Source organism: Hemitrygon akajei, chromosome 31 (genome assembly GCF_048418815.1).
Source record: "Hemitrygon akajei chromosome 31, sHemAka1.3, whole genome shotgun sequence".
Classification (NCBI taxonomy): Eukaryota; Metazoa; Chordata; class Chondrichthyes; order Myliobatiformes; family Dasyatidae; genus Hemitrygon; species Hemitrygon akajei.
The window spans coordinates 29,713,965-29,786,053 of NC_133154.1; the positions used below are offsets into that span (position 1 = coordinate 29,713,965).

At 41.9% G+C, this 72,089-nt stretch overlaps 1 protein-coding gene across 1 annotated transcript; it reads right to left on the reverse strand.

Annotated features, from left to right (window-relative positions):
• Positions 1 to 38,110: 38,110 nt before the first annotated feature.
• LOC140719204 (guanylate-binding protein 1-like) lies at positions 38,111 to 50,620 on the reverse strand. Its single transcript, XM_073033642.1, has 9 exons — positions 50,449 to 50,620; positions 49,637 to 49,764; positions 48,955 to 49,064; positions 46,883 to 47,070; positions 45,790 to 46,035; positions 44,159 to 44,439; positions 43,373 to 43,585; positions 41,976 to 42,078; positions 38,111 to 38,505 (listed from the first exon to the last, which is right to left on the reverse strand). Exons 1-9 carry the CDS (start codon positions 50,618 to 50,620, stop codon positions 38,111 to 38,113), a joined length of 1,836 nt encoding a protein of 611 aa, XP_072889743.1.
• Positions 50,621 to 72,089: the final 21,469 nt, after the last annotated feature.

The window sequence follows — 72,089 nt, forward strand, 5'->3', positions numbered from 1 at the left end:
GGAATAGGCATCTCCAGCAAGTCTCCATATCAGTGTGCAGTTGTTTCAAATGCTCAAAATGGAAATCAGATCATCACCTTGCAACCAGTTGCTGACAGTGGATGACACAGTGTATGCAAAAACTGTGTGCCTTTTAACTTGGGTCATCATCATCATTATGTGTCGTGTCTTATGATGGTGATCATGGACTTTCCATCGAAAGTTTTTGACAAATTTCCTGCAGAAGTGATTTGCAATTTCTGCCTTCTGGGCAGTGTCTTTACAAGACAGGTGACCCAAGCCTTTATCAATACTCTCCAAAGATTGTCTGCCTAGCATCAGTGATCACATAACCAGCACTTATGTGCACCAGCTTTTCATATTGCCATGGACCATCTGCTCTCATGGCTTCAAGTGACACTGATTGGTGAGGAGGGGTTGCTGAGCAGATGCTACACCTTGCCCATGGGTGAACTGTCGGCTTGCGAAGAGAAAATACGCCTTACACCTGCCATTCACTTAATTTGGGTACACAACCAAAATATCTTTACATTGACATCTCTCTTCAGATATAATTTATTCTCCCACATTTATGCCCTTCCCAAGGTTATGCTGGGCACAAATATACAGCAGTGACAGAACTTCTCAACATTCCCACCCATCCCTGGCCAACATCAGTCCTGCTGGAGGCCCATGATCCTGCTCTGCCTTCCCTGATGCATCACCCCATGATAAGACTTTAGTTGTATCTGCCACAGTGACTCCTGCTTCCCAGTGGGTCCAGCTCCCACCTGGACCCTCCTTTGCTCCCTTTCTCCTCCATTTCTCTTCTCCTCTGCCTCCACCTCTCAGTAGCTTCTTCCTGCATACTTGCAATTTCAGCTGCCTCGTGTAAATCTGCTGCCTCCATCACACTGATGTCTGCCCACTTAGCTTCCCTTTGTTCACAAGCTCTACATGTGTCATGTGAGTTGTCCTATCAACACAACAGGTTCACTTACTCATACTGCCCTCTTTGCACAATCTAAAGCTGCTATTCAGTGGGGATGTTCTGCTACAATGGCTGTCTATTTCATTGAACAATATGCCACTGGTCTTCTTGTGTCCCCATGGCCCTGCACCATCACTGCGTGGTAATTACCACAGTATAGGTGAAAGTAACGAGCCGCATCTGTTAACACAAGTGTAGGCACAAACACCAGGGCTGTCACGATATTTGTAAAAACATTTTCCTCACCTGGCACCGATGTTACTTCCTCCAGAGGGAGATGCCCTCCTTTAATTAAAGCCTATATCAGCACCACTAGTGCTAAGGACTCTGGTATGAAATTACGGCAGTAATTGTATAGTCCCCATGCCCCCTACTCCCCTTATGTTTAGTGGGCAGGGCATGAAGCTGATTGCAGAACGTCTGTCATTCCTCCGGTGGGAGATCATGTAGCCTCAGTACTGTATAGCTTGGTTTCCTATCTGAGCCTTGTGTCGACTGATTTTAAACCCCCTCCTCCAGCAATATCTCTAAAACACTGGGTTTCACCAATAAATGACCTGTTTCATCTTCCAAAGCAATCAGCAGATCATTGATATATCGTAAGATGATCAACCGGTAGGGTGTTAGATTGAGCTTTTCCAAAGTCTATGCCATGATCTTATGAAAGATGGCTGGGCGATAGTGGAATCCCTTGGGGAGTCTGGTCTGCATGTACTGTTGCCCACACAGGGTGAAAGCAAATCAGTCCTGCGATTCAAGAGCTAAAAGGAGCCCCAAAAATCCTTTAGCAATATCCAGGACCGAGAAAATTTAATGTCCTGGAGATAGTCCATTCAGGATTGTTACAGGGCTCACCACAATGGGATGCAATCTCAGTGTGGTCTTATTAAAGGCGATATAGTCTATCGTTAACCGATATGATTCTTCTAGCTTCTTTAATAGTCATGTAGGTGAGTTAGTGGTTGACAGAGTCTCTCTTAGTATCTCTTAGTGTTTTAGTACCTTCCCTATACTCTGAACAGTTATCAGGGCATCAGCTTTTATAGGATACTGTTTATGGGGTTTGTGCAGATCCTCCTCAATTTTAACTGGTTTACATTCACTCAAACACAATCTTCTTGTGTCTATCCCACACTGCTGGGAACTGCTAATTTTGAGTATCTGTAATTCACTTCTTTCTTCCTTCATTGTTTTTCCTCCTACACCTGTAATATGAATAGCCTGTCCAGTCATTGGTAAGGGTGGGTCAGTTATCAATACTGATGCCCCTGTGTTGACTGACATATTGCACTGCTGGCCCCCTAACAATGCTGTTGTGTACACATGTGGGTCAGCAGTGCTGGCAATGGAGGCTGCTATCAGCTGTTTGTGTGACCTTACCTGCATAATAACCTGGCCAGCAGTCAAATCAGACAGAAGGGGCCCTGCTATGGATTCTGTCTGCTTTGGTGAGTGATTCTCACAACTTCCTTTCCTTTCAGGATAATTGCCTCCAGCCATGGCCTGAGAAGCAACAGCTGCAACAAATCCTCTCCTTTACCTATTCCACATGTCTATTCCACAGCTCCTTGTCCAGTTCCCTGGTTGCTGGCACATAAAGAAATTTCTCTGTGACATCGCATCAGCTACATCTACTGCAGCTACTTTACATCTTCTCTTCCCCCTCCTCCGGTTTATCTCACTGGCCCATGATACTATCGCGGTGTAAGTTGATACCACTGCTTTCCCCAAGTCTAAAACTTCCCAGTGAGCTGAGCTCAGGCCTTCCTTCGCACTTTCAGGGAGACTGGGTCATCTCTCCTTGGATTATCCAGCCCTGAAAACTCTTCATACACTCATACGTCCTGCATAATCCATGGCTGGCTTGTCAGCTCTCCGAATCACTGACATTATTGTTCCCCAGTTACTCTCACCTTCCCCAATCGCTGCCTCACTTCCCTTTTAATGAAGCGATATCTCTTCATTGCTGGTGTTCCCTGTAGCTGTCTATGTACCATCCTGCACTCCTTGGGCCATACTGTCCCACATATTCCTGGGGACTGTGCTTCTACTAACACGTATGTACCTTTGAGGTGCATCTAGCAAATTTCAACAACTTCTGCAAGCTTGCACCAGAATTCTGATTTCCCACAGACGACTTTAAGTAAGGGCAGCTCTGACAAAATTCTCTGCTTCTCCCCAGGGATGAAGCAGTAATGGATAGTTGTAATCAAGGTCAAGGGCTGGCGGGTCATCAGGATTCTCAACCTGATGCTGCCTGACATCAAAAAGTGCCATTCCGACAGGTATATCTGGGTATAAATTCTCCCTCAAATATCTCCACACTAATTCGCATGTCATGCAAAATATAAATGACGGGTAAAAATTAAATAGTATATACTTCAAATCACATAGTGATTTCAAATCATATAGTATGGTCTCTGTGATCTGCCACTTATGTGTGCCTGAACTTATAATGCCTGATATATTCCTTTGCATCTGTTACTCCAAGGGTCCAACTTATTCTTCAAACACAAAGTTTCACAAATGAGTCCGCTGCTGTACAGTTCCCCAAACTGGTTTAATGGTGCCCCAAGTGGCCAGTAAACACCCTCTGCAACTGGTAGCATTGTTTCATCAAATTACACTAAAATGTCTAGTCACTTACATAAACACACACACACACACACACACACACACACACACACACACACACACACACACACACACACACACACACACACACACACACACACACACACACACACACTTGTAAATAACGGGACCCTTGTCTTATTTTGTTTATACTGTTTAAAATATTTTGTCAATACAATTTTAATCTCAATGAGTCAAATGGCCTAATTCTGCTCCTGTGCCTTATGGTCTGACAAGTGAACTTATTTAGCCTCATATAGTCTATGCAGTTTCTTCATCCACCATCCTTCATGGTGACAAAGGAACAAACAAGCCTCAGAGTGAGATGCCGATGGTTGAATAAACACAGAAATCAGAGCTTCTTGGATGTGGTTTTTCTCCTTGGAACCGATAGAGAGTAGCACTGCCCCAAGGAGGACAAGTGCCTGATAGCAGCCAGATGGTGCTGTTGTAGTCTCGGTGAAGTGGTACAGTGGTGGCCTTTTTCTTGCTGAAAGCCTCCAGCATGTCTGGATATTCTGGATGTATCTAGACAAATCAGATGCACTGGGTTTTGAGGTAGAAGGTTCAACTGATATTCTGGGAGGTGCCTTAAGCCCCTTTTGGAGGATTTCTTTTTGCATTGATTTGACCAGCCTACACTGATGCCAGTAATCCAATTGACTGTGATTGTGCAATGACAGATAGAGATGACCAGAATGAGTGGTATTTGTGGGGAGTGAATGAGATGGAGCTGGATTGATTCCACTTGCTGATCAATCTTGAGCCTGAGCAGGGAAGTTTGGTGGTTGATCTGTCCCAGTACCACTGGTTGAGATGTGAAAGGGGATTATCAATATTCTGGCCAGTCCATGCTCCAAAGATTTTCCCCTTGTACCAGAGTCATTCAGGTGTCTGGAGAATGGTTTTGATCACCTCGTGACAGTGACATGGGAAGCACCACTCCAGCAGCAGCTGAACTGAGAGTGAGGCTTGCAACCATCACACTACTCCCGACTATGGACAGAACAGTGAGTTTCCCAGCAGTTTGAGAAAAGAGGTTCGACAATGTCCAGCCTTTCCTCGATAAATGTAGCAACTCTCGCTCCTTATTTGCCTTTCAGCTCAAGAGAGCCTGGTCCAACCTATTTGCATCGGTTTCTCAGAGGCTGGGATCTACGGTGGTCGAGGAGGAGTCCTAGCCCAGGGAACAGGAATCGGAGACAGCAGAGGACAGTCAAAAGGAGGGTCTATTCAGTGTACTGTCTTTTGTCTTTACCAACTTTTCATTAATCGATTATTGAGTGGAATCACCAGGTCTATAAGATTGACTAAAGACTGACAAAGTCCTAATTCTGGGGGTTTGAGGTGCTTGGTATTGTATTTGTAATTTCCTGGTTTAATACAATGATTTATTTTATTAATGTAGTTATGCTATTGAGTAAGTGTTCCTGTAAATAAGTTATACAATCGAATATTTCATTCTTGTTGTTTAAAATAAAAATTATATCCCTCACCAACATTCCATTTGCTTTCTTGATAGCCTGCTGCACCTGCTAACCAACATTTTGTGATTCATGCACAAGCACTCCCAAGTCCCTCTGCACAGCAGCATGCAGCAATTTTTTAACATTTAAATAATCTATTCTTTCATTTTCCATCCCAAAGTGGATGACATTGAATTTACCAACATTATACTCCCATCTGCCCACTCACTTAACCTATCGATATCTCTGCGGACTCTCCGTATCTTCTGCACAATTTGCCTTTCCACTAATTTTGAACTCATTTTGTTCAAAATTGGGGATTTCTATTGTGGAGGCATATGGTTGTTGGATTTTAAATCAGAAAGGGCAGAAACTCTGGGGTAGATCAGAGAGGGGCAAATAATATATTTAGTTACAGGATTTAACACGAGACATTATAACTTTTAATTATAATTATTATATTAGTAATTATATCCCTCACCAAAAATTTTGACAAAGTTCTATAGATGTACATAAGACTGTGTTAATGACTGGGACCTCATCCAGCGTTTCAGGGGGTCATTAATAGAATGACACATCACTGGCAGTGGGTTACAGGCTGGGATTTAACACAGGGCTTCGAGGGGTTATAAATGAAATAACAGATCTCCAGAAGGAAGTTCATTCTGGGATTCAATTTAAAGGTTCAGGGGTTTATATACATTTATATGTATCCCTGTGAGTGTGTTACAGACTGAAATGTAATCCAGGTTTTTGGGGTAGAATAGTTCTCTGGGAATGGATTACATGATGGGTTCTAATCAGGAGTATGATGGCTGGTAGGTGGGATGTACTGTATGTTCGATAATGGATTCCCACCGTTATTTACAGACTGGTGTTTAAGTGTCTGATCACAGCAGAAAGCAAAGGCGTGTTTTTGTAGTCATCTAAGTATGTTGTTAAGGATTCACTTCCCATATTTACCATTTCTACCTGTCTGAAATTTGAATTCTACAAGCAATGTGGTTTTAAGGTGGCACGCTATAAAGTGTAAACTCCCTCTCAGGGAGTTGTTTCCTGGAGAGAGAGGTGGCATTGCAGTCAGACGACATGTACATGCTAACAACATTGAAAATAAATCTGGAGCGTGAGATTCTGTATTGACTACGGGAAATTTAATGCAGTAACTAAGACAGATGCTTATCCCATCCCAAGAGTGAATGACTATATTGATAGAGTGAGGAAGGCTCAATACCTTACAAAGATTGACCTATTGAAAGGTTACTGGTGTGTTCCTTTGACCGAAAGGGCTAAAGAAGTATCTGCATTTGTGACACCATCTGGACTGTATGAGTACAATGTTTTACCATTTAGGATGAAAAATGCTCCAGGGACATTCCAAAGGATGATAAATTTGGTGATACAAAGTTTAGAAAACACAGAGGCTTATATTGGATTTGGTTGTATGGAATGGCAACTGGGAAGAGCATATCTCAGCAGTAGAGAAACTGTTTGAAAGGCTGTCCAACGCAAATCTCAGTGTACACCTTGCTAAAAGTGAATTTGGCTACGACACTGTCATGTATCTTGGCTATGTATTAGGCCAGGGCCAAATGGCTCCTGTGCAGGCCAAGGTTCAGGCTATTGTTGAGGTTCCCGTTCCGACAGGCAAGAAAGCATTAAGAAGGTTTTTAGGAATGTTTGGGTATTACCGTAAGTTTTGTAAGAACTTCGCAGACATCGCTCTCCCCCTAATGAAACTCCTAAGGAAGAGTGAAAGATTTGTGTGGACTGACCTTTGCCAGAAGGCATTTGACCGCCTGAAAACCATCCTGTGTTATCACCCTGTGCTCAAAGCACCTGATTTTAATAAACCATTTTCGACTAGTGATGAAGATGCTGGGGCAGTATTGTTGCAAAAGGATGATGATGAAATTGAATATTGAGTAGCTCATTTCTCAAAGAAATTTAATGTGCAACAGAAGAATTACTCCACTGTTGAAAAAGAGTTGCTAGCACTCATTTTAGGATTGCAACATTTTGATGTCTACTTACGTCCTGCGCAGAAACCACTTGAGATTTACATGGACCATAATCCATTAGTGTTTCTGAGGAAAATGAAGGATAAGAATAGAAGGTTACTTAACTGGAGTCTGATCTCACAAGAGTATGACATGGTAATAAAACATGTGAAAGGTACTGACAATATCATAGCAGACTGTTTGTCTAGATGTTAAGCTTGAGTTTGTAATGCTTTGCTATGTTACCTGATAATTGCACATGTATTGCCTTAAGCTGCATAATCGATAGTTAAGACAAAAGTTTTGCCGCTTCATCAAAATTTTTCTTAAAAGGAGAGAGGTGTGACAACATCTGAAGGATTATTCTAAGTGGACTATTCCTTTAAAAAGAGAGAGAGAGGGAGCAAACAGCATGTGTGCTATTTCAGCAACAGAGAGAGAAAGTCTGTGAGTTGCCTTGGAATCTGAAAGGTGGAACTATATGATGGACAGCTCGTGTTCAGCGCTTGTGGAATATATACAAGGTCAGTTGGCTCTGTATTCAGACACGCCAGACTCTAAGGAAGATACTGGTTGAGCTTTGTGTGTCCATGACAAAGGTCGGGTTTTTGCTGACAGTGTGCACAAAGGGGTGACCGGTGGAACACTATCGGTGTGTTTAACCCTTGCCTGGTCTGATAGCGGTACCACGTGAAAACGACATCCTCTTTTTGTGGTCACAGTCAGTGACTGTAAGTTTCAGGAGCAGGAGGACAACGTGGAAGATTGACGGCATTGGCACTGGAAAACAAAACAACTCACTCTGTCTCTCTCCAACTCTACTCAAATCAAATTCCAGAACTGAACTGAATAATTACCATACCACTGTAAGATGTATCATCTAATCACCTGAGCTGGGAGAAGCTTGGGAATTTTATTTACTCACTTATATATGCATATACTTTGCTAACCTGTTTACCTTATCTTCTTTCATATTACTTTATCATGTATTTATTAATAAAATAGAGTTTATAACGGAAGACTCAGACTCCAGGTGTGACCATTTCTGTTGGTCTTTTTTAACCCGTTACAGGGTACATAACTTAGTCCACAAACCAGCTCGACCATTTCCAATGCACATAATTTACTGAAGTCTCTCCAGCAGTGTGGGGCTTATTTTGTTTGGCAATCTGGTAAGTTCAAAGTAAAGTTTAATATCAAAGAACATATATGTCACTATATATGACCCTGAGATTCATTTTCTCAAGGGCATACTCAACAACAAACATATGCAATAATAACTATAACACATTCAATCAAATACCACCCAACAGAATAGAGGAAGCTCAATTTATATTGGAGATGAGGAATTTCTTTAGTCAGAGTGCTGAATCTGTGGAATGTGTTGCCACAGTCAGCAGTGGAGTCGAAGTCATTTAAAGCAGAGGTTAATATATTGTTGACAACTAGTCTCTCAAACCTTTTCATCGATATACAGGAGGGGTTAGAGTGGTCTCTATTTGAATGACTGTAAGGGTCTGAACCCAATGGCTCCTACTTCAGGACTGTCCACTCAAACATGGCCTCAACCAGTGAAAGAGCCCAGCTTACTTTAATTCACTCCACATTCAGCTTAGGGTGACTACCTTCAGACACTGTGTATTTTCATTTCTTTCTTGGTCTGCCATGCCATTGAAGTTGTGGAACCTGATGTCTCTGCTGTAACTCAGATCCCTTCCCGTCTGTTGTCCCCAATATTTTTTCAATTCTTAGCTATATAACTAATCATCTACGTTTGCAACCAGCCTTTCGTTACAGAGTACAGTTCCTGTTATACTTTAACATGCTGTTCACGGCTTGCTGTCACACTCTTTTGGTGTTTTCTACTTTTGCATTTCTTGCGGCTCTACATTCATTAGATGGTAAGTGGTATGCATTAACCTGAGTCCAGTGTTTCCACTGGCTGCCTCACTGGGTCTGCACACAAACACAGGTGTGATTGGTCAAAAGTATCATCTTGTGATCCTATCCATCTGGGGCAATCTCTGCCTTTTGAAGCAACACCCTCACCTTGATTTGATCACCTGGCTGAGGGAGAACTATTATCTCTCCCTCTGGTTCTCTCTGATCAGCAGTGTACTGCAGTGATGAAATGTTTTGAGAGGTTGGTGTTGAAGCATATCAGCTCCTGTCTGAATGATGACTTGGATCCATCCAATTTACCTACCAAAGCAACAGCAGATGCTATTTTGTTGGCTCTTCACACAACCCTAAAACATGTGGACAGCAAAATTGCATATATCAGGATGCTGTTATTGATTACAGCTTGGCATTTAACCCCATCATCCCCTCAACATTAATCAGTAAACTCTAAGACCTGGGCCTCAATATCCCCTTGTGCAATTGGATCCTGGATTTCCTCACTTGTAGACCCCAGTTATTTCCAATTGAGAAAAAAACATCACCTCCACAATCTCCATCAACACAGGAACAGGGATGTGTGCTTAGACACCTGCTCTATTTGCTTTACACCTATGACAGCTCCAACACTGTAACAAGTTTGCTGATGACACCACTGTTGTAGGCTGTATCAAAGAGGGTGATGAATCAGCATACAGGAGGGAGACTGAAAACTTGGCTGAGTGTTGTAATAACAACAAACTCTCACTCAAGTCAATAAGGCAAAGGAACTGATTTAGGTTTCAGATGAGGGAAAGCGGAGGTCCATGAGCCAGTAATCATCAGAGGATCAGAGGTAGACAGGGTCAGCAACTTAAAATTCCTGGGTGTCACTATCTCAGCGGACCTGTCTTGGACCCAACATATAATTATTATTGTGAAGAAAATCTGAAAGCGCCCCTACTTCCTCGGGAGTCTGCGGAGGTTTGGCATGTCAATGAAACCTTGGCAAGCTTCTATAGATGTGTGGCAGAAGTTGTGCTGACTGGCTGAATTACAGCCTGGTATGGGAACACCAATGCCTTTGAGTAGAAAATTCTTTAAAAGATAGTGGACTAGGCCCATAACATCATGGGTAAAACCCTCCCAACCATTGAGTACATCTACATGAAACGCTGCCGTAGAAAAGCAGCATCCATCATCAAAGATCCTCACCACCCAGATCTCTTCTCACTGCTGCCATCAGGTAGAAGGTACAAGAGCCTCAGGACTTGCACCACCAGGTTCAAGAACAGATGCTACCCCTCAACCATCAGGCTCTTGAACAAAAGAGGATAGTTAAACTCATTTAAGGACTATGTTGTATTGTTATTTCATGTTCGTTATTTATTGTTATTTATTTGTATCTGCGTTTGTACAGTTTGTTTACTGTTACGGTTCTATAGATTTGCTGAGTATACTCACAGTATAAGAATCTCAGAGTTGTATGTGGTTACATGTATGTATTCTGATAATAAATTTTACCTTGACATTTTGAACATTAAACTTCTGTGTTGCTCGGTTCATTTCAAACATTAACTTTGTTATGGAGGTCCTTCACATACAGGGATAGCATGACCCAGTAAGTGCCAGGCTCACCACAACCCATAATCACCCTGTAAGGAAGATGCATTGCTCACCCCATCAACAATTTGTTGGGGCTGAGACCCAGCATGTGGTTTGAGGTTGTTTGCAATCTCATCAGGATTCCTGGTTGATACATCAACCCTTGTTTTTTTTCCATCTCTAGCTTTACTTAAGGAAGGTTTGATTGTTTGCTTCATCCTTTCTACCATTCCTGACATCTGAGGGTGATGGGGTACATGGAACCATTGTCAAAACCCTAACAGCTGGCACAATTCATTCATCACTCTCCCTGTGAAATGTGCTCCTTGATCCGAGTCCAGCTGGACGGGGGTTCCCCAATAAAATCTTGAACTAGAATCCATGCAGCCTTGCTGGTGGTGCAGACCCTTGTTGGGAAAGCCTCTGTCACCAGGTGAAATAATCCACGATCATCAGACAGTAGTGTAGGTTTTCACAAATGAAACATATTGAGGTGCTTTATGTTTAATGATAACCGGAACACATTTTATTGAACTCCAAAACCTAAACACAAAAGCACACTAAAAACCCTTACATAATCACATCAGACCAGCCTCTTAAAGTGAAACCTCAACTCAAAGTCAGTGATTGTGAATTATGTACATTTTTCCCAATTAAATTACCCTGCACAGCCTCCTTCCCCCGCCCCCCAACCAGAATTCATTAAAACTTGAATGGTGAGCCTATCTGCATCTCAGACTCGGACCCTGTGGAGAAACAACAAATGCCCTCATCATGAGATATGTTGACACACTCATTATCATATTGTGATGCCAGGAGCATGGTAGCGGAATCCTCCAAATGTTGGGGGCGCCGGTTTAAGGCAATACGCCAAAATACACTCAGTTTTACCCCTCATATCTTTGATACGTAAAAGTCTTTTCTCACGTTCTAAAACACAGAAGGAGCCATCATAAAGGGGCCTAAGGGGATGTTGGTGTCCATCCTCCAAAGCTTGGGGAATGGAATAAAACCATGGTCAAGAGATTCAATGCAATATTGCTGGCTTTGTTTTCTTTTCAAATCTTTTTATTATTATTATTATTATTATTCAAAAATAACACAGGTACATTGAAGTAACAACACTTACAATGCCTCAAAAAAAGAAATTATCTTAAAGATTGAAAACTTTGTTTTCTTTGCTGCAATAGCCATTGGTAATTTGATGTAAAAACTGATAATTACTAAGTAACAGTATATACATGTGTGAGAAAGTGGAGGAGACTTTATTAAGAATAAAACAATGGCGTGAGTAGGCTCTATAGAGCATTTTAGAATTATAACATGTGTAATCCCAAATGAAAAGCTATCAGTTTTGTTGGATCTCTTTCATTTTCAATCCCGGGTTCTCTTTAGGGTTCAGGAACAAACAAGAAATTTTGAATCATTGAATTTTCACTCTACTCAATACCTAGATTTATGACTGCCAGGATGCCAAAAGCCTTCTTTACAACCCTGCCTACCTGTGTTCAGGGAATTATGCAACTGAACTCCCAGATCTCTTTGTTCCTCCTCACTCCTCAGTGCCCTACCATTAACTGTGTATGTCCTACTTTGATTTGTCCTTCCAAAATGCAACACTTCGGACTTGTCTGCATTAAATTTCATCTGTCTGTTGCAAGGACGTGGCAGTGGAACAAACCCAAGTGCTGAACATGGGCGCGGAGGCCGAGTAGGGAGATGCTGCCATCGTAGTGAGCGTGGGAAGGGTTCCAAGAGGGGTTTTACCCAGAGTCTTGGTCTTGGTAGATAATTCAGGAACAAGACTAGACTTAGAACTGATAGTTCTAAACACCATGGAGTGAGGTTGCACCAGTCGACTAACGAACTGGTACCTTCTAGTAGTGGTCACAGGATTCTTATACTACTCTGGTTGATGGAAAGCAGGTGTTTGTAATTATTGGAACCTGGGAATAGATTGGGAACTAAACTGCTGTGTATATATATTTACTTGTCTCCCCTTACAGTAGTGTAGTGATTCAATCAGGGCCTGCAGTTCCACCACATGAACCTCCTGGCAATACTCATACAGCTAATTCCTCACCGAATGTTGAAAGGACTAGATAGTGTGGATGTGGAGAGAAAGTTTCCGATGGTGGTGGTATCGAGAATGAGAGGGCACAACCTCGAAACTGAGAGGCAACCCTTTAGGACAGAGGTAAGTAAGAATGCTTTTAGCCAGAAAGTAGTAAATCTGTGGAATACTCTGCCATAGACTGCAGTGGAGACCAAGTCTGTGTGTATATTTAAGGCGGAAGTTGATTGTTTCCTGATTGGTCAGGGCATCAAAGGATATGCCAAGAAGGCAGGTGTGAGGGGTTGAGTGGGATCCGGGATCACCCATGATGGAATGGCACAGCAGACTTGATGGGCTGAATGGCCTAATTCTGCTCCAATGTCTTAAAGTGTTATGCTTCCTTCACCACAGCCAATCCAGTCCGTGACTTCCCATCTACGTACTTCTGAGACACATCTAGAAAAAATTCCTCCATTTCCCTTTCCAGAGATGTTTTTCTTACACCAATACCTTCCTCCTGTTGTTTCCATTTGGCACTCATGTGCTTCACCATTGGTTTGGATGGTGCTTGTGAGGTTATTTACTCTTACTATTCTCACTGACTTGTCTGTAGGATGAGAACTGTCTCCCAACTGCCCTTTTGCTGTCAGTAACTACTCTCAGCCTCCCTGTATTCAAGAGCTCTACAGTGGGATGGGGAGTATGTAGCATGAGTTGTCCCATCATCAGAACTGGTTCACTTACTTGGACTGCCCATACTGTACTCTCTAAAGCTGCTATGCAGCAGGAAAATACTGCTTCATTGTTCTAGTTTCTGTTTCATTGAATAATATGCCCCTGGTCTACTTGTGTCCCCATGGTCCTGCACCACCACTGTGTTGTAACTCCCTCCCTCAGTTTTGTAGTGGGGGTGAAAGGGGTAAACTGCATCGAGTAAGATCCATGCCCCCTACACCCCTTATGTTTACTGGGAAGGGCATGAAGCTGATTGCAGAACATCTGCCATCTGACATTTCCTTCCTCCCATGGGAGATCGTGTGGGAAATCCTGCCCACTGACACTCTCGAAGTTCCAGTATACTGCTAGTGTCTTCCATAGTGAAGACTGATGTAAAATATTTATTCATCTGCCAAGTCCTTGTCCCCTATTACGACCTCTCCAGCATCATTTTCCAGTGGACAGATTTCCACTCTTGCCTCTCTTTCACACTTTATGTATCTGAAGAAACTCTTCGTATCCTCTATATTACTGGCACCTTACTTCCACATTCCATCTTTTCCTTCCTTATGACTTTTTTAGTTGCGTTCTTTTGGTTTTTAAAAGCTTCCCAATCTGCTAGTTTCCCACTAATTTTTGCTCTATTACATGTCCTCTCTTTAGCTTTCATGTAGTCTTTGAATTCGCTTCATAGCCATGGTTGTATCAAATTACCTTTAGAATACTTGTCCCACTTTGGAATGCTTCCGAATTGCTTCCAGAAATTTCAGCCATTGCTACTCTGCCATCATCCCTGCCAGTGTTCTTTTCCAATCAATTTTGGTCAGCTCCTCTCTCATGCCTCTGTAAGTCCCTTTACTCCACTGCAATACTGATACATCTGAGTCATATTCATGCAATGGAGTGTTGATTGCATTCAAACCTATGCAGGCATCTCAGTCATATGGATGTCTCCTGGTCTGCAACTTACTGTAAATGCTGTGGGCTTTGAGTTGTATTCATGCAATAGGGTATTGATTGCATTCATACATAAGCAGCCAAATATCAGTCAATTCGGTCTTTCGTGGTCTGCAGTTTACTCTGAAATGCAGCTTCAGGAAGACCATTGCTCCAAATTGCATTTTAAATTCAATCTACATTCCATACACAAATCTGAAGGTTGTTTGCCATTGAATTTAATATTTGATATATACCCTAAGTCCAGAATATGCCCTAGCAATAGATTCTTGATTAGTCAGGGCATGAAGGGATACATGGAGAAGGCAGGAGATTGGGGCTAAGTGGGAAATGGATAAGCCACAGTGAAATGCCAGAGAAGACTTGATGGATCAAAAGGCCCAATTCTGTTTTATTACTCTAATTGGAGTCATTAAATGGCTATAATAGGAGGGTGGCAGGAACATTGATTTCTCAAACTTCTAGTAATTGCTCCCGCTGTTCACCTTTCCCGTTTTCCTCTGCCACCTTATCTCCTGACCTTCCCATCACCTCCCACTAGTACTCCTCCCCCTTCCCTTTCTTCCATGGTCATCTACCCTTTCCAATCAGGTTCCCCCTTCTCCAACCATTTTGCGCTTTCTGGTATCAGCTTCCCTGTTTTTTTTTTACTTCATCCTTCTGCTCTCCATGTTTCACCTATCACCTACCACCTTGCATTTCTGCATTTCTTCTTCCCCACCCCCACCTTCTTGCTCTAACTTCTCAGCTTTTCTCTAGTCCTGATGAGGTGTCTCAGCACAAAACTTCAACTGTTTACTGTTTTCCATAGGTCTTGCCTGGCTTGCTGAGTTCCTCCAACATTTTGCATGTGTAACACCCAAACACTAACCCCTCCTACCTACACAATGTCCATATCCCTTCATCTTCCTTACATCCATGTGCTTATCCAAACATCTCTTAACAGCCTCTAATTTATTTGCCTCTACCACTATACCAGGTGGCACATACCAGGCATCCACCACAATGAGTAAAAATATTACCCCTCACATCTTCTTTGAACCTACCCCCTCTCACCTTCAATGTATGACTTATTTATTTCAACCCTGGGAAACAGATACTCCCTGTCTACTCTATATTTGCCTTTCCTTATCTTATAAACCTGTATCTGATCTCCCTTCAGCCTCTGTCACTCAAGAGAAAACATCCCAAGTTTATCCAGCCTCTTCAGATAGCACATACCCTCTAAACCATGCAACATCCTGGTAAACCTCTTCTGTGCCCTCTCCAAAGCCTCAACATCCTTCCTATATTGGGGCAACCAGGAGGGCATGGAAAACTCCAGATGTAGCCTCACCCTGTGGAACACCAGTAATTACAGACACCCAGTTCGAGTAAGTCCCTTCAACCACTACCCTCCGTCTTTTATGCGCAAGCCAGTTTGAATCCAAACAGCCAATTCATCATGGATCCTATGCATCTTAATCTTCTGAATTAGCCTCCCATGAGGAACTTTGTCAAATGCCTTACTGAAATCCATGAAGGCAACATCCACTGCCCTACCCTCATCAATTTCTCTCATCACTTGCCAAAAAATCCATCAAGTTGGTAAGACACAACCTGCCCCATACAAAGCCATGCAGGCTCTCTTTAATTAGGCCATTAGTATCCAAATGCTCATATATCCTATCCCTAAGAATTTCCTCCAGCAATTTCTCTACAACTGACATGAGACTCACATAACCATATAACAATTACAGCACGGAAACAGGCCATCTTGGCCCTTCTAGTCCATGCCGAACGCTTACTCTCACCTAGTCACACCGACCTGCACTCAGCCCATAACCCTCCATTCCTTTCCTGTCCATATACCTATCCATTGTTTTTAAATGACAATATCGAACCTGCCTCTACCACTTCTACTGGAAGCTCATTCCACACAGCTACCACACTCTGAGTAAAGAAGTTCTCCCTCGTGTTACCCCTAAACTTTTGCCCCCTAACTCTCAACTCATATCCTCTTGCTTGAATCTCCCCTACTCTCAATGGAAAAAGCCTATCCATGTCAACTCTATCTATCCCCCTCATAATTTTAAATACCTCTATCAAGTCCCTCCTCAACCTTCTACGCTCCAAAGAATAAAGACCTAACTTGTTCAACCTTTCTCTGTAACTTAGGTGCTGAATCCCAGGTAACATTCTAGTAAATCTATCTATAGATAGATAGACTCACCTATCTATAGTTCCCAAGATTTTCATTTGTTCACTTCTTTTTTTAAAAAACTTTTTATTGAGTTTTCAAATAATTACAGAAAGAAAAAGAAAATATGTAAAAAAAATATATATACCCTTCCCCCCTCCCCTTAACCCCTCCCCCTAACATCCCTATAGAAAAAAAAGAAAGAAAGAAAAAAAGAAAGAGTGCCTGGATATCGGAAGATCCCCACATGCTCCATGGAGTTCGTAATAACTTTAGTATATATATTTATTTCTTTCCCCAAATAACCAATTATTTTATCTTCTGAGCACTTATATATTTAATCCTGTCTTTTGTAAATAAGGGCGCCAAATTTTCAAAAATGTTTCATATTTATCTCTTAAATTATAAGTAATTTTTTCAAGTGGAATACAGCTGTAAATTTCATTCTTCCAACGATCTATACTTAAGTATGCATCCGATTTCCAAGTAACTGCAATAGCCTTTTTGGCTACTGCCAGTGCAATTTTTATAAATTCTTTCTGATATTTATTCAATTTGGGTTTTGATTTTATCCCCTCAATATCACCTAATAAAAATAATATTGGATTATGTGGAAGTTGTGTTCCAATAATTTGTTCCAATAAAACTCTTAAATTTGTCCAAAAAGGTTGAATTTTAGAACAAGACCAAGTAGAATGTAAAAAAGTACTGATTTCTTGGTTACATCAGAAACACTGATCAGATAAATTTGGGTTTAATTTATTTTTTGTGGTGTAATATATAATTGATGTAAAAAATTATATTGCACTAATCTTAACCGGACATTTACTGTATTTGTCATACTATCAAGACATAGTCTTGACCAATTTGTTTCTTCAATTTTAATATTCAAGTCACTTTCCCATTTTTGTCTTGACTTATGGACTCCTTGTTTAATTGCCTGTTTTTGAATCAAGCTAAAACAAGAAATAAATTTTTTAGTCTTTCCTTTTTGAATTAAAGTTTCTATTTCATTAGATTTTGGCAATAACATTGTTTCACCTAATTTTTCTCTTAAATAAGCCCTTAATTGGAAGTAACAAAAAAGAGTGTTATTTGATACTTTATATTTATTCTTTAATTGATCAAATGACATTAATATACCTCCTTCAAAACAATCTCCTATATATCTAATCCCTTTTTGAAACCAATTATATAAAAGTTGATTATCCATTGTAAAAGGAATAAGTCTATTTTGAATTAAAGATCTCTTTGCTAATAAAGATTTCTTTGTCTCATCATCAACATTTATCTTATTCCATAAGTCAATCAGATGTTTTAATATAGGAGATTCTTCCTTTTCCCGTATCCATTTAGATTCCCATTTATATATAAAATCTTCTCCTATCTTATCTAGTTCTATTCTAATCCATGCCGGTCTATCTTTCTCAAAAAAAGATGCAATAAATCTAAGTTACTTTACTTTATAATAATTCTTAAATTTGGAAGTTGTAACCCTCCTAGATCAAATTTCCATGTCAATTTTTCCAACAATATTCTTGACATCTTACCTTTCCAAAGAAACTTCCTCACATATTTATTTAACACTTGAAAAAACTTCTGGGGTAGTTGTATTGGTAGTGATTGAAATAAGTATTGTAGTCTAGGGAATATATTCATTTTTATGGTATTTACTCTACCTACTAATGTTATTGGTAATACCATCCATTTATCAAGATCTTCTTGAATTTTTTTCAATAATGGTAAGTAATTTAATTTGTATAAGTTCTTTATATCATTATCAACTCTTTTACCTAAATATTTTATACCATTTGCCGGCCATCTAAATTGAGTTATTAATCGACATTGACTATAATCTCCTTTAGTAAGAGGTAAAATTTCACTTTTATCCCAATGTATTTTATAACCTGATATTTTCCCATATTCTTCTAATCTATAGGATAATTTACGCAATGAGTGCAATGGGTTTGTTAAATAAAGCAGAACATCATCAGCAAATAAGTTAATCTTGTATTCTTCCTGATTAACTCTGAAACCCTTAATATCTGGGTCCATTCTAATTAATTCAGCTGATGGTTCTATGGCCAACACAAATAAAGCAGGTGATAATGGACAACCTTGCCTAGTTGACCTTTTTAACTGAAATGGTGTTGAAATTTGACCATTTGTCACTACTTTAGCTTTGGGATTAGTATTTAAGTTTTTAATCCATTTTATAAAAGATACTCCTAATCCATATTTTTCCAATACCTTAAATAAAAAATCCCATACTAATCTATCAAATGCTTTTTCTGCATCTAAAGCAACTGCCACACTCATTTCCTCCCTCTTTTGTGCCAAATGAATTATACTAAATAACCGAGTTACATTATCTGCTGATTGTCTATTTTTAATAAATCCTATTTGATCCATATGTACTAATTTTGTTAAGTATTTAGATAATCTGTTAGATAAGATTTTTGCTATTATTTTATAATCAGTGTTTAATAAAGAAATAGGTCTATATGATGCTGGCTTTAAAAGATCTCTATCTTTTTTTGGCAATACTATTAAAATAGCTGTCGAAAAAGATTCTGGAAGTTTATGCATTCTTTCCACTTGATGTATTAACTCCATAAATGGAGGAATTAATAAATCTTTAAACTTTTTATAAAATTCAGGTGGAAAACCATCTTCTCCTGGAGATTTGTTACTTTATCCACCTACTGTGGAGCAGGTTAAGACCTACAAGTATCTGGGAGTACAGTTAGACGAGAAGCTTGACTGGACTGCCAACACAGATGCCTTGTGCAGGAAGGCACAGAGTCGAATGTACTTCCTAAGAAGGTTGGCGTCATTCAATGTCTGCAGTGAGATGCTGAAGATGTTCTATAGGTCAGTTGTGGAGAGTGCCCTCTTCTTTGTGGTGGCGTGTTGGGGAGGAAGCATTAAGAAGAGGGACGCCTCACGTCTTAATAAGCTGGTAAGGAAGGCGGGCTCTGTCGTGGGCAAAGTACTGGAGAGTTTAACATCGGTAGCTGAGCGAAGGGCGCTGAGTAGGCTACGGTCAATTATGGATAACTCTGAACATCCTCTACATAGCACCATCCAGAGACAGAGAAGCAGTTTCAGTGACAGGTTACTATCGATGCAATGCTCCTCAGACAGGATGAAAAGGTCAATACTCCCCAATGCCATTAGGCTTTACAATTCTACCTCCAGGACTTAAGAACTTTTTAAAAGCTATTAATGCTTTTTGAGACGGTGATTTAGATGCATATCATATTTTTTTTACTGAGTTAAGTATTGTATGTAATTAGTTTTGCTACAGCAAGTGTATGGGACATTGGAAAAAAGTTGAATTTCCCCATGGGGATAAATAAAGTATCTATCTATCTATCTATCTATCTATCTATCTATCTTTGAAGTGATCCTAGGGCTTCTTCAAACTCTTTCAATGTAAAAGGCATATCTAATCCCTTCTGTTCGTCCGTATTTAATTTTGGAAAAGTTACTTGTGATAAAAACCTTTCTATCTTGACATTATCATTTTGTGATTCTGATTTATACAACTCAGAATAAAAATGCTTAAAAATTTCATTAATTTCTAAAGGTTTATAAGTAATTTTATTTACTCTTGTTCGAATTGCATTTATTGTTTTAGAATTCTGGTCTGTTTTTAACTGCCATTCAACGACCTTATGTGATCTTTCGCCTAGTTCATAATATCTCTGTTTAGTTCTCATAATTGCTTTTTCTGTTCGATATGTCTGAAGTGTATTATAATGTAACTTCTTATTAATAAGTTGTCTTTGTTTTTCTTCTGTCATATTTCTTTGAGATTCTTTTTCTAATTTTGTAATCTCTTTTTCCAATTGATCTATTTCTATCATATATTCCTTCTTCATTTTAGAAGTATAACTTATTATCTGACCTCTCTAATATGCCTTCATTGCTTCCCACGATATAAATTTATCATCAACTGACTGTGAATGTGAATCTGCTTTTTCATAAAATCACAAAAATCTTGACGTTTTAGTAATATTGAATTAAATCTCCATCTATAAATTGATTCCTCTTTATCTATCATTATCATTGTCATTATCAAAGGAGAATGATCTGACAGTATTCTTGCTTTATATTCCATATTTTTCACTCTATCTTGAATATTCGTTGATAATAGGAAAAAATCTATCCTTGAATATGTTTTATGTCTATTTGAATAAAATGAATAATCTCTTTCTTTTGGATTAATTCTTCTCCATATTTCAATCAAATTTAAGTCTTTCATCAATGATAGAGTTAATTTTACTACTTTTGATTTTGTGACAACCTTTGTTGATCTATCTAAAACTGGATCTAGACAAAAGTTAAAATCTCCACCTATTAATATTTTGTCATGTGCGTTAGCCAAATTCAAAAAGACCTCGTATAAATTTTACATCATTTTCATTTGGTGCATAAATATTCATAAGAGTCCATAGTTCTGAAAAAATTTGACAATATATAATTACATATCTCCTGCTGAATCAATTAATACATTTTGTATTTTAATTGGTAATTTTTTATTAACCAAAATTGCAACTCCTCTCGCCTTTGAATTAAATGAAGCAGCAATAACATTTCCAACCCAGTCTCTTTTTAATTTCTGATGTTCTATGTCTGTTAAATGTGTTTCTTGTAAAAAAGCTATATCTGTTTTCATTTTTTTAATGTATGTTAAAATTCTTTTTCTTTTCACCGGTCCATTAAGCCCATTAACATTAAAACTTTAAAAATTCAGTAAATTAGTCATTATTTTTAATTATGTTACTCCAATTAATAATAATACCTAATCTTTCAACTTTCATGGTATCTTGGGAAATCTTTTTAAAATTCTCCATGTTGCAATGTGTGTCCCCACCGATCATCCAGGCAGAAAGATAGAAGAAAAATAGAGCATAAAGAAAAAAACAAAATACCCCCCTATTAATGTTGTGAAATAAAAAAACACAACATTACCCCCCTCTGTTGTACGGGTCATGGCGATCGCCATGATTACACACGTGAATCCCGTAGTAATCAATCCAAAGCTCCCCAGCCCCCCGCAACATAAAAAAGTATATATATAAGAAAAAAATACTATTCTCAATTAGTATTTCTGAAATTTTGCTTTTCTCCCCTGTATCATCCTTAAATGTCCATCACTTCCATTCACTGTCTCTATCTTCATCTTTAATCCATTACGCTTGGAAATCTGTATGTGTAATTAGTGAGTAGATGGAAGTTTTTGTGCGAACTCCTCCGCTTCTCGATAATCGGTAAAAGATCTTCTTTTTCCCTCCTCCAAAAAAATTATCAGTGTTGCTGGGTGACGCATTATAAATTTATAACCCTTTTCCCATAAAACTTTTTTCACTGAGTTAAATTCCTTCTTTCTCTTCAAAAGGTTATAACTTATATCAGGATAAAAAAGAACTGCCTTCTTGCTATCATCAATGGCCCATTTCTCTTTTTGGCACATTGGGCAGCCGCCTTCAGGATCTTTTCTTTATCTTGGTATCTTAAGCATTTTATCAAAATTGATCGTAGATTTTGATCAGCTTGAGGTCTTGACCTAAAGGCTCTATGAGCCCTTTCAATCTCAATTAGAGTTTCTCCTTCCATTTCCAATTTTTCAGGGATCCATTTTTGAAAAAAAATTATTAGATCTTCTCCTTCTATATCTTCTTTAAGTCCAACAATTTTAATATTGTTTTGTCTACTAAAATTTTCAAGCTTATCAATTTTTTCTATAAATTGTTTTCTTTCTGATGTCCAGGCAGTAATATCATCTTTCATTTTATTCATTCTTTCAACCATGTCTTCCGTTGTCGTTTCCAAATCTATAATTCTCTTTTCCATTTTTTCCTGTCTTTTAGTCATTTTATCAAACATAATCTCCATATTTATCACTTTTTTTGATTACCTTTAATGCATTTAATTTTTCTAATTTATGCATTATTTGCATCAAAGTCATTTCTATATTTCCAGAAAAACTTTTACCTCCATCTTCATCTGATTTTTCCAGAGAATCTGACTCTCTCTCAGATTCACTTTCACTTTCGGTTTCAGTCGTAACTGGGATTTGTAGTTCTGGTTGCTCTCATTTGCGCATGCTCCTTCCTTCACGTTTGCGCAGTTCTCGTTGGTCTTTTTCTTTAGAAATGGTCGATGTTGCCGCAGTTTCCTGTTCTGTATTGCCGGTGGTATAATGTACCTGAGCCCGTGGTTCTTTGGCAGAAGTGGGCCTTGATTCTGTTCCAACTTGCGTTGTCTTCACGGTAGTAGTTTTCTTCATCTTCTGTTTGTGAGGCATAACTTGAAACAATCCGGAGTAGTTTATAAGTAACTTTTAGAAAGTATTGACTAACTTTTCTTCACTTAAACATTAATTTATTGATTTTTTTACGGGAGAGCTGGGTTCCAGCGTCTCGATCCTACGTCATCACGTGACATCCCCCCATTTGTTCACTTCTTAAATAGAGGTACAATATTAGCCACTCACCAGTCCTGCAAAACATGAAGATACTGGTCAAGGCCCTAGCATTGTTACCTCTTGCATCCTTCAATAACCTATGGTAAATCCCATCAGGTCCTAGGGGACTTATCCACATTAATATTCATTCAGAGACCCAATATTTCCTCCTCCTTGAACTCTAAATGCCCTAATGTACTTATACACTCAGCACTGATCTCCTGGTCCTGTATGTCTTTTTCCTTGGTAAATACTGAAGCAAAGAACTTAAGTACCACACTCACTTTCTCCACATCCAAGGAGGTGGTTCATCCTTTATACTTGAATGGTTCCATCCACTCTCTAATTATCGTCTTGCTCTTGATGTATGTATAGAATGCTTTGAGATTCACCTGAATTCTACTTGCCAATGACTTTTCATGGTCACTCCTGGCTTTCCTAATGCCCTTCTTTCATTCTTTCCTGGTTCATTATACTCTTCACGTGCTGTGTTTGATCCTAACTTCTGAAGATTTACATATTTTTCCTTTTTCTTCATGACTAAATTCAGCACCTCTCTGGACATCCAAGGTTCTCTGATCTTTCGATTCCTGTCCTACCTTCTAACAGGAACATATCTTTTCTCCTTTCTGTGTAATTGATCTTTAAACACCCTCTAGAATTGACAGGCAAAAAAAAGGATTTGCCAGAAGAAAAGATATTCCCAACTAACTCTTCTTAATTCCTGCTCTAATGCCCTTGTAATTTTGTCCTGTTCCAAACTCTCTCTCAAAGACCATACCTATTCTTATCTATAACTATCCTGAAAGTTAAGGAGTTGTGGTCATTGTTCACCCACTGAAAGAACAGTCACCTGGCCAGGCTCACTACCCAACACCAGGTCCAGTACGGCCCCTCTACTTGTTGGACTGTCCCCATATTGATTAAGAACCCACCTGGAAAAAATTAACAAATTTTACCCCATCTAAACCCTTTACACTAAGAAGGTCCCAGTTTATGTGATGGAAGTTGAAATCCCCCATTACAATAACCTAATAATTTTCACACATTTCCTTAATTGGATTACATATTAGTTCCTCAGTGTCCTGGTGGCTATTCAGAGGTCCCTAGTACAAACCATTTGATTGCACCCTTCATATTCCTGAGTTCTACCTGAATGGACTCAGTGTCTAACCCCTCTATTAAAGTCTCCTCTGTGTAGCTGTGATATTATCCCTGAGTAGTAGCACAACTCCACCCTGTTTTACTTCCTCCTCTATCTTTTCTAAAATTCAGTACATTAATCACCTATTACATCCCCCCTCTCAACCAAGTTTCAGTAAGGGCTACAACATTGTAGTTCCATGTACTGATTATTGGCAGGGATGGGATGATAGCATGGATAAATGAGTGCCTGAGGAGACACTCAGGGTTTCAAATTCTTGGATCATGGCACCGCTGGTAATCCGGAGATTATTACCTTGGACATCCTTCTCATCAGCCTCTTTCCTAAATCTATATACTCACTGCGTAGCACATCTTCCCATTTTCTGCCTCTGTCATTGATGCCAATATGCACCATGACCTCTGGCTCTTCACCCTCCCCCTTGAGAATATCCTGCAGCTGTTCTGATACATCCTGGTTCCTAGAAGCCGGCAGGCAACACACCACCTTGTTGTCTTGTTTGCAGCCACAGAATCTCCTTTCTGACCCCTTGAACTAACGCACTGTCTGATTTTAAGTGTCTTGGCCTGGAACATCAATGTTTATTCCTTTCCATAGATGCTGCCTGGCCTGCTGAATTCCTTCAGCACTTTCTGTATGTTGCTTTTATTTCCAGCATCTGCAGAAATTCTCTTGCCTGTTAATCCAAAGCCTTCCCCCTCTATCACTGGCATACTCCAATAATAGCCTCTCTGCTTGACACTATATTCCTCTTATTTGCACCTGAAACCAGGCTTCTTACCATGCCTGTGAAACTGACAAAAATGGACTCACCGAATTTGTGCCTTTTCTACACAGTCTCTCTCTCAACTTCTGTAGGACTATGACAGTCACATTCACCATACTTGAGCAACTGAAAAGGTATAGTTGAAAATCAGTAGGTTTGTAAAAGATGTTGGTTGATAGGTTGTCTCCAGAGATGGAGACAGAGAGATAAAGAATGTGAAGGGAGGTGTCAGAGATGTACTAAGTGAAATTAAGTGCAAGGTGGAAGTTGGAGGTAATATTCATAAAATTGCTGAGCTCAGCATAGGTGCATGAAGCAGCACCAACACAGTCATCAATGTAGTGGAGGAAGGGTTGGGGAGTAAAACTGGGCAAGGTTTCAAACATAAACTGCTCTACATAGCCAACAAAGAGGCAGGCATAGCTTGGGCCCATGTGAGTGTCCATAGCTACCCCTTGACTGCAGAGAAAGTAGGAGGAAACAAAGTAAAACATTTTCAGGATCTGTGGTAGAGATTTAGAGGCTGGGTTACAATCCAAGGTATCGGGATTTGGTCTATACCATAGATTAACAGACCCTGGCGAGTAAATTGAAGTTTGTGATCTACTCCAGGGATTCAGGATTGAAATGCAGTTGTTTTGCTGATGTGCTCTGTCTTGTGTATTCCATTCATTCTGATTCAAACTGTGTGTGATTCCCTTTCTCTGCCTTTGTAGATACTCTGGGAGTATCAGATGTCAAGTTAGATATGGCCCTTGCGGCTAAAGGGATCAGGGGGTATGGAGAGAAAGCAGGTACAGGGTTCTGAGTTGGATGATCAGCCATGATCATACTAAATGGCGGTGCAGGCTCGAAGGGCCGAAAGGCCTACTCCTGCACCTATTTTCTATGTTTCTATGTTTCTACCAGGGGCGCTACTGCCACCAAACAAAAGATGAAGAAACCTTTGCAGCTGGTTTACAAGGACTGGAAGCTGCAGCCTAATCCAGAGACTCTGAAGGTCCTCCAGTCCATTGATGATCCAATGGTTGTTGTGGCTGTGATTGGTGCTGCTCATACAGGGAAATCCTACCTCATGAACTGTCTCGTGGGAGACAAAAAGGGAAAGAGCAGTGGCTGTAAACTTCAATTCTAACCTTTCACCTCTGTTTACTGCTTGTCTTGCAGAAATTATTTCGAGACCTAGGACACACAGAGCACACTTGCATTGTCAAGCTGTCAGTAGTGTGAGATATACTGGAGACATCCATTGGTGTCATGTTAATGGTCCCATCACTGTTTTGGACAATGGATCTAAAGAGATCTGGAGAAATTCAAATCCATGCTTGCTTCATGTCAGTTGCAGACAGCGCACTGGTCCGTTTAATGGCAGTCAGAGTTACTTGCTGTAAAACCAACTCTGCACCAACCATCAATCGTTCTTCTTCATGAATTCTACAAAAATCCCCTTTTATTCTCCCCATGCTCACATCAATTCTGCCCAAACCCTATCCCTCACTCCCTGCACATCTTTGAGCTATGAATATAATAGATCCACTTTTGTACTAACAAAGTTCACCTCTCTGTCTCTCTCCCTCAATGGGATTCTCAGTGGATTCAACCGTCCAGGCTCACACCAAAGGAATCTGGATGTGGTTTCGAACCCTCCCTCAGAGACCCAATGAGGTCCTCCTGTTGTTGGACACCAAGGGACTGGGAGATCCTGAGAAGGTCAGTCCCTCGCTCACAACTATCCCCCTTCTGAGAACAGCAGTTTCATTACCAAATGGGTTGCCTACAGACAGGGGAATGACCAGTACCCTTAATTGTTCTTGTGTTAGAATGCTTTTGTGGGATTATGGTGGGAAGTTCCAGTTCATTTATTGTTACATTTCAGCTTGGGTTATACAGTTATTCACTTGTGTATTTGTGGGTCACCCGGACTGTAACCAGGTTGTGTGATGGTCACCTCCCCCGTCTATATGAGACTAGTCGGGTTTACTCTCCAGGTCATGGTGCCAAGACTGTTTTGTATTTACCTAAAATATATATATAATTTTACATGTATATATATATATATATATATATATATACATATAATTTTACAATTTTACTGTTTCTAGGGTTTTCTCATCTGTGCATAGCTGTGTTGTTTGAGCACTTGTCAAAGGGGTCATAGGTCTTCCTGTCAAAACTTCAAAAGGGGTCAATTTGGTGGATCTGTTAACGTGATTTCTTAAAGTGTACAGAGCAAACGGCTGTGCCCCAGGCCGTTTCAATGCTGCCTCTTGGCATACTTTGGCCAGAGTGTCTTTCAGTACTCCACTCATTCTTTCACTATTTCCGATGACTGTGGTTGGTAGGGATCTGCCACTCCCAGGAGAATCCCAGAGCTTGCCCCGATGCTTTAGTTAATTTCTCTGTAAAGTGCGTACCTCTGTCACTATTAAACTTACTTTGAATCCCTAATCGGGCAATAATCTCCTTCATCAGTAATTTGGACACTATCCTAGTATCATCTTTTTGTGTGGGAAAGGCCTCTAGCCATTTAGAAAACATGTGCAATATTGCTAACAGATACTTATATTCTCCACTATATAGAAAGTCTGTTGATTTGTGAATGGTGCCTCTGAGGTGTGTAGATGATCAGATCTAGCGGGAGTCATCTTCCGATTATTTCTTGGGCAAATCTCACAAATTCTGACCATCCGTTCTGCTACTGTTAACCCTGGCTCAGACCACTGCTGTCGTATTCAGTGCGTCACTCCTCCTTTTCCTACATGTTTTTAGCCATGTGCCAGTCTACAAGGCATAGAGGAGACAACATAGCCATCAGGGTGCGACCATAATTCACCAGCGTCACGGGTGCAGTGTTTAGTTTTCCAAAGCTGCTGTTCCTCCGCACCACCGCCTGCTGCACAGCCAGTAAGGAATCTATGTCAGGGGTCTGGGTGTCGACTGTCGTAAGTTCATTGCAATGATTATGGCCTCCCCAGAACGGGCGGAGGATTTAGCGGGCACATCTGCTCAACATTACCCTTTGTCACCAGGTTGGAGCATCTCATGCCATTTCAATCCCAAAATCAGATCTGGGTTATCTAAGGGAGTAGGACTCAAATGAGGACGAGGGAAGGTCGTGGCTTCCACAGTTAACACATTCTTGTTGTTCAGCGTCACTATGAATGCAAACACTGTTGGCAGATTAAGGGCAAGTACTCTTTTTAAAAAAAAATCAAAATTGGCTTTGGTAATAGCAAGCTCTCACGCCCTGGTCGCCATGCTGCTGGGAAGTGTTGTGTAGCTGCTGAACTGAGGAGTAGCATTACTGTGTGAGGAGTCAACGCAGTGCAGGAATGGTCCAATATTACAGGCGTCGCCTTTTCAACCATCACTGCCTACTGCTGCTGCCATCACACCTCAGAGGCAGCCAGGTAGGCCACAGACCACGGGTGGCAATTGATCAGAGTAATGTGCCATCGGTCTGTTCAAGCCACAGTGTTCCTGAGTCACAGCACTCGCAAATTCCTCCTTTTCATTAGTATATAACTGGAAGGATTTAGAGTATTTAGGAATCCCCAGAACTGGTGTGCGTAGCAGTTTCTCCTTCAGAGTCAATATAGGCGTGATCCATTTCTGGACTCCATTGAATTTGAGATGGCACAACCACAGTATAATAATTCTATATTTGGCAACACAGACATAGTCGATAGTAATTTATCATTCGGAGAATTGCAAGCATCTTTTTTTTAAATAGAAACATAGAAACATAGAAAACCTACAGCACAATACAGGCCCTTCGGCCCACAAAGTTGTGCTGAACATGTCCCTACCTTCGAAATTACTAGGTTTACCCATAGCCCTCTATTTCTCTAAGCTCCATGTACCTGTCCAAAAGTCTCTTAAAAGACCCTATCGTATCCGCCTCCACTACCTTTGCCAGCAGCCCATTCCACGCACTCACCACTCTCTGAGTAGAAAACTTACCCCTGACATTTCCTCTGTACCTACTCCCCAGCAGTGTCCTCTTGTGGCAACCATTTCAGCCCTGGGAAAAAGCTTCTGACTATCCACACGATCAATGCCTCTCATCATCTTATACATCTCTATCAGGTCACCTCTCATCCTCCGTCGGTCCAAGGAGAAAAGGCCGAGTTCACTCAACCTATTCTCATAAGGCATGCTCCCCAAATCTAGGCAACATCCTTGTACATCTTCTCTGCACACTTTCTATGGCTTCCACATCCTTCCTGTAGTGAGGCGACCAGAACTGAGCACAGTACTCCAAGTGGGGTCTGACCAGGGTCCTATTTCACTGCAACATTACCTCTTGGCTCCTAAATTCAATTCTACGATTGATGATGGCCAATACACCGTATGCCTTCTTAACCAGAGAGTCAACCTGAGCAGTTGCTTTGAGCGACCCATGGACTCGGACCCCAAAGTCCCTCTGATCCTCCACACTGCCAAGAGTCTTACCATTAACACTACATTCTACCATCATATTTGACCTACCAAAATGAGCCACTTCACACTTAATGTTCTGGTCTAGGAGAGTATAAGATTGCGGATACATGTTCCCAATCGAGTACTCTAGTGCTGTGCTGCAGAACATCACCCAAATAGGTTACAGTTGCTTGTTAGAACTGTAACTTAGATAATGAGACTCGGTGTCTATGAGTTGCTAGGTGCTTTAAGAATTCTACATTCTTTCTGGTAATCCGCCAGTGTTTTGGAAGCCAGCGGTAGATTATCAGCATATTGTAAAATTACTCCAGTGCCTGGCAACAGTAACGTGTACAAATCGCCTTGTACTGCAGCTGCAAATACCGATGGGCTCTCAGTATAACCCTGAGGCAACTTCAAGCGGTTACATTGAGCCCATTATATGTATCGGCAAACAGGTTTTGCAGAGGAACCAAGAAGAAGGTGGAGCAGAGGTAAATCACCGTGTACCATCAAGATTCAAGATGACATTTGTGTCTGGTACAACTGGGAAAATGGGCTGTACTATTTGGTTGATAGCCCGCAAATATTGCATAAACTGCAATTCGCCGGGCCTGCTGGGTTTGGGATTGGCAATATGGGGATATGGCAAGGGCTTTATGTCATGGGCAGTGAACATTACCTACATGCTCGTTAGGACAGCCTTTGACAAGGTCCCGCATGGCAGGCTGGTCTGGAAGGTTTGATTCACGCAATCCAGAGAGAGAGAGATAGTTACTTGAATTCATAATTGGCTCAATGGTCAAAGGTCTCTCCTACTAGATTGTTCCTCCCAGATTGGTGCTGGGACCAGGGGTGCAGTGCTGCTGGAGCTCACCGGAGGACTGCTCCAGCACCTCTGTAAAAAAAAAACTCAAAATAAACAAGCGGGGAATTTAACAGCGGCCGCATATTAAATAGAAGGAAATTTTACGGGAGCGGGGGTTGGGTGGCGGCTAGTGGGGAAAATACCACTAATAACATTAGGATATTTGATTGTTTTTGGTGAAATCCTGGATCTGTGACTGTTTTTATTTAAGTATTTGTGAAATTCCTCCTCACTCGACCCGTTGTCCCAGCATACCCTGCTGCAGCCTCCCGCCATTTCACAGATCTTTTCTCCAGCACTCGTTGTTTGAGCATTGTTCAGCCAAGAAAATAAAAATCTTAGATCTTTTGAAAAGTGGCATGTCACTTGCCAAAGTGGGCTGCATCTGCAGTGGTCCGTGGTGGTACTCACTAATACAAAAGTAAATTTTTCTCACTAACAACCCTATGGCTTCTAAGCAAACAGCGTTAACTTCTTTCTTTCGTAAACAAGCTGAGGAGTGTAACAAGAATGACATACAAGAGACCGATAACAGTAAAAGTGACAAAAGCTGTGTTTCGCCTGCTTCTAGTTCAAATTTTCTAACCGGGTCCAAGTGCAGTTCTGAAAGTAATGGCCCTTTGAAATTAGGCTTATATTCCTGTTCAGATGTTTAGACTGAAAAAATGTGGAAGAAAAAGAAGGAAACTTATCCCTGGTTACACTTCAAGGATGATACACTTGGGCATAAAGTAGCGGTCACCAACCTTTTTAAGCCCAAGATCCCCTACCTCGGCCTTATATCAAGGCAAGATGGACCCCAGAGCAATCAGTTACACGCATGTGCACCAGGGTAGAAAAGACCGGAAATAAAACCCCGCAACCCGGAAGTAGAAATAATGTATGAACACCAGGGGTCCCCACCCTTTTTTGCACCGCGGACCGGTTTAATATTGACAATATTCTTGTGGACCGGCCGACCGGGGAGGGGGGGGAGAGGGGGAAGGAGGTGTTAAACACGACGGGAATACGACGATACGTGAAGCAGTTTCCTTATGTCCAGTCTATTCTGCAAATTCGTGGCTCTCGGCATTTAGCTTCTGCCCGCGCTGCTCACAAAACTCAATGGGTTTGTCTTTAAGTGCTGAGTGCTTGGACTCAAGGTACGGAAGCGGTTTTGAGGGATTCATTGCCTCGGGCAGCCTCCCGACCCGAACTCCAAACTTCCGCCCGCCCGCCGCCAGACGCCTTGGCCAGGTGCGGCTGGTCGTGGGTCGGGTGAGAGGACAAGGTCAGGGCCGGAGGTCCCCATGTCGGGGCCGCGGCAGTCGCAGTCCGCACAGAGCGAGCATGGAGTGTAACAGGGAGTGGGCCCTGACTCATATTGTTTCCTCCCGGCCCGGCGGTTGAGGACCACTGAATTACACAGTGTGGTTGGGGGGTGGGGGGAGCTACACGAATGCACACTGGGCAGAAAGAACGGAACTAAAACCCCGCAACCTGGAAACAATCTCTCAACAGTATTTGTGTATTTTTTTTTCTTTTTTTTTTTCGGGATCTACCGGGAAAGTCTCAAAGATCGACCAGTCGATCGCAATCGACAGGTTGGCGGCCACTAGTGTAAAGTCTGTGCAAACCAAAACCAATCTGACACTTTTCACTTCTGGGGGTTTGAGGCTGTCAAGTGAATGGCAGATGTACTAAGTATCCTATTATGGAGCTGATCCAAGTACACACTTGAAGTCTCTCAGAGAAAAAAATTGTTAATCACAAACTATCAAAAGCTCACACTGCTGCTCTAAGTGTTGAAAATATAGCTAGTGATTATTACGCCTAACCCTTTGTGGAAATTATTGCCAAACTTCTCATTGGTGGCATTTGGTAAGTAGGTAATTACTTTTAAATTGGTAAAATACATGAATACCGTCTTTTTCTTGCTTGATAATTATGATTTATGATAAATAGTGAGTGCAACCGTGCAATACTTTGCCATATTATTAAATTAAGTATTATATTTTTCATTGTACCAGTTATACACTTAAATGTAGTGATAGGCTATAATCTTGTTAATGTTTTAACTATCACTATATTTCTGGTGGCGCAATTATATCAGCGCTGGAGTGAAGGCTCTGAGTTCGAATCCAAGTCGGGCCGCCCTCGAGCATGCTTTCCATTTGTGCCAGGTTGAGTATCGAGCTAGCTACTCGACCTCCTAAAAAATACAAGGGTCAAGTCAGAAACATTCATACCATGACCCGATTAATCTGAAAGGAGACCAATCCTGGCACCACGTGCCAGACAAGAATGGCTGACTGGTGTGACACACTAAAAAAGAACCTATATTTCTGTGGCGCTCTGGAATTCATACATTTCTTTCATCTTGCTTTAGTGCTTGACATTATAAGAAGCCCTATTCATATACAGGTATATATTTCACAACCAATTTGTGTACCTGCTCATTACATGAATTGGGACAAGGAAGTTGCCCAGTACATGAAATAAGCAGGTACACAAATTGGGTGTGACATATATAGAGAGAGGACATAGGAAATGGCAAGCATTTTGTCAGCTCCAGCACCTAAAAAATTAGCACTGCACCCCTGGCTGGGACCTCCGGAGTTCATTATTCACATAAATGATTTAGATGTGAATGTGCACAATCAGTAACAGTGGCATCTTGAGCAGCTGGGTAATGGGCCAAACAATGACAAATGGCTTTCAACTTGGATAAATGTGAAGTGTTGCATTTTGGGAAGTCAAACCAGGGTGTGACTTTCACAGTGAACAGTAGAACTCTGGAGAGTTTTGTAGAATATAGGGACCTAGGAACACAGGTACACAGTTGACCGAGAGTGGGGTCACAGATAGAGTGGGTAGTGAAGGTGGCTCCTGGCATTAGACATTCTTTTTCTCTCCACAACTTGTGGTGCATTGGGCGGCAACATTACCATTTCTTTCGTAATTTGTCTTGTGTTTTACGAGGCTGAGTTGTTGGGTTGATGCTCAACCCAGCACAGATGGAAAGTGTGCGAGGAGCCAGCTGGATTCAAACACAGGCCCACTCGCCTCGAAGTTTGGTGCAGATGCCACTACACTCCCGCCTGGCTATTGGTCATTAGTCAGGTCATTTAATATAGAATTTGAGAGGTTACATTGCCGTTGTACAAGATATTAGTTAGACATTACTTGGAGTATTGTGTTCAGCTTCAGTAGTTCTGTTACAGGAAAAAAAAGATGTCATTAAACCAGAAACAGTCCAAAGTAGTTTATGAGAATGCTGCCAGGGCCAAAGAGTCTGAGTTATAGGGAGAGGCTGTGTAGGCTAGAACATTATTCCTAGGAACACAGACTTTATAGAGGTGTTTAAAATCATGAGAATAGATAAGTGTATGGTCATGGTTATTTTCCCAGGGAAGAGGAACTAAAAACTGAAGGACACAGGTTTAAGGTGAAAGATAAAAATGGGACCTGAAGGGCAATTTACTCATATAGAGAATGAAACATTTATTATCGAAAGTGCGACCAGTTAAAGCAATTGAGGCAGGTACAACTATAACATTTTTAGGATATTTTGACAAGTAAGTAGATAGGGAAGTATTAAAAAGATATGGGCCAAATTCCATATTTGAAGTACTGTTTACAATTTTGACACCCTGTTTTAGAATGATATGGTTAAATTGGAAAGAATGCAAAGAGGGTGAGGTTGCTGCTATTTGTAAGGAGGGTTTGGCCAGGCAAGGTCTTTATTCCCTGGAATGTAGGAGAACAAGCAGTGACTTTATAGAAAGGTTTTAATTATGGGATAGACCTATCTAGAAGACCTATCCCTAAATGTCTGCATTTCTGCTGTGAATTTTTCTGAGAACACCTGCTCCCGATCTAGGCTCCCGTGTTACTCCCATTGTCATCTGACTTGCCCTTTCCCAATTAAATACATGGGTCTTGTTCTGACTGTTTATGCAATTATGCATTATGTACATCAGTCAATGAAAGCAAGCATGCAGGTACAGCAGGCAGTGAAGAAAGCTAATGGCATGCTGGCCTTCATAACAAGAGGATTTGAGTATAGGAGTAAAGAGGTCCTTCTGCAGCTGTACCGAGCCCTGGTGAGACCCCACCTGGAGTATTGTGTGCAGTTTTGGTCTCCAAATTTGAGGAAGGACATTCTTGCTATTGAGGGAGTGCAGCGTAGGTTCACAAGGTTAATTCCCGGAATGGTGGGACTGTCATATGTTGAAAGATTGGAGCAACTGGGCTTGTATACACTGGAATTTAGAAGTCTGAGAGGGGATCTGATTGAAACATATAAGATTATTAAGGGATTGGACACGCTGGAGGCAGGAAGCATGTTCCCGCTGATGGGTGAGTCCAGAACTAGAGGCCACAGTTTAAGAATAAGGGGTAGGCCATTTAGAACAGAGATGCGGAAAAACTTTTTCACCCAGAGAGTGGTGGATATGTGGAATGCTCTGCCCCAGAAGGCAGTGGAGGCCAAGTATCTGGATGCATTCAAGAGAGAGCTAAATAGAGCTCTTATAGATAGTGGGGTTAAGGGATATAGGGAGAGGGCAGGAACGGGGTACTGATTGTGTATGATCAGCCATGATCACAGTGAATGGCGGTGCTTGTTAGAAGGGCTGAATGGCCTACTCCACACCTACTGTCTATTGTCTATTTCCATAGATACAGCCTGACCTGCTGAGTTCCTCCAGCATTCAGATCTAGCTGCTGGGCCTGAATACCTCCCTGTGCAACTGGATCCTAGACTTCCTGAGTGGGAGACCTCAGTCAGTTCAGACCGGAGGCAGCATCTCCAACACCATCACACTGACCACAGGGGCCCCCCGGGGCTGTGTGCTCAGTCCACTGCTGTTCACTTTTCTGACCCACGTCTGTGCAGCAATACACAGCTCGAATCACATCATCAAGTTTGCCGATGACATGACCGTGGTGGGTCTCATCAGCGAGAATGATGAGTCAGCATACAGAGAAGAGGTGCATCAGCTAATGGACTGGTGCAGAGCCAACAAGCTGTTTCTGAATGTGAACAAAAGAGATGGTTGTGGACTTCAGGAGAGCACAGAGTGGCCATTTTCTGTTGAACACTGACGGCTCCTCCGTTGAGATTGTTAAGAGCACCAAATTTCTTGGTGTTCACCTGTTGGAGAATCTTACCTGGTCTCCTCAACACCAGCTTCATAGCCCAGGAAGCCCAGCAGCATTTCTACTTTCTGCGAAGGCTGAGAAAAGTCCATCTCCCACACCACCCCCAATCCTCAGAGGATGTATTGAAAACATCCAGAGCAGCTGCATCACTGCCTGGTTCAGGAATTGCACCGTCTCAGATCGAAAAACTTTGCAATGGATAGTGAGGTCAGCTGAGAAGATCATCGGGGTCTTTCTTCCTGCCATTACAGACATTTACTCCACACGCCGCACCTGCAAAGCTAACAGCATTGTGAAAGACCCCACGCACCCCTCATACAAACTCTTCTCCCTCCTGCCATCTGGCAAAAGCTACCGAAGCATTCAGGCTCTCACGACCAGACCATGCAACAGTTTCTTCCCCCAATCCATCAGGCTCCTCAATACACAGAGTCTAGACTGACATCCACATAATTTATTATTATATTGAAATTTGTTCTCTACTGTGCCTATTGTCTTGTTAATTAATTAATTATTGTACTGCCCTGCACTGTTTTGTGCACTTTATATAGTCCTGTGTATGTCTGTAGTCTAGTGTTGTTTTTGTGTTGTCTCACGTAGTCTAGTGCAGCCTTGAGTTGTCTCACATAGTCTCGTGTAGTTTTGTGTTGTTTCATGTAGCACCATGATCCTGGAGGAACGTTGTTTCATTTTTACTGTGTACTGTTCCAGCAGTTTATCATCAAATTCACAATAAAAAGCAACTTGATTTGATTTATATGTGTGCTGCTGTAGATTTCCAGAATCTGCAGCGTCTCTTGTGTTTAGATAAGCTAAATGAGTTTTACCAGAGCAAAAAGCATATATTGCCATGTTCCTCAAAAATATTATGTGGTAATTTGTTGTAAGCAACTTTCTTTTATGCATTCCACAGTCCTGATTACTATGCAAGGGTTTATTTGATAGTGGCACTGAGAGCCTGTGAAGGTACCGTACACCCAGTTATATAAAAAAATGTGAACTGAATCTGAAGTAGTGTTTCCAGGGGAAACAAAGCATACATTTCCAATGTCCTCAAAATCACAAACATCAAATATCATACTTTGTTTAAAGCAGTTTTATTTAATGCATTTAGTGATGGAGTGCTTAGGAATTAGTTACTTGAATGTGCAACATTCTACGAAGATATATGTTTATTACTTTTAGTCTAGATTTGCCTGCGCTTATAATACTCATTTAGGCTTAGTTTATGAGTACGCTACCTGAACCAATATGTCAAATTGTTGGGTGTGTATGGAGGTTCCTGCACATGCAGATGGAGTGTGCCTTTATGACCAATACCCTTCAATAAAAAGGAACAGGAATTCTTCCAGGATGTAACCAAAGCCAAGGAGCACACTACAGGCCAGATGAAGGGAAAGAATGGATAACAAAGCAAGCTGACAAATATCGAGTTAATAAGTCTGAATGGTTATCAGTTTCTGGGAGTAATTGCTCTAAGGGATGGTGCAAGTCTAACTATAATTTAACAACCCTAATGTGCTGAAGCCCAACAGCTGCTGAAGAGTCTGCAACCCTAACTTGGAGAAGAACTCACTGCATTGAAATGTTCACCTGGAGCAGGTAATGTACAAACACAAGTAGAGGATTATAAGACTAAAAACCAGAATTGTTTGAAACTACACGCTAAAGCTTTGACATATTGAAACTAATGATTAATCAAGAGAAGTTATCAGGCAAAATTATTGCAAGGCGTGTTTCTCATACACTGTTTCGAATACAAAACAGGATTCAGTGGGTAGGTGGTGGGAGTGATGAGAGAGAATGTCCATGGGCTGTGGGAGGGGATGTAGTGGGTGGAGACAATTAGAAATTTTGAAGAGTGTCTGTGGGTTGCAGGAGAGGATTCAGTGGGTGAGGAGAGCTGGTAATTTGAAAGTGTCCGTGTGCTGCGGGAGGGAATTCAAAAGGTGGGGGAGTTTGTGATGAGGTAGACAGTCTGGGAGACTATGAAGTGGGTTCAATGTGTGGGGAGAGTTGGTTATTGGAGAGAGTGTCCATCAGCTGTGGGAAGGGAATCAATGAGTTAGTGGGTGGGGTTGGTGATAAGAGAGACCATACGTTGAACGTGCAAGGGAATTCTGTGGGGTGAGGGAGTAGGTAGTTGGAGAAAGTGTCTGTGAGCTGTGGGAATCTGTTCAGTGGATGGTGGGAGAGTGATTGGGGAGAGCGTCCATTGTAGGGGGTTCAGTGGGTGGGGACAGTCGGTGATGGAGGAGAATGACCATGAGTTGTGGGGGGGGGGAGTCAGTGATGGGGAAGAGTGTCTGTGGGGTGTTGGAGGGGATTTAGTGATTGTGGAGAGTGCCCATGGGCTGTGTGAGGGGATTTAGAGAGTGGGACATACTACACAGGGTCTTGGGGAAATGATGATCTCATTCACATCCCTGGGGTCTGAGATTCACCAGCTGGAATCTGTGGATAAGCTTGGAGAAAAATTCCTGACCCTGTATTAAACGTTCTAGTGTGTGAGCCACTGATACCCGGCTGGGGATTCGATGTGGAATGTGTGGGGTGGACAATATTCGGGATCCTGTTCATTGATCAGAGTGGGATGGGGTGAGTTGGAAGCTGTTAGGGATGTTACAGGGTTGGTGCGGTGGACACTTTTCTCAATGTACGCATCTTTTTTGACTACTTTCCTGCTTTGTATTTTACAGTGCCCACCACAGTTAGCAGCACAGGAAAAATCACAGGGACATACTTTATTATGAATTTCATGAAACTCCATTCTATTGCCTCTTCATACTACTTCTTTGGGCATATTTCTAAATTTTTGACTGCTTTTTTGCTTTGAATCGTTTGTATTTTACCACAGCGACTGCCATAGTTAGCACCACAGCAAAAATCGCAGGGACATACTTTTTTAAGAAGTTTATGAAACTCCATTTTCTTTCCTCTTCATATTTCTTCTCCAGGTGCTCATACATCTGCTGAGCCCTTTCCGCATCCTTCATCCTGCCCTCGACTTTGTATTTCTCCATCTCACTCCTCATATGCTCCATGGCTTCCTTCAGTTCCTCCGCACTGCACTTTTTACCCTCCTCAAGCCACTTCCTGATCTGCTCCTTGATCTCCTTATCCCTGCATTCCTCAGCCACCTTCCTCTTCTGCTCCATCTTCTTCATCTCCTGTTTCACCCTTGAGAGCTCCTCTTCCAAAGCTGACAAAAGGGGCAGAGGATGAATTGGTTAGTCCATGCAGAGAGTGGTGAAGGGGGTCAATTCTCTACTGAGTGTGACAAGACCTTGAGAGGGAGCTTCACTCACTGTTCAGCTGAAGACGACACACATAAAATGGTTCAGGAGCTCAGTAGATCAGGCAGCATCTATGGAACTGAATAGACAGTTCAGGACTGAGAAGGAAGGGGGAAAGATGCCAGAATAAAAATGTGGACTATAGGAGAAAGGGAAGGAGCAGGGTACTCAGGGTAGTAATAGGCAGGTGACAAGAACTAAAAGGCCAGAGTGGAGAAAAGTGGAAGGAGCAGGGGAAATTTGTTTACCAGAAGGAAAAATCAATATTCATGCCATCAGGTTGGAGGCTTCTTAGATGGAATATAAGGTGTTGTTCCTCCACCCCTGAGGGTGGCTTCTTCTTGGCACAAGAGGAGGCCATTGACCAACATGTCGGAACTGGAATGGGAATCGAAATTTAAATGTTTGGTCACTGGTAAGCCCTACGTGTGGTGGAAGGTGCAGAGGTGATCGACGAAGTGGACCCCCAATTTACGGTGGGTCTCACCAATGTAAAGACCGCATCAGGAGTGCCAGACACAATGAACGACTCCAGTAGATTTGCAGGTGTCTCACCTGGAAGGACCTTTTGGGTCCCTGAATGGAGATGACGGAGAAGGTGTATGGGCAAGTGTTGCACTTAGGGGGAGATACTTGGGGGGGGGGGCATGGGGACGAATGGATAAGTGAATTGCAGAAGAAGCGAATGCTGCAGACAGCAAAGAGAAGGGGATGTAAAGATATGTTTAGTGGTACGATCCCTTTGGAGACGGTGGAAATTGCAGGTGATGATGTGTTAGATGTAGAGACTCCAGGGATAGTAGGTAAGGACAAGAGGAACTCTATCATTGTTAAAGCTGTGGAAGATGGGGTGAGTGTGGATATTCGGAAATGAAAGAGATGCGGGTGAGGTCAGTATCAACAGTGGATGGAGGGAAATTTCATTCTTTGAAGGGCATCACTGTTCAACCTGTTTTGGTTCCAAAAAGTAATTTTTTAGATATTTCTCAGATTATTCTTTACAAATACACACGCAATCAACAGCAACATAGTTAATGTCAACAATCAACAACTCATGAGATGTGCCATTTCCAACCTAGAAGTCAGTAGCCAACAGAGTCTTATTTCAGAACTAGGATGAGAGGAAGCATTGTACAGGGCATATGGCAGTTCATCTTCTCAGTGCCAATGGACACCAACTACCGCAAGATCCTGTCCCCCTCTCATCTCTGTCCTCCTTCTCAATCCTCTCTGTTCCTTGATCGGCCCCCAGATATACTCCTGATAGAAGAGGCAAATGTGAACTTTGTCCATGACCCTTGGGGAGGGGAAACTCCCCTGCTTCCCCTCTACATCTCTCATAAAAGTCAGAACAATTCTTGGAAATGGGCTGTCCTCCAGCCTATTAAAGTGCTAGTTGTTAAAGTTCTAGTACATGGACCCTGCCCATCTGTGTCCTAGAATAAGCTTTGCCCACAATAGGTGGTGGTCCGAGCACAGCACCAGCTGTATTGGAGAACGGTATGGACACACCTCATGAGCTGTGCCATTTACAACCTAGAAGTCAGTAGCCAGTGGATACTTATTATAGGGATGCAGGGACAAGGATGAGAGGAGCCATCGTACAGGACACACAGCAATCCATCTCCTCACCATCAATGACACCAACACTCCCAATTACAACAGGTACCTGTCCTCTCCAGGCAGAAGCCACTCATAGCTGACACGTGCATTCCTCACTCTGCAGCGGGTGTCCCAAACCCACCAGCTCTTTCCATCTCCAACACAATCCTAACCTCAGGATCAGTGGTGGAGGAATCCTCAGACACCTCAGGGGAATCTGGGCCTGTTAGTGAGCACAGGGGAGGGACCCTCTCCACATCAGGTGTCAGACTGAAGGATTGCCCCATTGTTCCTGAAACACGTCTTCATGTAGAGATAAGCTTCGCACATTCTCTGAACCCAGGTAAACAACTCCAGAGAAATTAATACTTGTTAAGAAATGGGCAGCTCTTGGCCTACCCTGGTGTCTGAACATAAAACCCAACATTTATGGTCTGTGTCTTTTGTTACCCAGTTCACTGCACCAGCAACACTTGGAGGTCCACTAACCACTGGAGCAAACTTAGAGAGGGGTCAGTACCCACGGCTTTTTTCCATTCCCTTAACCCACAGCCACGATCAGTGTAAATACCGGGGACCCACTCCTGCAGTCGCTGTGGTTCTAACCTACACTATCCAACTCCTCTCTCATCCTGTTGTATTCTCCCTTGTGTAGGCATAATACACTGGGTTTTTCTTCAAACCATTTGAATGAAAAATTTGGTCATCTTCTGATCAGCCTTTCCAAGATGATCCCCAACAAAACAAGAGCTTTATCCTCTCTCATTACACATGATCAGGAAAAGATAGCACATTCCCTTGTAGGTTCAGTAACACACTCTTTTGGAAAACTATCATGGATGCACTCTATGAAGTCCTCCTCAAGATTGCCTTCAACAATGTAATCTGTCCAATCAGTGAGCTCCATCACACCAGCCGATCTATTTTAACATGCATGCTTATTGCCTCTTCCACTGTAACATTATTTTTTAATGCCATCACTGGGTCCTGCTGCTCCTTGTCTTCTACCATCTTTCCCCTCTCACTCTTGGCCTCCCATGACTCCCAGTATCCCACAACCACTTAACCCCTCTGAGCCCTCCTCTTTTTACCTCCCTACTTCGTACAATTCCTCTGATCCTCCGCCCACCCCTGACCACAACCCCACCTCCTGCCATGTCTTCAATACCCTGTCTAATCTTCCTCTCTCTGAAGCGGAGAGTTCTGTCCTCAGCCAGGGCTTTCCCTTCTCCTCCTTGTGCTGACACCTCGATATGTTCAGAATTCACCAACATACAGTATGATGTGAATTTGTTTTTGTATGGCAGCAGTACTATATAGGGCAAAGACGTATCCTCTATACATTTCAAAAATAAATGAACAGTGCACAATAAAAGGTTAATGAGTTGGTATTTATGCTTGAGTTCCAATGACATCATATGCCAAGCCCTTCTGCTGTCTCTGCACCTATATCTTTTCAACAAGGATTACGCACTCCTCACTGATGACCCCTACTCCAGCCTCAAATCTACCTCCTCCTCTTGGGCACCCCACTCTGGATTTCTGTTTATGTTCTTCGAGAGACCCAACACCAACTGCTTAATATGAATATGTCCAAGAACATCAGCACACCCCTCCCTGATCTCATTATGTCTTTGGTCCTTCTGATGAACTCTGAGGTGGAGTACCCAGCAGGACTGCCTCACATTTTTAGTTTTCAGACTCGAAGAGTTAATTTTAAATCTACAGCTACACCCTGACCTCAATATTTTGAGCATTTTGGTTATTTTCTCACCAGAGATACGCATTTGTTCCTCCGTCAACTTGCTGTCCATCTCCTGTACATGGTCTAGTCGGTGTTTTTCCTCTTCCAGGAAGTGGGTAAGGACAGCCGACCCCTACAGAGAAGAGAAGATACAATCATTCATGTTCAACTCTCTCCCACCACTCTAGTCCACAAGGGACCAGAGACAGGCTCTCACCATCAAATGTCTAGTGTTGGGGATTAATACACAATTAGGGAACTCTTCTTACCAATTGACAGTAAATTGGTAAGACCACAATTGGAGACTACAAACAATTTATACCATGGCCTTGAATGAAGGCAGAAAATGTGTTTAAATGACACAAGGATAAGTTGTAAAAATGACACACAGACATGACGAAGAGTAGAGAGGTGGGTTCTGTGAATGTTCAAGGATCAGGCAAATTGAACACAATGTGGGATAATGTAAAGTATCCATTATGGCAAAAAGATAAATAGAAGCATATTATCCAAATGGGAGAATTTGTGAGGCTCTGAGATGTAGAGGGATCTGGGTGTTCTAGTGCAAGATTTGCAAAAATGTTTGTGTGCAAGTAAGTGGGAGAGATGGCGTGTGTTACAAAAGTAGAAGGGTAGTATTTCAGTTATATCATATTTTGTTGAGATTACATCAGGATTATAGACAGTATAGGTCTCCTTTAACACTAACACACTGGAAGCAGTTCAGAGATGGGTTCCTGGATTGATACCTGGAAGGACAAATTACCTTATTAGAGAAGGTAGGACAGTTTGTGATTAGACACTTCTGTGGTAAAGTCCAGAACTAGGAGTCGTGAACTGGATGGTTAGTGTAGGGGAGAAGGTCATGAATCACAAAGCTGAGTGTGATAAACAGGTAGTGGATCAATGGGGATAAGAGCCAAGCATTTTTTTCTCAACTCATGATTTGGTTTTTGGAACTCTCGCCATTGAAACACAGTGGAAGCAGAGAGTGGAGACATTTGAAGGGAGAGATTAGAAGCCTCTTGAATAGCAGTCCTGAAAGAAATTCCCACAGCCCATGGATACTCTGCTCCATTACTCACTCTCCAACCACTGAATCCCCTCTCACATCTTATGGACATCGCTCCCATTTTGAATGTTTTTAATCATGTATCCCTTCCCATAGCTCCACAAGCACTTACCCTCATCTGTGACAAATCCCACCCACTGAAACTCCCCCACAGCCCACTGACACTGATTTCCTGATCACAGATTCACTCCACCCAGTTAAAGATGTTGCAGTGAGTGGAAATTAAATTCAGATGTGTTGGGTGGCATGGAGAGAGACGAGGGTGGGTGGAGTTTTCTGCATCCTGGTAAGGCAGAGGAAAGAAAAGCTCTGAGAATTGTAAAGTAAATGCCTTGCTCTATAATATTGAACACACCTCCATTTCATCCTTGGTATTTTCTTCATACTCCTTGATGGCCTTATCAAGTTCTGCCTTCAGCTCCTGGAAACCACCAGGTCTCTGGTAATGTCCAGATGCCAGGTTTTCTTTAATTGATGACATTTCTTTTGCTAGATGTGCCTTACATTGCTCTTGTGACTTTTCCTTGATCTTGACCATGAGAGACTTGTAAGTAGAGCTCATTGTCTCCTGGGAGTGAAGGAAAATTGTACAATAAACTAGGATAGCAAGTATTGTACTCTGACTGGTGTCTCCAGTGGGAGATCTGTACACTAACTGTGTCTCTGAGTTGCTCTCTCTGGGAGAGATCCATACAATGACCACTGTCTCTCAGGGGTCTATCTGTACACTAACTGTGTCTCTGAGTTGCTCTCTCTGGGAGAGATCCATACAGTGACCACTGTCTCTCAGGGGTCTATCTGTACACTAACTGAGTCTCTGAGTTGCTCTCTCTCTCTGGGAGAATTCTGTATCACTGAGTTGCTCTCTCTCAGGGAGGGATCTGTACACTGACCGTATCTCTGAGGTACTCTCTCTCTCAGGGAGAGATCTGTACACTGACAAGGAGTGATCTGTATACAAACCGGTGTCTCTTCACCACTCTCACTCAGGATGACCTGCGCTATCTGGTTGCTCTCGGACCCTCACTTTCAGGATGATATCTATAATGTCTGTCTCTCAGTCTATGTTGTAACAGGTTGTGTCCGGGGACTGGTGTTCAGAGATGAGACAGTTGGTAATCACTGAAGATTAGAAGCTCACCTTAAGCTGTTCAATGTGTTTGCCACTGTTGTTGTTCATAGATCTTTTGTGGAAGATATTGAATGCCTCTATACTCTTCATATTGTAATACTCTGTGAGTTTGTTCATAGTAAGCGAGTTAGCTTCTGAGAATTTTTTCATTTCATCATCATAGAATTTCAGGGCCTCATCTACAGCTGCTTGGTTTTCCACCTCCACTAATTTGGCGACACTGCTCTTCACACACGGTAGGACCCCATCCGCCATCATGCCCACGTAGGCCTTGGTCAATTCAACAAGTCCTGTGTGGGATGTTTCTGGAGGTCAGCACCTGGAGATCTGATCACAACCTCAATCCCCACTCTTCACATCCCAATTAACCCAATCTATTCACATTCACGTCCACCCCTGCCTTCCCATTGTTCATAGTCTCAATGGGACCCCACCACTTTCCCATTCAATGCCACAGTCAACACTCCCAATTCATCCCATTCAATACCACAATTGATATTCCCAATGAGATCCCACACCTTCCCAATCACTCACAGTGAGTGGACTCCATCTCTTTCCTTTCACTCTTACCCTCTACACCCATGCTAGTATCCCACACTATCCCACTCATTCCCGTCATCCAAATCCCTTCCAATTCAATCTCACTGTCCACACTCCCATGTACTCCAATAGTATATTCCCATTCCAGGCATGTGTTCTGGACTGAGACCCTTCATCAGGACTGGAAAGGAAGGGGAGATAGCAGAATAAGAAGGTGGGGGGGCAGGAAAAAGTACAAGATGGCAGGTGATAGGTGATACTGGGAGAGGAGGAGGAGGAGTTGAAGTAGAGAGATGGGAATTTGATTGGTGAAAGAGATAAAGGGCTGGAGTAGGGGGAATCTGATGGATAATGGAAGAAAGGGAAGGGGAAGGAACAACAGGGGAAGGTGACTGGCAGGTAGGAAGTTAGAGAAATTTATGTTCATGCCATTAGGTTGGAGGCATCCCAGACAATATAAGCTGGCCTCATCATGCCAGTAGAGAAGACCATGGACTGACATGTTAGAAAGGGAATAGGAAGTAGGATTAAAATGAGTGGCCACCAGGAAATCTCACTTTTTGTGGCAGATGGAGTGAAGGTGCTCCAACTGATGGCATGAACATCGATTTCTTGAACTTCAAGTAATTATCACTACCCCCATCTCTTTCACCATTCCCCATGTTTGTTTCCCTCTCACACCTCTTCTCACCTGCCCATCACCTTTATCTAGTGCTCCAACCCCTTCCCTTCCCTTTCTACCATGGTCACCAGTCCACTCCTTTCAGATTCCCCCTTCTCCAGCCCATTATCTCTTTCACCAATCAACTTCCCAGCTCCTTTTTCACCTTGCACCCTCTCCCAATTTCACCTCATACTTCTTCCTTCTTGCCCACCCTCATCTTCTTATTCTGACATCTCCCCTTCACTTCCAGTCTGGATTAAAATGTCTGGAACAAAATGTCAACAGTTTACTCTTTTCCATAGATGTTGCCTGGCGTGCTGAGCTTCTCCAGCATTTTGTGCGTGTTGCTTTGGATGTTCAGCATCAGCAGATTTTCTCATGCCAGGTTAGTGTGTTATACTGAAGAGAGGTGGTGAGGTTTTGTCCAGTTACTCACTCCTGCCTGTGATCAGCTGATCCCCAACAACTCTCTTGACTTTCTTATGGGTGTGAATGTAATCGATGAAGTTCTGCCGCTTTGTAAAAAAGTCCTCATCCAGATCTTTGTCGTCCAATTCCTGGAGCTGCTTGAGTTTCTTCCAGTGTGTGGGAAGTGGAAATGCAAAGCAGCAACGTGAGGGAAAATGATTGCAGATATACCTACGGAGTTCATTATATTTCTTGTCCTGCTCACTGATCTCACCTGTAAAATAGAACCAGGAATCAGGCAGGAATCACCCTTACTGAGTCTGTTCTCCCATTCCCAAGATGGTGACTATTACCCACAGGGCTGTGTGGAGGAATAGGGGAAGGAGAGGAAGGAAACAGAGGGGAGGCAATTTGCGAGATGTTATGGTGAGGGGCAGGATGTGTGGGAGGAGCATCAAGTGCATTGTAGTTAGGTCATGGGTGACTTGTCATGGAGGGGAATGATGTGACATTGGTGTCATACATGTTAGTTGAGGATCATATTGATTGAGTGGTGTCTGTGTGTGGGAGAGTGGCACCAAGTCATTCATGTGAAACTCTGATGGGAAAGAGTTGTCAGCTGGGTGGGAATGGTGCATTTATACCATCAAAGCAGAGGACAATGTAGATTGGTATCAAGTTATTGCAGGGAGTTGTGAGGTCATGTGAATCGGGTGTAGCTTTTCGCAAACAAAACATAATGAGTGTTTGAAGTTTAATGAAACCTGTAATGTATTTTATTGAACTCCAAAACCTAAATATGAAAAACACCCTAAAATTCCTTACATAATGATGGCATCATGACTAAAACCCCAATTCAATGTCAGTGGTTGTGAATTAGGTACATTTCTCCTAATTACGTTACCCTTCAGGGAATTGAGGTAATGTGAATGTGAACAGGGCAGGGGAATGTAGAGATGTGAAGGAGACTCTGGAGAGTTTGTGCACAGATCATCCAAGGTAACAGGCTGCCCCTCCTCTACCTGCCTCTCACACACTGAATTCAACCCTGCTCTTTCCATTCTATAGCCCCTTCCATGTTCACCATATCTCCTCAGAGACTGGCACTGACACATACTCACTGTCCTTCAGTTTCAGAATGTGCTCCAGGTACTCATTTGGAGTCAAATCTTTTCCATCGATGTTCAAATCCAGTGTCAAATCACGGATCAACCAGACAAATTCAGGGAAGAAACGGACAAAGTCCCAACTGTCACAGGCATCAGGCTGGGACTTCATCTGGATCCGCTTAGACAGTTCAGTCACATAACTGGGAGCAACATCAAGGATAAAGGAATGAAGATCTGGCAGGAAAATAGTGAGGGATGTCAGTCACTGTACAGATCTTCCCCTGAGACAGAGTTACTGAGAGACACTAATTAGTGTGCAGATCTTCCCTTGAGAGAGAGAAAGGGAGAGAGAGAGACTTAATGGCACCTGTCAGAGTATAAATCTCCCCCTTAGAGGGTGGAAATAAAACACTGGTCAGTGTATAGTTGTCCCACTCAGCAAAATGGACTGAAGCACTGGCTGGTGTACAGATCACCCTCTTAGCAAGATGGACTGAAACAGCGGTCGGTGTATAGATTTTCCTCTTAGAAAGAGGGTGGCTAAGTGACACATGTCATTGTGGAGATTTCTCCCTGAGAAAGAGGGTCTCGATGAGTAAAAGGCAAAGCTGTTGGTAGTTGAGAACCCTGGATGTCAAGGAGTGTTGTAACTCTGGTCACGAAAAGAGGAGATGTCTTGATTCAGTTACAGGCAGCTGGGATCAAGTGAATCATTGAATGTATATAGAGGATGCCAGAGTAAACTCAGGATGGAAATTTTGAGGGCAGCAGGGAGAAAGAGGTGACTTTGGCTAAGAAAATTAAGGAGAATTCCTAGTGACTTTATAAATATATTAATGAAAGAAGAGTAACATGGGGGAAAATAGGGCCGCTGAAATACCAAGAAATATCCTTGTGGAACTGCAGGAGACGGGCATAGTTCTCAAGCATTATTTCACTGTCACAGTGGACAGTGAAGAGGAGTCCCAGCAAGTGCAGTGGGATCTTGGTCAGCTGGGCAGCTGGGCTCAGGAATGTCAAATGGAATTCGGGTAAGTACGCAGAGTTACATTGTGGAAGGACAATTGATTATAGGACTTTTGAATGCAAAGGTTCTAGGTGCTTTTGTGCCACTGAAGACCTTGGAGTAGAGGTGCATGGTTGCTTTAAAGGGAGTCACAAGTAGAGAGAACGGGGACATGAAGAAAGTTTTTGGCAGGCTGGCCTTCATCATTTAGTGTGCTAAGTTTGAAGTGTGTGGTTACACTACAGTTGGTGTGGTCATACTTGGAGTGTTGTGTACAGTTGCAGTCACACAATTATAGCAAGGATGTGATTAAACCAGAAAGAGTGCAAAGAAACATTTAGAAGGATGTTGCCAGGAGTCATGGAACTGAGAGGTTAGACACCATGGCGTTAATTCTTTGGAACATAGAAGATTGAGGGGTGATCTCATAGCTGTAATAATAAAATCATGAAGGACATTGATAGGGTCAGTGGTCTTTGTTTTTGAGTCTGAGGAAATGAAAACTACAGGATACAGTATTATGGTCAGAGTGAAATGATCAATAAGAATTGAGATGTATTTTTTTTTTATTGACAAAGGGTGGTGATTATATTGAACCAACTAACAGAGGAAGTGGGTGAGGCATGTACATTAGACACATTTGTGAAGTATGTGAACACATATGAGGATATTGAGAATTCAGAGGGATATTGAATTCAGAGGGATATTGAGAATTCAGAGGGATACATGCTGTAAAACAGGATCAGCCTGAGAATACATTTTAGTCAGAATGGACAAGCATGACTGAAGGGATGCTTTCCCTGCTGTATAACTCAATGTCTCTGTGATTGAGAGACAATGGTTAGTGTACAGATATATGCCAAAAGAAAGGGGCACAGAAACATCAGTCTGTGCACGGATATCCCACTGAGAGAGATGGGCTGACATAAATTCAACAATGTACAATATCTCCCTAATAGAGTGGGACTGAGAAGCATCAGTCACAGCAGTTATACCTGAGAGAGAGGAACTGAGAGACACTGGTCACTGTAGAGATATCACCCTGAATGAGAAGGACTGAGACACCAGTAAAGGATACTGTAGGTCTTGCAGGGATTGCTGGTCTATTTGTTTTTTACCATTGTAGATGAGGATGCTGCTCAGAAGGATAGCCAGTGAGTAGATGGAATGATCATTGGCAGTGTCTCCCTGCAGGTACAACAAACAACCAGTTAGTGAGAGTTCTTGCCCTGAGATCAGTCTAATAGATAACCATTCAATTTCTGGACATTTCTTGCACAGTGTTTACAGAGGTTGGTGGGTGAGGCTTCCCTCCACAGCATCCTTCCTGTCAATGCCACCAGTGGCAGGTGTATGGCCAAGGGAAGCCTTACAGAGTGAGTCTCCGCCAGTGTTCACCACTAGAGTGCTGGGGGAGATCACACTGTCATTGTACCTTAACATCCTTTTCATTTGGAAAGGATGGGATTGGGAATTGGTAGGGGTAGGAGAGGAAACTTGGAATGGATCACATACAGTTCCAATAGAAAATATGGCAGAATTCCTACCAGAAGCTCAGTGTGAACCTGTGATGACAATGTTAGTTAATTAATTAACTAATTTTAACTTTAACTCAGGATTGTAAACAACATTTAACCATCCAAACTGCCTGTCGAGGGATTTGAACTCGGTCAGTGGATCTTTCCTCTGTCTGTGGATTACCCATTTGGTAATGAAACCACTGTTTTGGGGAGGGGGATAGTTGTGAGGGAGGGACTGACCTTCTCAGGATCTCCCAAACACTCGGTGTCCAACAACAGGAGGACCTCATTGGGTCTCTGAGGAAGGAATTGACACAACATCCAGATTCCTTTGGTGAGAGACTGGACAGTTGAATCCACTGAGAATCCTACAGAAGGAGAGAGACAGAGGTGAACTTTGCAAATACAAATGGCAAGTTCCATAGCCCAAAGACGTGCAAGTTGTGAGTACCCTATCCCTTGTTTGTGAGAGAGCGATAGGGTTTGGCAGGAATTGTTGGGAACATGGGAAGAATAAATGAGATTGTTGTAGAGTCTGTGAAAAAAAAAAAAAATGATTGATGGTCGACCCAGAGTTGTTTTTGCAGCAAGTAACTCTGGTTGCCATTGACGAGACCAGTGTGCCTTCTGCATCTGAGATATGATGCAAACATGCAGCTTAAATTCCCCAGATCTCTCTGGATCCATTATCCAAAAACAGTGATGGGAACACCAATGTTTCACCAATGGAGGTCTTCAGTACATCTCCCACCACTGACAGCATGATGATACAAGTCTGCTCTGTGTGTCCCAGGTCTCAGGATAATTTCAGCATATTGTTACTTTATTGTCACCAAACAATTGATACTAGAGCGTACAATCATCACAGCGATATTTGATTCTGTGCTTCGCGCTCCCTGAAGTACAAATCAATAGTAAATGTAATATAAATTTAAATTATAAATAAAAAATAGAAGAGGGAAAGTAAGGTAGTGCAAAAAAGATGTAGTGCAAGATAGTTATTAAGCAGAGGTGAAAGGTTAGAGGTGGAAGTTTACAACCACTGCCCTTACCCTTCTTGACTCCCGCAAGACAGTTCATGAGGTAGGACTTCCCTGTACGAGCAGCACCAACCACAGACACAACAACCATTGGAACTTCAATGGACTGGAGGACCTTCAGAGCCTCTGGGTTAGTCTGAAGCTTCCCGTCCTTGTAAAAAATGAGCTGCAAGGGTTTCTCCATCTTCTGTTAGGTGGCGGCAGTGTCCCCAGCTACTGACATCAGAGAGTCCTGTCCCGAAATGTCTACAAAATCAGAGCAAAGGTATCACACACTGATTGAATGACTGTTATTGGAACAGAGAAAACACAGAGCACATCAGCAAGACATCTGCATCTCAATCCTAAACCCCTGGAGTAGATTCCAAACTTTCATTTATCCTGTGGGATCTGTTAATCTCTGGTGCATACCAATCCCTGATACCATAGATTGTAATCCAGCCTCCACATCACTACTGCAGATCTTTTATTTTATATATATACTGCCTCTGAACTCTGAATAGATTACAGCCTATAATTAACTCCTAGGAATCTGTTATTCAACATATTATCTCCCCAAACCCCTGCATTAGATCCAAACATCTAAAGCACTCCCAGTGATCTGTTTATTTTCTATATAGAAACCTCCAAACCCTTGGATTAGGTCTCATCCTGTAGCTCACTCCCAGGAATCTATTGTTGTATAACATAACACCCCAAAGAACCCTTCTGCTACTCACTCCAAGGTATCAGTTGTGAAATTGTCATGGTCCTGACTGAACTGCGGCAGGCCTCCAAGATCCAGCGCTCCAATTCCCCAGAGACAGCTGCCACTGTCCCTTATAGTCTCACACTGCCAATTATTGGCTACCACATTCCATCATGGAAAGTCTCTACTTAAAAGCCATGTGCCGAGCACTCAGTGTGCACTAATAGGAGTTCCATTTCTAGTACTATTGTTTGTGATTTGGGCTTTGGATTTTGTTTGTGTCATCTTGTTTATTTTGAGTCTGAATTAATTCTGGACCTTACTCTGCACTTGGGTTAACAACCATCCATAGGTCTCTTGTTACAGCACGATTGAGCCATCATGAACCGGAGTGGCTGCCAGTTTCAGGTATGTTCAAGCTAGAGACTCTGTCAATACTCATCTATCTCTCATCAGGAAGGCCTCAAAGCTCTCTGCTTCTTTCTTGACAAAGAAAAACAACAGACTCCCTTACACCACTACCTTCTTCTGACTGACAGAACTAGTCCTCACCCGGAAAAATTTTCTTGTCGGGTCCTCCCACTTTCTCTGAACCCAAGAGAAGCTTCAGCCACTGGCATGGGCCCAAGTTATGTAGAATAGTCTATGTTTGAAACCTTGCCCAGTTTTACTCTTCAATTCTTCCTCCGCTACATTGATGTGCTGCTTCATGCACCCACACATGTCAGTAAGTGAAAGATTGGACCAGAGTTAGGTATCGGGGAAAGTATTCAAATGCAAAATTGAAATAGCAGGTACGATGGGTTAAATAGTTTGAAGTGCATCTATTTTAATGCTTGGAGTATTATGGGTAAAGTTGATGAACTGAGAACATGAATCAGTACATGAAGATATGATGTTGTAGCCATTCCTGAAACAGTTGTGAGAGTGGCAGTAATGGGTGAATAATGTATTGAATTTTAGAAAAGATAGAGAAGGAAATAAAATGGGGGTGGAGTTGTGCTACTACTCAGGGACGATATCACAGCTGCTCTCAGAGCAGACATAATGGAGGGGTCAGATACTGAGTCCATTGGGTAGAACTCATTTTTTCTGGCAAGTCCTTTTTATCTGACAGTTCTAGAGGGTGTTTAAAGATCAATTACACAGAAAGGAGAAAAGATATGTTCCTGTTAGAAGGAAGGATGGGGATCGAAAGATCAGAGAACCTTGCATGTCCAGAGAGGTGATGGAATTTATTCAAGAAGAAAAAGGAAAAGTATGTAAAGCTTCAGAAGTAGGGATCAAACGGAGCATATGAGGAGTATAAAGAACCAGAAAAGAATGAAAGAAGGGAATTGGGAAAGCCAGGAGTGGCCTTGAAAAGTCCTTGGCAAGTAGGATTTAGGTGAATCTCAAAGCATTCTATACATACATCAAGAGCAAGATGATAATTAGAGAGTGGGTGGAACTATTCAAGTATAAAGGATGAACCACCTTCTTGGATGTGGAGAAAGTGAGTGTGGTACTTAATAAGTTCTTTGCTTCAGTATTTGCCAAGAAAAAAGATATGGAGGATCAGGAGATCAATGCTGAGTGTATAAATACATTTGAGCATTTAGAGTTCAAGGAGGAGGAAATGTTGGGTCTCTGAATGAGAATTAAAGTGGATGAGTCCCCAGGACCTGATGGGATTTACCACAGGTTATTGAAGGATGCAAGGGGTAACAATGCTTGGGCCTTGACCAGTATCTTCATGTCCTCTGTAGCTACAGTTGAGGACCTGGAGGACTGGTGAGTGGCTAATGTTGTACCTCTATTTAAGAAGTGAACAAATGAAAATCTTGGGAACTATAGAGCGGTGAGTCTCATGTTAGTTGTACAGAAGTTGCTGGAGAAAATTCTTAGGAATAGGATATATCAGCATTTGGAAACTCATGGCCTAATTAGAGAGAACCAGCATTGTTTTGTGTGGCGCAAGTTGTGTCCTACCAACTTGATTGGTTATTTGATGTGACAAAAGAGATTGATGAAGGTAGGGCAGTGGATGTTGCTTTCATTGATTTTATTAAGGCATTTGACAAAGTCCCTCATGGGAGGCTAATCCAGAAGATTAAGATGCATAGGATCCATGAGGAATTGGCTGTTTGGATTCAAAGTGGCTTCCGCATAAAAGACAGAGGGTAGTGGTTGAAGAGAATTCAGAGAATAAATTAATGGTGTTCCACAGGGATCTGTGCTGGGGTCTCAGACGTTTGTGAAATATATGAATGACCTGGAAGAAAATGTAAATGGGTGGGTTAGTAATGATACCACGATTGGTGGAATTGTAGATAGTGTAGAAGACTGGTTAAGAATACAGCACAACATAGATCAGTTACAGATATGGGCTGAGAAATGGCAGATGTAGTTTAGCCCAGATTAATGTGAGGTGTTGCACCTTGGCAGGGCAAATGCAAGGTGACATATATTGTTAAAGGCAAGATCATTTACAGTGTTGCTGAGCAGGGAGGTCTTGGGATCCAAGTATGTAGCTCCTTAAAAGTGGCTACACAGGTCACAATTATGGTTAAGAATGCATAAGGAATGTTTGCATTTATTATTGAGTTCAATATTCAGGAGGTTATGTTGTAAATTTATAAAACTCTGTTAAGGCTTCATCTGGTGTATTGCATACAGTTTTGGTTGCCCCAATATAGGATGGATGTTGAGGCTTTGGAGAGGGTGCAGAAGAGGTTGACCAGGATGCTGCCTGGTTTAGAGAGCATGTGATCTCTCAAAAAGCTGGATAAACTTGGATTGTTTTCTCTGGAGTGGCAGAGGGAGATCAGATACCAGTTTGTAAGATAATGAGAGGCAAATATAGAGTAGATAGGGAGCATCTGTTTCCCAAGGTTGAAAGGAGGAAGTCATACAATGAAGGTGAGAGGGGGTAGGTTCAAAGAGGATGTAAGGGGTAATCTTTTTACATTGTGGTGGATGTCTGGAATGTGCTGCCTGGTATAGAGGTGGAGGCAAATAAATTAGAGCCTGTTAAGAGATGTTTGGATAGGCACATGGATGTAAGGAAGATGGAGGGATATGGAGATTGTGTAGGTAGGAGGGGTTAGTGTTTGGGTGTTACACACACAAAATTTTAGAGGAACTCAGCAGGCCAGGCAGCATCTATGGAAAACAGTAAACAGTCGAAGTTTTGGGCTGAGACCCTTCATCAGGACTGCAGAGAAAAAATGAGAAGTTAGAGCAAGAAGGTGGGGAGGAAGAAATGAAGAAATGCAAGGTGGTAGGTGATAGGTGAAACAAGGAGAGCAGAATGATGAGTTAAAAAAAACCGGCAAGCTGATAATCTGAAAATGAAAAAGGGTTGGAGAAGGAGGAATTTAATTGGAGAGGGTAGTAGACCATGGAAGAAAGGGAAGGGGAGGAGCAGTAGAGGGAGGTGGTGGGCAGGTCAGAAGATAAGGTGACAGAGGAAAATGGAAATGGTGAAGGGTGGGAGCAATTACTGGAAGTTTGATAAATCGATGTTCATGCCACCCTCCTATTACAGCCATAAAATAGAATTGGGCCTTTTGACCCATCAAGTTTTCTCTGCCATTTCACCATGGTTTATCCATTTCCCACTTTGCCCCAATCTCCTGCCTTCTCCATGTATCCCTTCATGCCCTGGCTAATCAAGAATCTATTGTTAGGGTGTGTTCTGGATTTAGGGTATATATCAAATATTAAATTCAATGGCAAACAACCTTCAGATCTGAGTATGGAATGCAAATTGAATTTAAAATACAGTTTGAATAATGGTCTTCCTGAAGCTGCATTTCAGAGTAAACTGCAGACCACGAAAGCCCCAATTGACTGATATATGTTTGCTTATGTATGAATGCAATCAATACCCTATTGCATGAATACAACTCAAAGACCACAGCATTTAGAGTAAGTCACAGACGGGGAGACATCCATATGACTGATATGTCTGCATAGGTTTGAATGCAATCAATACCTCATTGCATGAATATGACTCAGATGTATCAGTATTGCAGTGGAGTAAAGGGAGGTACAGAGGCATGAGAGAGGAGCTGACTAAAATTGATTGGAAAAGAACACTGGCAAGGATGATGGCAGAGCAGCAATGGCTGAAATTTCTGGAAGCAAGTTCGAAGGTGTAAGATATATAAATTACAAAGAGGGAGAAGTATTCCAAAGTTAAGATAATAAAAGACAACATGAAAGCTAAAGAGAGGACATATAATAAAGCAAAAATTAGTGTCTATCTGAATATCTATAAGACATTAAAAGTTCGGATATGTTGTAAAGCTTGCTTCAATATCCGAACATTAAGCTTCACTTAATTAACTTACAGATTACTTATTTGTTTGCAGATTTATCAAATTAATTAAAAACACAAAAATATTGAGTTTTAAATATATAGTTAAATCTAATATTTCATTTTAGCTATATTTATTTATGTTTTTATGCACCTAATTTAAGTTGAAATGTGGAAGAGAAGAAAATGTGGGGACACTTCCAAAACCTGGATATGCCATTTCATAAAACCCTTTTCTTGAAGCATCCTATAAAGTAAGTGCAGTTATGATAAAAGTACGGCAGTGCCTCTACTTCATGAGGAGTGTGACGTTTCAGCATGATATTTAAAACTGAACGTCTTCTATAGATGTGTGGTGGAGAGTATATTTACTGGCTGCATCACAGCCTGGTATGGAAACACCAATGTCCTTGAATGGAAAATCCTACACAAAGTAGTGGATACAGCCTAGTCCATTACAGGTAAAGTGCTCCCAACCATTGAGTACATTTACAGAAAGCTCTGTCGCAAGAAAGCAGCGTCCATTATCAGACACCCCCACCATCCAGGACATTCACCCTTCTCACTGCTCCCAAAAAGAAGGTACAAGAGCCTCAGGAATAGTGCCAAGAGGGTCAAGAACAGTAATTATCCCTCATCCATGAAGCTCTTAAACCAGAATGGATAACTTCACTTGCCCCATTATTGAAAAATCCCCAGAAGCAATGGACTCACTTTGAAGTACTTATCTTCTTAGCTTCTCGAGATTTATTTCTTATTTATTTATCATTATTGTTTCTTTTGGTATTTGTATAGTTTTTTGTCTTCTGCACTATGCTTGCATGTCCTTGATAGGTAGTGTGTCACTGATTCTGTTATAGTTATTATTCTATATATTTGTTGTTGAGTATGCCCACAAGAAAATTAAATTTCAGTGTCATATACAGTGAATATATGTTATTTGATATTAAACTTTATTTTGGAATTACCAGATTACCAAACAAAATAAGACCCACACTATTGGAGAGACTTCAGTAAAATCATGCGCATTGGAAATGGTTGAGCTAGTTTGTGGACTGGAACTGACGGAAAAACTGGAACGAGGTCCCTTATAAGACTATAGATATAAGAACAGAATTAAGCCATTTGGCCCATCAAGTCTGCTCCACTGTTCCATCATGGCTGATCGAATTCCTTCTCAGGCCTAATGACTTGCCTTCTATCTGTATCCCCTCATGCCCTGACTAATAAAGAATCTATTATCTGTTGCCTTAAATGTCCCCAATGACTTGGCTTCCAGAGCTACCTTGGCAACAAATTCCACAGACACACCATGCTCTGGCTAAAGAAATTCATAATCTCAAGACTAAATTGGCTTCCCTCTATTCTGAATCTGTGTCCTCTGGTGTCAGACTCCCCCATCATAGGAAACATCCCCTCCACATCCACCCTACTGATGCCATTTGAACATTCCATAGATTTTAATGAGATCCCCTTCATTGTTCTGAAGTCCAGTGAGTTCAGGCCTGGAAGAATCAAATGATCGGACACATTCTAGAATAGAAGGTATTTTTTCCAACATTTTGAAGCAAGTTTTTGGCAGCCTCACAATTCTCATTCAGAATGAAACTACAGGCATCTCTCAATGTAGTCAGCTCCTTGTTTTTGTTTGTTATGCTGATGCCATCAAAGAAGAATTCTTATTTTGTCAGTCCCTTCTAGAATATATAAAAGCTGTCAAGATTGTGGAAATGGTAAAACGTTATTTTGCCAAACAAATCTTTTACTGGAAAGGGAAACTCCATGCTCTCTGCACAGATGGAGCTCCTGTGATGCTTGGAAATACATCAGCATTTGCGACTTTAGTGAGAAAGGAAGCTCCTCACATTGTCGTCACTCATTGCCTTTTACATAGCTTTGCACTTTTAACAAAGACTCTTCCAAAAGCCCTAAAAGAAGTTTTGTCAACAGCCATAAAAGTCATCAACTTTATTAGAAGCAGGTCTCTGAATAATCACATTTTAAAAGGCTTTGTCAAGAAATGTCTTTACCACACAGAAATTGTTGGCTTTCAAGAGGACCCGCCCTGGATTGTATTTTCAAAATAAGGACAGGAGTTCCACTTTTTCTGAAAGAAAAAGAAAACCCATTTTTGGGACACTTTGAGAAAAAAAGACAAGTTTGTATCCATGGCAGATATTTTTAACCAAATGAATCAAATAAATCTTTCAGTCCAAGATCCTGAAGCAACCATTATGGATGCTACTGAAAAATTACAAGCTTTCTTGGCTAAGCTGTCGATATGGAAGAAGGGAGCAGAGGCTGACACTTTTGTAAACTTTCAAATACTGGAGGAAATGCTTTACCAAGATGGAGCTGAGGTACAAATTTCTCTGTCAATTTATTTCCAGAGAGACATCTACAAAGACCTGGAAACACTTCAGAACTCTCTTAAAAGTTATTTCCTTCTTGAATGCATTAAAACTGAACCATGGATCCACAATCCTTTTCCCTCTGATATAAAATGTATCAATGTTGCTGATCTTGCCAAAGATGATCTCAATTGATCTTGAGACAAAAAAAAACCAGACTGCAGTTGGAGGTTACCTCAAAAAGCCCTGGAGAATTCTGTTGTCCTTTGAGAGAAGCCTGTCCTCACCTTATAAAGTGAGCTGTGGAAGTGTAAATTCCATTTGCAAGAACATACATTTGCAAGCCAGGGTTTTCAGTTAAAACCACTAAAACAAAAAGCTGAAATTGATTGGATGTCCAATACGACCATCCCACAAGTTAATGTTCTCATTCAAGCAAAGCAGCATCAGCCTTCACTTTGATAAGTCTTTAAAAAATGAAGTTTTACTTTTAGCTGGCCTATATTTAAAACTTTAATGAAGAAATAGATATATTACTATATCTCAAATTTGTTTTTTAAAAATGTTGATAATTTATATTTCAGTATAATTGGTTTCTTTTGTAATCCTCTGTATTGCACTTTATTTATACATCTAAATGCATTAATCTGAGAAGAGGTTCTTAGGTTTCAGCCAACTACCAAAGAGGTCCATGACATTTTATTAAAAAATCTTTAAGAGCTCATGATCTTGATGATATACTCATTTCTCCCAGTCCGCTCAAGAACAGGCCCAGCGAGTCTGGCAGGTTCTACAACAACTATTCAAGAATCAATTATTTGTCAAGCATGAAGAGCAAATTCCATGTAGCAACAGTTTCGTTTTGTGTGTTTGTTTTTCCCAATGGCAATATACAAATGGACTCCCATAAGGCCCAGACTATGCAGAATTCACTGCAACCCACCTCTGTGAAAGAGCTCCAGGGGTTTCTAGATTTTGCCAGTTTTTACAGGCAGTTCATCTGCAATTTTATTTCAGTGGTGGTGGCTTTTGCAAAATTAAAACAAAGGTTCATGTCCAACCTTATCATTGTTCCACCAGACCCAGAAATAACTTTTGTGGTGCAGGTCAATGCATTAGATGTGAGTAGGTCCCAATGACCTCCTCAGATCACAAACTACAACCCTAGATCTTCTATTTGAGATAAATTTCTCCCACAGAGGCAAACTATGACATCTGGAATCGGGATTTGTTGCCAGTTAATCTGGCACTGGAGGAGCGGAAGCACTGGTCTGAGGGGTCCAAACATCCATTTATGATATGGAACAACACAAAAACCTAGCCCACAGGATGCAAGGAGGCCGAATTCCAGGCAGGCATATTGGCCCCATTCTTCAATAGGTTCAAATTCCGTATAACATATCGCCTAGGATCACAAAATAAAAAAAAAACCTGAAATCCTCTCTCGACAGTTCGAAGCACCTATCAGGAAAGAGACCCCATCAACTATAATTCGCAGCCCTTGAGTGGTGGTGCCCATCTGCTGCAACATAGATTTGATAGCACACTGAGTCCAAGAGCAACATGGGGCAGACCCAGGTAGTGATCCTCACAAATGCATCTTTGTTCCCAAACCTGTTCATTTGGAGATGCTCAACTAGGGACACACTTCGAACCTGCCTGGACACTCAGAGGTGGCTCATGTCCGAGAGCTTGTCAAGAGATGTTACTGGTCACCAGGCTTGACTAAAGATATCTGGGAATGTGTGATGTCTGTGCACTAAATAACGAATCTGGAGTGTAGCCTCTAGGTTTGCTTCAGCCTGTCCCCATTCCAACTAGCCTTAGATTCCAAATTTCTATGGATCTTGTCATTGGTCTTCTAGGATCTAAGGGTTATACAGTAGTCATGGTGGTCATAGAAAGATTCTCCAAAGCCTTCTCCAAGATTGTGTGGTAACCAGTTAACCAAAAGTTATCTGCACAGTCTCTGTGAAACCAAAATCTGCATAAGGATTTTCTAACAACAGTATCTGCCTTTCCAAATGGATTCTGTGAGAATTTCAACTTGTTCTTCAACAATGTTCATTGTCCATTTCTATTTTCCTTCTTTCTCCTTATTCAATCCTATGCTTTCTCTATAATGGTTGTCCCACTCTTTTCTCATGCACAAGCTCTTCAAAAAAAATGTTAACAAGACAAATCCTATTGGCTAATATAACAAGCATAACTTAATCAACTGAATTTTTATTTTAAACAGAACAATGAAATACATAATAGTGTAATTATATTTACAGGAACACTTACTCAATAGCATAACTGCTTTAATAAAATAAATCATGGTCTTAAATCAGGATATTACAAATACAATCCCAACCCCTTCAAACCCCTGGGTTATGACTCAGCCTGTAACTCATTCTTGCCTATCTGTCTGTTGTTCTGTAATATAAACCACAACCACACCCCAGAACACTTGATCCCTGCTGTCCCTCAAACTCACTGTTATGAAGACCACTGCCCTTGTACAATTTCATTCCTTCACAAAATTAAATTATTGATCGTGTATATATTGTGATGCCTTCTGAATTCCTGTACTCACCTAAATTCTTTTCACCATGGAGGGAACTGAGCTTTCACCAGGATCCAGATTTATTTTCAATGTTGTTAACATGTACGTGTCACCTAACTACAATGACTCACCTCTGTGCAGGAAACAACTCCCTGGGAGGGAGCTTACACTTTACAGTGTGCCACCTTAAAACTAAATTGCTTGTAAAATTTAAGTTTCAGTCAGGTAGAAATGACAAATATGGGAAAATAATCCAGAATGGCACACTCAGATGACTACAAAAACACACCTTTGCTTTGTGCTGTGATCAGATGCTTAAAATCCAGTCTGTAGATTGTTGTGAGTATCCATTATTGAATATACAGTATATCCCACCTACCATCCACAAAACTCATGGTTAGAACACATTTCATGATTAGAACCAAACTCATGATTAGAACCCATTTTCATAGACTTTTCCATCTATCATCTCCCAGCAGCTCCTTCCACCCCTCCAACACTTTATTCAGACATGTTCCTCCCTTCCTTTTCAATCCTGAAGAAGGGTTCTGGCCATAAACATTGAATGTTTACAATTTCTCATAGATGCTGCCTGAGCTGCTGAGTTCCCCCAGCATTTTGTGTGTGTTGCTTTGGATTTCCAGCATCTGCAGACTTTCTTGTGTTTGTGATTTAATACACATGAGGGATTGCTGCACCTACCAGGTGGTATGACAGCAACCCCAAAGAATACTGTGGATTCCTGGTACAATGCTTCTTGGCCTCGAGTTACAGCCGTTCAAGTTCCTGTCAGAGCTCAGTAAGGTCACTTGTATCATCTGGCTCTTTCCTGGAAGAACCATTGCCAGGTCCCCACATTCTGGGGGAAGTGTTCCCCTGGCTCTACAGTTCAGACCTCTTTTCAGAGACTTTGAGAAGGATGTTTTATCACCTCGCTGGAGGACATGGTTCTGTGTTAAAGCTTCTCAATTTGCACCAGGAGAATCAGTCTGTGGCTGATTATTCTATAGTGTTTTGTACCTTGGTCACAGAGAGCAGTTGGAATATGGAAGCACTAACTGATCTATTCCATAAGGGATTGAGTGATGAGCTAAAGGATGCCCATGTGACCTAAGCCCCAGTTGATGATTTAGTCCATCTTATTGTCCTGGGGATTCAACGATAATCAATTAATGGAAAAAAGGGAAAGACAAATGAGATTATATCGAACAAACTCTCCCTTTGACTGACCTCTCTCCTCTCCTATTCCTATATGCTGGGATAGGAATCCTCCTCGGCCATTGTAGACCCCAGCCTCCGAAGAACCTATGCAAATGGGCTGGACCAGACTCTCTCAAGATGAAAGGGAGAGAAGGAGGGAGATTTGCTGCATTTACTGTGGAGAAGCTGGACATTATTGGACCTCTTTCTCAAACTGCCAGGGAACTCATGGGCCTGTCCAGAGTAGGGAGGGTTGTGATGGTTGCTAATCTCACTCTCAGTTCAGCTCCTGCTGGAGTGGTGCTTCCCATGTCACTGGCACAGGGAGATAAAAAACATTTCCCAGAAACCTTAATAACTCTGGTACAGTGGGAAATTCTTTGGAGCATGGATTGGTCAGAAGATTGAAAATCTCCTTTCACATCTCAACGAACAACTCGTTTGCATGACCTTTGGTGCTCGGACAGATCAATCATCAAACTTCTCAGCTCAGGTTCAAGATTGGTCAGCATGTGAAATCAATCCTGCTCCATCTCATTCGCTCTACAAATACCACTCATTCTGAGTCATCTCTGGCTGTCATTCCACAATTGGAGAGTCAATTGGATTATTGGCATCAGTGTGGGCTGGTCAATAAGTGCATCCGATTTGTCTAGATACATCCAGAATATTCAGACTTGCTGGAGGTCTGCACCATGAAAAAGGCCACCACTCAACAGGACTACAACTGTGCCATCTTTCTGCTAGCAGGTACTTGCCCTCCTCAGGGACAGAGTGACTCTCTATTGGCTCTACATCAAAGAAGTTGGGTTTATTGAACTGTCTACATCTCCTGCTGAAGCCTATTTTTTCTTTGTCACCAAGAAGGATGGTGGATGAAGAAACTGCATAGATTATACAGGGCTAAATAAGTTCATTTGTCAGACCATAAGGCACAGGAGCAGAATTAGGCCATTTGACTCATTGAGATTAAAATTGTATTGACAAAATATTTTAAACAGTACAAACAAAATAAAAAGGGGCCATCATGTATGCATATTATTCTATCATGCGATCTTAATCATTTGAGCTCATTGTTGCACAAACAATCCAGATTGCTTCATTTCCTTTACTTATGCTACTCAGAGTTTTGCCCTGTAGAACTCATCCCAGGAAAAAAATATTCACACAACATCCAAGGAAAAGGGCTCAAACTTTCTCCAATGTTATGTATGAACTAATTAACTGTAAGTTAACTGTGCATTCTCTGTGAAGCTAAATTCTGCATGAGGATGTTCTGACCTTATTACCTGTCCTTCCAAATGGATTTTGCGAGCATTTCAACATGTTCTTCTGCGATGTTCATTGTCCATTCCATTTTCCTTCTTTTTCCTCTGTCAATCCTGCGCTCTCTCTAAAATGGCTACTCTGTCCTGTTTTCACGCGTTGTCTCCTATATAAAAATTTTGACAAGGCAAATCCTATTGGCTAAAATAACATGACTAACTTAATCAACTGAATTTTGATTTAAGCACCAACACTGAAGTTTTCAGTTGTATAATGTAATTACAGGAACACTTACAAACATGGCGGAGAGCTGTACTGATAGATTTAATAGTTTGTGTGTGTGTGTGTGTGTTTTGTTTATGTAAGGAACTAGACATTTTTGTGTAATTTGGTGAGACAATGCCACCATTTTTGAAGGGTGGTTACTGACCGCACAGGACACCATTAAACCAGTTCGGTGAACTGTGTAGCAGCAGACTGATTTGTGAATATTTGTGTTTTGAGAATAAGCCTGTATCTTTATTGTAACAGTTTTAAATGCAAAGGAATACCATAGGCATTATCAGTTCAGACACACATAAGTGTCAGATCACAGAGTAGATACTCTATGCTTTGAAGTATGTAATTTTTACCCATCATTTATATTTTGCATAATGTGGGAATTAGTGTAAAGATATTTGAGGGATGTTGGCGCGTGGCCTAGTGGATAAGGCATCGGACTAGTAACCTGAAGGTCACCGGTTCAGGCCTCAGCTGAGGCAGTGTGCTTGTGTCCTTGAGCAAGGCACTTAACAACACACCAAGCTGCTTGGGTCCTAATACCCTTCCCTAGGACAACATCGGTGGCATGGAGAGGGGAAGGCTTGCAGCATGGACAACTGCCGGTCTCCCATAAAACCCTGCCCAGGCCTGCACCCTGGAAACCTTCCAAGGCGCAAATCCATGGTCTCACGAGACTAACGGATGCCTATTGTCTATTTGAAGGAGAGATTATACCCAGATATATCTCTCGAGATGGCACCTTTTGATGTCAGGCAGCATCAGGTCATGAATCCTAATGACTCACCAGCCCTTGACCTTGATTACAACCATCCATTACCCCTTCACCCCTGAGGAGAGGCAGAGCATTTTGTTAGAGCTGCCCTTACTTATAGTCACCCGTGGGAATTCAGGATACTGGTGTAAGCTTGAAGAAATGGTTGAAATTTGCCAGATGACCCAAAAATATATCTGTATTAGAAAAAACTGTTCCCGAAGAATATGTGGGATAGTATGGCCCAAGGAGTGCAGGATGGTACATGGACAACTACAGGGAACACCAGCAATGAAGAGAAATATTGCTTCATTAAAAAGGAAGTGAGGCAGCGATTGGGGGAAACCGAGAAACATAGAAAACCTACAGCACAATACAGGCCCTTCGGCTCACAAAGCTGTGCCGAACATGTCCTTACCTTAGAACTACCCATAGCCCTCTACTTTTCCAAGCTCGATGTATCCATAGAAGAATCTCTTAAAAGACCCCATCATTTCCACCTCCACCACTGCCACCAGCAGCCATTCCACGCACTCACCACTCTCTGCTTAAAAAAAATTAACACTGACATCTCCTCCTGTACCTACTTCAAAGCGCCTTAAAAATATGCCCTCTTAGGCTAGCCATTTCAGCCCTGGGAAAAAAGCTTCTGACTATCCACACAATCAATGCCTCTCATTATCTTGTACATCTCTATTAGGTCACCGCTTATCCTCCATCGCTCCAAGGAGGAAAAGCTGAGTTCATGCAACCTATTCTTCTCATAAGGCATGCTCCCCGATCCAGGAAACATCCCTGCAAATCCCCTCTGCACACTTTCTATGGTTTCCACATCCTTCCTGTAGTAAGGTGACCAGAACTGAGCACAGTATTCCAAGTGGGGTCTGACCAGGGTCCTATATAGCTGCAACATTACCTCTCGGCTCCTAGCAGCTTTGAGTGTCCAATGCACTCAGACCCCAAAATCTCTTTGACCCTCCACACTGCCGAGAGTCTTGCCATTAATGCTATATTCTACCATCATATTTCACCTACCAAAATGAACCACATTACACTTAACTGGGTTGAACTCCAACTGCCATTTCTCAGCCCAGTTTTACTTCCTATCAATGTCCTGCTGTAACCTTTGACAACCCTCCACACTATCCACAATACCCCCAACCTTTGAGTCATCAACAGACTTACTAATCCATCCCTCAACTTCCTCATCCAGGTCATTTATAAAAATCACAAGGAATAGGGGTCCCAGAACAGATTCCTGAGTGATACCACTGGTCACTGGCCACCATGCAGAAAATGGCCCATCTACAACCACTCTCTGCCTTCTGTGGGCAAGCCAGTTCTGGATCCACAGAGCAATGTCCCCTTGGATGCTATGCCTCCTGACTTTCTCAATAAGCTTTGCTTGGGGTACCTTATCAAATGCCTTGCTAGAATCTATATACACTACATCTAGGGCTATACCTTCATCAATGTGTTTAGTCACATCCTCAAAAAATTCAATCAGGCTTGTAAGGCACGACCTGCCTTTGACTAAGCCATGCTGACTATTCCTATTCATGTTATCCCTCTCCAAATATTCATAAATCCTGCCTCTCAGGATTTTCTCCATCAACTTACCAACCACTGGTCTATAATTTCCTGGGCTATCCCTACTTCCTTTCTTAAATAATGGAACAATATCTGCAAACCTGCAATCCTCCGGAACCTCTCCCATCCTAATTGATGATGCAAAGATCATTGCCAGAGGCTCAGCAATCTCCTCCCTCACTTCCCACAGTAACCTGGGGTACATCCTGTCCAGTCCCGGTGATCTATCCAATTTGATGCTTTCCAAAAGCTCTAGCACATCCTCTTCCTTAATATTTACATGCTGAAGCTTTTCAGGCAGCTGCAAGTCATCCCTATAATCGCCAAAATCCTTTTCCATAGTGAATACTGAAGCAAAGTATTCATTAAGTACTTCTGCCATCTCCTCTGGTTCCATGCACACTTTTCCACTGTCACACGTGAGAGTAACAGGGGAACAATAATGTCAGTGGTTCAGAGAGCTGACATGCCAGCCATGGATTTTGCAGAACATACATATCGAGTGTATGAGGAGCATTCAGAGTTGGATAATTCAGGGAAGGACGACCCAGTCTTCCTAAAAATGCTGAAGGAAGGCCTGACCTCAGCTCACCAGGAAGTTTTAGACTTGGGGAGAGAAGTGGTATCAATCTACACTGTGATAGGATCGTGGCCCAGTGAGATAGACCAGAGAAGGGGGAAGAGAAGACGTAAAGTATTTGCAGTGGATGTCATGATGTGATGGCAAACAGGGACCTGGGCAAAGAATTGTGGAATAGACATGGGAGGGTAAAGGAGAGGATTTGTTACAGCTGTGTCCTGAAAAGAGAGGAAGTTGTGAGAATCACTCACCAAAGCAGACAGAATCCACAGCAGGGCTCTTGCTTTCTGATTTGACTGCTGGCCAGATTATAGAGCAGGTGAGGTCAAACAAACAGCTGATGGCAGCCTCCAATGCCAGTGCTGCTGACCCATGGATGTACACAACCATGGGGAGCCTGCGGTGCAATATGTCAGTCAACACAGGGGCATTGGTATTGGTAACTAATCTACCCTTACCAATGACTGGACAGGCTATTCATATTACAGGTGTAGGAGGGAAAACAGTTAAGGCAGAAAGAAGCAAGTCACAGATACTTGATAGGATTCTCAATGCGAGATATGGAAAGAGATTGCTGGGTCTTTCTTCTGCACAGAGACAACTGATGCCCAGATTGGGGTCCAGCTGGATTCAAACTCAGAACCTTCTACCTTACAGTTCAGTGCTGATGCTAATACACTACTGGCCAGCCTTTACTGTCTTTTTTTTAAATTAAAATCAATTGTGGCTTCCCTTCCAAAGTACACGTGCTGCTCGGTTTCACCATTTGAACCTGCTTGACAGAGGTTTCCATGTGAGGATTGAAAATAGACACCAGCAGTTGCTGATCAGCTACAAGGATAAACTCTCTCCTATATAAGTACTGGTTGAAACATTTTACACCCCAAACCAGACCCAGGGCTCCTCTGTCAATCTGTGCATAACTTTCCTCTGCAGCAGTAAGGGAATGGAATGCAAAGGCCATGGGGTGGTCACTTCCATCACTCATAATGTGTGACATGAACGCACCTATCCCATAAGGTGAAGTATCACAGACAAGCTTCTCTGGACGACGTGGATCATAAAGGGTCAGTACAATGTCTGATGTCATCATTTCCTTTCCTTTTTGAAAACCATCTCACATTGCCATTCATTGCCATTTCTTCCCAATCTGCAGTAATGAGTTCAGGGGGTGAAGCACAGTAGACCAGCTTGGCAGGAAACTGTTATGTTAGTTAAAAAAAATCCCTAAAGGACCACAACTGTGACATGTCCTTTGGCGTTGGGGCATCCACCACCACTTGAATTTTTCTCAGCACACTTGTGCGTCACAATAGGTCAATGGCAGATGTAATCTCAATGGCTCTCCACACAGCTTTCGACCACCTGGACAATACAAGCACCTACATCAGAATGCTGTTCATCGACTATAGCTCAGCACTTAATACTATCATTCCCACAATCCTGATTGAGAACTTCCAGAACTTGGGCCTCTGTAATTAACCAGACCACAATCTGTGTGGATCGGTGATAACATATCCCCCTTGCTGATGATCAACACTGGCACACCTCAGGGGTGTGTGCTTAGCCCACTGCTCTACTCTCTATATACACATGACAGTGTGGCTTGCATAGCTAAAATACCATCTATAAATTTGCTGACGATACAACCATTGTTGGTAGAATCTCAGGTGGTGACGAGAGGACATACAGGAGTGAGATATGCCAACTAGTGGAATGGTGCCACAGCATCAACCTGGCACTCAACATCAGTAAGATGAAAGAGCTGGTTGCGGAGTTCAAGAAGGGTAAGATGAAAGAACATATACCAATCCTCATAGAAGGATCAGAAGTGGAGAGAGTGAGCCACTTCAAGTTCCTGGGTGTCAAGATCTCTGAGGATCTAAACTGTTCCCAACATATCGATGTAGGCAAGACAGCTGCTACATTTTATTTGGAGTTTGAAGAGATTTGGCATGTCAACAAATACATACAAAAACTTCTATAGTTGTACAGTGGAGAGCATTCTGATAGGTTGCATCACTGTCTGGTATGGAGGGGGCTACTGCACAGGACTGAAAGAAGCTGCAGAAGGTTGTAAATCTAATCAGCTCCATCTTGGGTACTAGCCTACAAAGTACCCAGGACATCTTTAGGGAGCGGTGTCTCAGAAAGGCAGTGTCCATTATTAAGGACCTCCAGCACCCATGGCATGTCCTTTTCTCACTGTTACCATCGGAAAAGGGAGTACAGAAGTGTGAAGGCACACACTCAGCGATTCAGGAACAGATTCTTCCCCTCTGCCATCCGATTCCTAAATGGACATTGAATCTTTGGACACTCCCTCACTTTTTAAATACACAGCATTTCTGTTTTTACATGTTTTCTTTAAATCTATTCAATATATGTAATTGATTTACATGTTTATTTATTATTATTTTTGCTTTACTTACTTTTTTCTCACTGCTAGATTCTGTATCGCATTGAACTGCTGCTGCTAAATTAACAAATTTCACATCACATGCCGGTGATAATAAACCTGATTTGGATGCTGATTCAATCACGTGACCACAGGAAATGATGCTAAATGATGTAAATCATATGCCCATCCATCCATAGGATTGCCATGAATTGATGCCAACTCAACGGCACTCAACAACAACAAGCAGAGGAATTTACAGGTTTATAAAGACTGAGTACCCGGTGAAATGTGCATGCCTCCCTTAAAGCAAGCTCAAAGTTAGACTCATATTTTTTGAACTTACGATCCATAGCACTGAAGTTTCAAAGAGAGCACTAATCTGCATACTGTTGATGAGAAATCTGAGAATGATGAGAGTGACACAGGACTGCGCAGATTAAGATTTACAATATGAAAATTAACAATTATCAATATGGCTTAAGCCAGAAGTGAATGTCAAATTAATTAACATGGAATTGGACACTAAATGAGTTTGAGCAAGTTTTCAAAGATGCTAAGCTAAAGCCTGCAGATATCCAGCTAACAACATATACTGGAGAACTAAATCCAGTGGGAGTGACATTCATATCTGTGAAATACAACAACCAACAATCCACAGTGAGCTTGCTTATGGTAAAAACAGGGGGACCACATTAATGGGACATGAGTGGCTGAGACAACTACAACTTGATTGGAGATCCCATCCATGCTGCCAGTGTTATACTTTGTAACTTCAAAATATTAAACTAATTCAAAGGAAGACATGGGAATCTGATACTTGGGCCTAACTTTGAGTTTAAGCAAGGTGCACATGTATCGAATTACTGAAATATTAAGTACAGAAGTGGGATGGGTTTCATTGTAAGAGGGAGATAAATACAGTACTGAAGGTGTTAAATATGAATGCATGGAGTATATAGAATAAGTGCAGTGCAGTTAGAGATTGACAAGTGTCATATTGTGGGTATCACTTAGTCTGTGAGCCAGTAGGATTGGTCAGTACCATCTGAGGGTGTCAAAGGTGGAGTGACCCAATGCAATAGTGCAAGGTACCATGAATTCAATAAAACCATAAAACAAGCAACACTTCATCAAACTTCACTTTTTATTCATAGCATGCTATAGGGAAATCACAGACTAATCAAGGAGATAGTCTGGACATTCCACCTGGACTTACAATTCTACCCAATTTATAATATTAATTGCAGGAAATCTTACAATTACATGAGTTAAGACAATTTTAGAATAGTTTCAATCACATGTTAATATACTATTAGATGTAAAATCATTTTATAATTATTTCTGCCAAGGCCAGCCTGGATATAACCCAAGTTCCTCATATTGGCACCTCCCCTGACACTTCCCCCTACTCTCAAACGTTCTGTCCCATATTTAGTTATGCCATGAGATGCCCCTTCAATCATTCTATACCCATATTTAGTTATGCTTAGCACTTTTAGAGAACAATGCCTAGTGCATCACCTGTTGCCGGGTAAAGCTTTCTGACTGCTCAATAACATAAGGTACCTATAAGACAATTGATCATAAGCTAATCATACCCCTTAATCCATTCCTCCATCTACCTAACCCTCTACCTAAGTTTACTTTTCCCTTCATCATTCCCCCCCCCCCTTTATCATTCCAAGATAACCAGCTACACTGGGGTCGAAAAGGACATCATCATCAGCCTCTCTGTGAAAATTCTGGAGCCAGTATTTAGGCAAGTCATCATCACGCAACACACAATAATTATTATAATGAAAACAATCAGCCCGTGCAGTAGATAAGCCCCCCAAGATCCTCCTAGCAACCATCCTAACCAGCCCTCTCCTGTCTCTGGACCTTGCCTGAAGTCATCCAGTTGTTTCTTAATAGACTGGATAGCATGGGTTACATTGTAGGACTCATCAGTAACATGGGTGATGCATTTGTTTCCGACTATGGCACAGACCCCTCCCTGCTGGGCCAGCTGATAATCCACAGCATACCTGGTTTGCTGTGCGTAGAGTCGTAACTCCACCAGCTCCCCGTTAACAGCCTCCAGGCCTTCCACCATACTGTTACGCAATGCCATTAGCCCACAAATGAGGCGGTTACGGTTCTTTGCAGCCTTGACTCCTGCTGAACCCCCTAGAGAGAGAGAGAGTGCTCAGGAACCCATAGCCCAAAGAAGAACCCATAATAACAGGATTCCTCCAGTCAGCACTGAATTCCTTACTCACGGCTTGAGTTATCAGTCGTCGCCGAATGTGAGCCTTCTGGGGGCAGGAAACAGAGAGTGGTCCAATTGTTCCTACAGCAAAGAGGGTAGGTAGAGTGGTGGTGGCTGTTGTATAGGTGCCGTTAAACAGGAACACGTACCCTGTCTTGGCACGGTAGCTAGAATTCTTACGAAGTACTATTGTATCATATCATAAGTACTCCTCGGGATACAAGGAGGAGTATTCCAAAGTCCCTGAACCAGCTGACACATGAGTCCCATTACAATATCCACAAACATACTGAATTCCCCTTAGAGAGGGGCATGAGTTGTTCTTGGATACATTTGCAAGAGAATATTCCCTTGTCTATCCTACATCATTGGTCCAAACACTTTTTCTCCAAGCAAGGTATATCCTGGGGTATGTTGGTGAACACGCATCCCCAACCCTTTCCCCTAGAACAGAAGGGGTAATCCCTGGTGCTTTTACAGCGTGCACTAGGTATCCACTCTACCCCTTTTCCCATTACACACCGCTCTAGGTTCCCCACACAGCCAGGGTTCGCAGCATAGTAGTCAACACCTATGCCTATCCTCTCAAAACAATATCCCCTAGCCCCTCTATGAAACATCCCCTCTATCCCTTTACATTCTGCACCTGATGTATCCTCCACTACTAGGTCACGTATCTTCCAGGCTAGCCTTAATGGGTTAGCTACAAACAGTGCTTCCACAGATAGTACCAAAGGATAACCAGCAGTACGGTTACCGTGCAGTCGTTCATGTACTTGATAAAACAAGTTGTCCTCTAAGGAATCAACTGCAACACACAGTAAAGAAATGAGTCCACAAGTGGTTAATTGCAGCCAGGAAGCCATCTTTTACAGTCACTGAAGTGTATTCAATGTTCCTGGCCTTGTACTTCAACTGCCCTTGGCATTTGCAGTAGTATCTGGAATGGTCCTTTCCACCCGGATCCAAGTTTTGGATGCTCCCAATCCCTGATCAGTACTGAATCTCCAATTTTCAGCTCCAGCCACTCTGTTCCTTGCCCTCCGGAATCCTTAAGGGTATTCTTTACCTGAGAGTGGAGAAACTTTAGAGAAAACGTTAATTGGCGAAAACACTTCTACAATTCATCCCCCATAACATTAATGACAATTTGTGGGGGGGGGGGGAGGCTGCATGTGAGCATCCCATGGGGTCCTTCCAGGACGTCTATAAACAATTTCAGCTGCAGATACCCCTGTAGTGGAATGTGGGGTAATTCTCGTATTGTATAAAGCTAATGGAAGGACCTTCAGCCAGCTCAGTCCAGTTTCGGACATTAACTTAGCCAGCTTATTTTTTTTCAGGGTGCCATTAGCTCGTTCCACTATTCCTGCAGCCTTCGGGTGGTAGGCACAATGGAACTGCTGGTCAATGTGCAGCACCTCACATAGCTCTTTATTTAC

Excerpts from the sequence above, each read along its gene's own strand:
- LOC140719204 (XM_073033642.1), bottom strand. The coding sequence starts at position 50,620 with ATGGAGAAACCCTTGCAGCTCATTTTTTACAAGGACGGGAAGCTTCAG. Across the intron at positions 49,065-49,636 it reads GTTTGGGAGATCCTGAGAAG|GGAGACACTGCCAATGATCA; the intron begins GTCAGTCCCTCC and ends TTGTACCTGCAG. Across the intron at positions 42,079-43,372 it reads ATACCAAGGATGAAATGGAG|GGGTCGGCTGTCCTTACCCA; the intron begins GTGTGTTCAATA and ends TCTTCTCTGTAG.